The sequence below is a fragment of the Gadus chalcogrammus genome, chromosome 5 (genome assembly GCF_026213295.1).
Source record: "Gadus chalcogrammus isolate NIFS_2021 chromosome 5, NIFS_Gcha_1.0, whole genome shotgun sequence".
NCBI classification, from domain to species: domain Eukaryota; kingdom Metazoa; phylum Chordata; class Actinopteri; order Gadiformes; family Gadidae; genus Gadus; species Gadus chalcogrammus.
Genome location: NC_079416.1, coordinates 7,755,870 through 7,827,958, shown reverse-complemented (window position 1 = coordinate 7,827,958; position 72,089 = coordinate 7,755,870). Strand labels below are relative to the sequence as shown.

At 41.2% G+C, this 72,089-nt stretch overlaps 1 long non-coding RNA gene across 2 annotated transcripts; it reads left to right on the top strand.

Annotated features, from left to right (window-relative positions):
* The first annotated feature begins 23,613 nt into the window (after positions 1–23,613).
* Positions 23,614–51,063, top strand: LOC130383071 (uncharacterized). 2 transcript variants are annotated; one of them, XR_008895687.1, is made up of 3 exons: positions 23,614–24,160; positions 49,017–49,379; positions 50,140–51,063. It is a non-coding gene; the product is annotated as an uncharacterized LOC130383071 (long non-coding RNA). The 2 variants fall into 2 exon arrangements; XR_008895688.1 differs by lacking the exon at positions 23,614–24,160 and adding an exon at positions 48,840–48,908.
* Positions 51,064–72,089: the final 21,026 nt, after the last annotated feature.

Here is a 72,089-nt window from a genome sequence, read left to right as displayed (position 1 = left end):
CAACGTCAGTTAATAAAGTAATAAGGATACCTAAGAATTGACTTACATTAGGTTATTGACAATTAATGACATAAGACACCTGGGCACCCTGTCGGGGCTTATTTTCCCGATAATGACCGGCGTTCTATACATTATCCCTTACATAACTAATGGTCTAGTAATCATGTACTACTGGTGTTCATGTAAACTAAGGTAAGGATGATCATGTTAGCTTAGGTATTAATTATAACATTATTTATAAGAGTTGAGGCAACTCCACTCCAACCCTAACCTTAACTGTTACCCCTACTCTAATGCTATACAATAATGATTATTACTGCATTTACTGATGTTAGCCAATGGTAATGTAGCTTCATTGTAAAGTGTCAACTATTCATTTAAACTTTTATCTAGCAATAAATATGTTGCAATTGTAATTCAATTCTTGTTCAATTAAGTTAATATTTTGGTTTGATGAAAATCTTTCAAAATCGTGGCTTCCATATATTTGCAACTAAAATAATGGCTCAAACTGTTTTCACAATTACACAGATAGTGGCAAGAACTTAGACATTGCAACTGAAAACCACAGCCGTTGTTTAGCTTCTGAAGACTTTAAACCTTTAAACACCAAGCAAACATTATAAATTAATGTAGGTACTGAAACTCTGAAAACCAAGTTCCTACTTCTCTTCTCTGTTTTCCGTATAATGTAAGCGTAATCGGAGAGCAGTGTGTTTCTCTGCGAGCAACTTACAAAGTATACAACGCATTTAGGCCTACTATGTTTTCTCCTGTGATCCATTAGGTGCAATAATTATAGCAAACGATGTCCTGGCTCAAGTTTACCTCTATCCTATTTATTACACGAAGAATACAATTAATTCCTGCAGCGAAAGATCCTACTTCAGAATAAATGACTTATGACATTACTTTCCTGGGGAAACCATGACTAAAAGTCGAGGAAACATAATAAATGTGTTGCAAAGTGATGCAGACTGGTTATTTGTCTCTGGACCCGAGTGGTGAAGAACATCATTTGATTGTGCTTTTACTCTGTTATTGTTCCTATTAAGCATGATAATGTGGTGACCGTACCACACACACACACACACACACACAAAACAATGTGGCAAATCTTCAGCTAAGCAACACTCTTCAAATCACTGTCCCGAACATAGGGGAATATAATGAAAATGTGATTATATGAACATAACATATCAGTTATCCCACACACTGCGGTAAGAGATTACCCCAGTGTGGTTCATATTGATCTAAAACAAATCCATCGCACAGCTTCTCGCTCGCACACACACACACACACACACACACACACACACACACACACACACACACACACACACACACACACACACACACACACACACACACACACACACACACACACACACACACAATGGCCCTCTCCTAATGTCCATTTTGACAGACGTGATTTTGGGTGCATGCAAAGTTCAATAGACCTACAACCTAGATCCAAGAATCTTTTTCTCTTGTCGGATTGAACAACGGTGCTAATTGGTAAACGTTCAGACGGATCAATGCTTTCATCAACGTCGGGAAGAAACAAGTGGTTCTCATCGCACTCGAAGACAGTAGCATGTTTCAACTAAATAGCTTATGGTAATGACTGTAATGTATGAGCTCTCAATGAGGTTTAAATGAAACCACTTCAAGCACCCTGCGTAAGCACTTTAGCAGGTTGTGAAGTCAGCCTTGAGCTGTTTGTATATCTCCAGCATTTATTCATTTGTATTATTGCACAAGTCAAGGACGAGACTGTGCTATTTCCTTAGCTTAGACAGCGGGGAAACGTTTTCATAGGGCACTTGTGAAAACAGTATTTGAATTAAAACATTAAGACGTAGGCCTACATTTCACAGAGGCAAGGGAGAAACACTATTACCACCGGTATAATGATGATGGTATTCGGTGGATATCGAACATTTTCACACACAGTTTTCACACCTAGTTAGAATGGCATTGTGTCGAGTCATACTTTGTTTAATCTATAGTTTAAGCAGAGCGTGAATAAAAAGGAACAAACAACAACAAAGAACCGCCTCTGCGTATCGTGCTCCCGTCATGTCACCGCCAAAGTAATGATCAATTTGAAAGCACTGTTTTGTTTCCTGGAAAGCCTTCACAAACACTGAGCTAATGATTTTTTCCACTGCCCTGTTGGGCACAAGGTTAATAAAATAAAACAAAACACGATACAGTCAATCTGTTTATGGTTATAGAATGCATGGCCGTTTATTCCCATGTTGTGTTGAATGAGGGATGGTCGCCATTAACAAATCCAAGGATCTAGCGCGATAAACTGTACATTTAGAGTAAGTGGCTCTCGTAAAGAGCCAGCTGGCCAACTAATTCCATGTTAGCGCAGTCATTATCTCTGCTTTGGCAAATCTTTTCTTTTTTTTCTACTGGGGACAGGTGGAGAGTGGATCCTCCTAGGTTGAGTGTTTGAATAATAAGAAAATATCATTGTAGGAAATGTGATTCAAGTCTCTGAGTACAGCCGTTGCAAGGCTGGGCTACCCTATTTCAAAGTGTGGAGGTTTGACCAGTTTTCACAGAGGGCACCGATAATCAGACAGAGTCTTCATTGTTGGCCCCTGCATGTTGCAATGCGCCTAGTGTGGACCACCGCCCTGACAGCTAAACCAGACTGATAGTCAAGACCAGTCGCATAGTAGTGTATACTGCATATAGGCCTGCACCCACTTTTAATATCGTGACATTTCGGGTTTCTTTACGTTGCGGTATGTGTTTGTGGTTCAAATCTGCTGCTCCGCTACTTACCCATAGAGGTGGTAGTACATGTGTTATACGGTCTATCCAAGAGTGGTACGTACCGTGAGCCTACTGTCACGGCTACTAGTAGAGTCAGTGCAGCTGTGTGTTCAGTGATTCGGTGCCATTCTGGTGCTGTAGGTTTGGTCTCAGTCTTGGAGATACCCACACACTCATTTGAATATAACAGATGGAAATAAAAAAAGCTGGGAAATTAACTTCGAATTATAAAATAAAAGTCCCCAGAATTAAATGAGTTCTCTGTGGAAACACATATTTATTGAACAATTGACTCATTTAAATATTCATATTTTACATTTATTGATACATTTATTGCCTTTGCCATTTATTTATCTCAGAATTGATTCCATAGCCATGTTAATATATTTTGTAGCTATTTATTTATTTAATATCGATTTAAACGGCACCCCATGAGGTTAATTAGGGGCACTGGTATCCCCACAGACCCCTACAAGGACTATTGGATTTTATTGTACTGTGCATTCCTCAATAAACAGTTAGCTTTTGCATAAACTGGAGTCTGATCCAGTCATTGGTTGTACCGCCGTTAAACCTTATCTCATTTAATCTAGAGAGATGTTGTTCTTGGCCCACAAAGAGCTCTTCAATCAGACGTCAATCAATATTTATATATCCATTTATCACGCTCAGTCTTAAAGTGATTCACTGTGTTCTGTTGGTTGACAATGTTGTCAGCTTTGCCAAATGTGAGAAGAAAGATGTGGAGAATTCTATGAGGTTTGACTGCCTGTACAGACAGTCAAAGTGGTGTGTCACGAGCAATGGGTCTTTCTTTTTATGTGCTAGCGTTGCTGCTGGGATACAGGATGACAGCTTGAAGGAAAGCTACCCGAACCTTGAACTCCATCTTCCAATGCCAGGAATATTTGAGCTAAGGAGCTCCCAAACGTGATTCTGTTGTGATTTAAGTCTAATATATATCGAGTTTGAAGGACCCTTTTTTCCGTCATGCTGGCATATTATTCCATTGTAGCATATTCATATTTCTCTGATAACTTTTACATGCTCTTACGGACACAAATAACGTCCTGATTATGGTACCCACCCACACCTGCCCAATCTCAATGGTATGATAATTACACTCACATTGGTAAATGTGCTGTAATTAAATTAGGAAAGTTAATTAATTACAGTACATTAGTTTAGCCTAACAAAGTGTGTTCATTTAAGCAAAACGGCACATTACTTTTGCACGTGTAAATTAATATAGCCGTCTGATGATAAGTATATACGTAAGCCTTCACTATCTTGACAATTACATGTTGAATAACACGTCGCCAAACCAGCAGCGATAAGAAAAATAACAAGAGACTCTGTTCCTTTCTTTAAATGTCAGAGAGAGTGAAGTCAAAAACTCAGAGAGTGGTCTGCATTGTTGAAAGACTACTATAAAGGTTTTCAAAAAAATGAAAAGAAACAAGATGGGCAGCAAGGAATTCTGCAGGACAAACAGAGGAGCCGTTCAGCCGTTCAGCGTTCATCAAGGCCCCCTCATTACAGGCTTGATACGTAGAGCATCTTCTGGATGCCCAGATTTACGGAGCTCACTACGTGGCAAATAACTCTCGATAATAAAAGTGGGTTAGCGAGTGACATCCAGCGCTCACGGGATGAATGCATAAAGTAGACGACGTCCCATCCATGTAGTTGTCACATTTGGAAAAACTGAAACGAAAAAATATTAAGTTGGTTGATACCTAACTGAGTCTTTGTGGCCACTCTCCTGGTAATTCTACGCCATTTTATAGATATTGCCTCCCCTTTGAGGTTATTTGGCTGTCGCCTTGACAACGGCTGTACCCAAGGACTTGAATCACATCCCTTCAACGCTATTTTCTTTTTACTCACATCCTGGTTCATCTGAAATAGTGTTGGCTTTACTGAAGTTGTTTCATTTCTACGCATGACAAGACATAGGAAGGCCCCCACTCCAAATTAATTGGCCCCTGTTCTGATTGAAACGCTGGTTCTGATTCGAGTGCATTCATTGTCGGCGGCAGCACTGATTTCAGGGCTGGGGTTATGTTCAAGCTCTATCACTTAAGTATTTATTTGACACAGAGCGAGTAACGAGGACTCAAGAGAGGGGAAGAGGGGACGACAAATCAAAATGGAAGCTAGGAATCGTTCAAGGTCTTTGAAGTAAAAAGACAGAGTGCATATGTAACATTAAAGTAAGTAGCACAATAGCTAAAGCAGCAGCATTAGAGTGGAGGCAAACAAACTGCATTATTATGGGGTTAACACTAGGGTCTTGCTTGAATTCCCTAACCCATTGCAGTGCTCAAGCATGACAAAAAAGGGAAGGGAATATTTGTATGGGCCCTTCTATGGCGTCTGTATGGCAGTGTTTACAACCAATTTCCTCTTCTTTTAGATTGGGATTGAGTGTTCTGGGAAAAGTTATTTTTCCACAGCGACAAGCATGGATACATCTTCCGGCCAATAAAACATAAAAATTATGTGCAGTATTTCTTTTGTCAAAACCTCAGAAAAACCAAACGTTTCCCCTGCTTTAAAACGCAAAATACACTTTTAAGAAAACAGTCCTAAAGCTCTATTATACTTTAATATTTGAGGCATCTACAAACAAATCTCAAGGCTCATTTGGCCACTGATGTGGACGTTCAGCTTGTTGTTATAGCGCTTTCTGGATCTCAATGTGCTCCTTGTGGTCCTTATGGCCAATAGAGTACACCAGGCATAGTGTATTATACATAGTACACAATGTTTTAAATGTAGTAGTAGTAGTGTTTCACTTTTTTAACTATAACTACTTATAAGATTTCGTTATTTTCATATTTTTCAGTGAGTGGGAAAGGCAAGCGAGCGACCCATTGCTACATTGACTACTCAGTATACTCTTGTTTTTGTATCAGCATGCTGACAGCGGGTCCAGTCTGACACCACCTCCAACGGTCACTCACAGGGTGTACAGTGAACTCAAATCAAATCCTTAAAAGCAGCAGAGAAGCTCGATTTGGCAGCTGGCCAACTACAAGTACTACGACGTCTCTATCCCTCCTCCAGAACAACTCGATCAAGTCATCATTATCCTTCGCCTTAAATGGATTCGAAATTGCTCTTCTCAAGCGTGTACGGCCCATGTGATAATGGTGAAGTTAATATAAACAGCAGACCGGGGACGGGGCAGTAGTATTTCATATATGTGATTGTCATCGCTGCAAGAAACCAGTTGGGTCCTGTGGCCAGACGACAGTATCTGGCGTCTACTTAGCCGATCGCGGTGGCATCCACAGTGGCCCAAGACTTTTTAAATGTCAAGGCAAATTTGTTTACAGTCCTTTTCAGGTAATTGAACCCTAAAAAGAAAACACAAACCAATTGGTCTTTGTGAAATCTGAATAGCTTTTACATTTCTCTCCAGGAGCAGGATATATAAAGCATCCTTTGGCATGCCAATTATCATGGAAGGTTCAATTTGGAAGTTCAATAAGAGAGTGGGGTACTATAGGGTTGAAGGCTTTGCCCTACAGTAGCAAGATAAAGTAGCAGAAAGATGAATAAATAAATAAATATAAATGAAGCTTTCAAAGCCCTCTTCATACAAGGAAACTTGTATGAAGGATACAAAGATACTTCTTTATGCTCAACTGCATAATGAAGTACTGCGACTGAGTGATGGGATTCATGAAAGGCTTATATATTTTTAGAAATAAAGGATTCTATATAATTTCAATGTATTCACTGGAACCTTATCTAAAGGTGTGGTGTGGATTGAGGGTGGTTGTGTGATTTGATAGCTAGTTTGCTACTCTCTAATTTCAGTAAAAGCATTTTGCTTGTCAACATTTTGCATTTGCATGCATTGTCATAGAGCCATTGCATTTTTGCTTGAGATACCAATGCACACTTCAAATGTTATTTTCTTCAAGAGAGTTACTATGGGAGAGACAATGGAGTCCCATGCAACAGCACCTAAAAATCTATCTAGACAAGGATAAAAATATAAATCCTAAACAACTGCCAAAATAAACGACAAATGACCACATACTATGCGAATCTTAATGAAGAGTTTAGTTAGGTTGGTTTTGCATGCATAGTTGCTCTAGCATTTTCATGCTCACATCTTAAATCCTTTTCATTCTGCCAACTGCTTTGGGCCCTGGGGCCAGAAAAAAGTATTCAGGGATCAAAGCCAACATATATGTAGTTCCATACAAAGTGGAACTAATATCCTGCAAAAATTATAACTACTGAAATACAGAAAGGGAAAAACATTGCAGTACAACATTCAACATAGCTCTCTGTTCTATGCATTTCAACATTGACCTGTAAAGTCACTCAGTCCGTACCATTGTGCAAAGTACAAAGCATTTAAGTTTTCATTCAAGTGAGTTCAGCCTACGGTTATGGGGGGAAGGATGATAAGAGGTTCCGGCTAATCTCGGGAAGGATTTCCTTGGGAAATGCATCTTTGGTTGAGACAAAGTGCACAAGATAATGGACTACGAACATCTCGGTAATGATCAAAGAGGGGGCGGTCTAGGTGTGCAAGGTCAGCAGCAAATGTCCCACTGCCCTTTCCAAGGTGCTTGGAGGATGCTGAATGCATTTGGATTGATGGTTGGATGCCAGCAACCGGGATCTCATCAGCCATGGAGGATTAGTACAGGAGCATGTCAGAGACATGTCAGAGACATTCTAAGGCCAATCCTCCATGGCTCTTAGAATTAGCCTTGGTCTCCTGAAGACCAGGGTTGGCCATCTCTTCACGGCAGGTTGGTTTCAGCGATGGTAAAGTTCAGGTCAACCTTTGGTCTGCATGGGTCATCTGCAAACAGAGCAGTTTGATAGACAGACAGAGTTGATAGACGTTGTGATTCCTAACCTTCAATTGCTGCTGTTGTTTAGTTTGCTTCACACAATGAGCATTTATTTTCCAATCTCTAAGCCTGACGTCTACACAGGGGGTGGACGTCCGGATGTTTGATGGTGTTCCATTTAGTGCCATACGGTCAAAGGACCTGCTAACCGCTCTACTTTCAGGGCGGCGGGGCAGCAGCACAGTCAGTCTGAAGCCAGATAATTGGTGTTTTAAAGTGGCTTCTATGGCACAGCTATGGGCAGAGAGCGGAGGTTTTTCACGACCTGTCGTTAATAATGCCGCTGGCGGGACCCGTGTGTCCGGGATCTGCCTCCCGTCTAGTGCTCAGCCATCGGTACTCCCAACTGTGACAGGGAGGAGGGAAGCAGGAGGGTCGAGGGTGGATTTATTGCAGACTTGCATACATCCCGTTATACATTCCCTCCTTCTGGCGTCCATGCCCATGACTCAAAGCCTGGGGAAGCAGGTGCTTGAATTAAATGTCTGAATGAATGCACAGTGCCAGCAACCTGTTGTCAAGTATTTCCACTGTGTATTTATAATTCAAGAATCAGTGTCTATGGTGTTCTATTTTAAGGAAGTTGCCTGTTTGAACAGCCACAAACATACCCGCTCCGCATATCTGACGGAAAGGTATGTTTGATTAACCGAAGATCCAGTTTCTATGTGCTATTTTCCTTTTTTCTGTCTGTAATTGTATTTTGTCGCTGAGAAGCCCGACTTGGAAGTCTTTGTTGTTGACTACTAAGACAAAGCAACAACAACATAACAAAGTTTTTGGAGGCAGCTCAAGGCTCTTGTGTGCTTTGCTTTTCCTCCCTCGCCTGCTTCCTGGTCCTGTGTTTACGCTGTTGGTTTCAACCCCCCCCCCCCCCCCCCCTTCATCTCACTGGTTCCTATGTGCCCCTTCCAAGTTTAGCTCTGCCAGGCTCATTTGAAAGTCAGATTCCCTCCCCTCCCCTCCCCATCCCTGTTCCTCACCACACTTCAAGTGTCACACAGGGGCTGCAACACTTAATCAAGCCGCTGTCACCGTGCTGCAATCAGAGATTACAGGGCAGGAATATGGGTCATCCCGCCGTCATCTACCAGGATCCAACCGAGCGACAGCACTCCTAGGCAGTAATGGGAGAGGTCCGCTCTGCAGTCATGAGCGTTGTCAAGATCCCGTTTGCTGATCGGGTCTTCTGACGGTTCATCTTAACCTCCCATCAATGTTTGTTTGTATGTATATGTATCAATGTTAATTAATAAATTAATTAATCTTGATATGCTTTTGACAATATCTTTCTGTAACGGTACAACAAAGACAGTTGCAATGTGCTCCAGGTGGCAGAGGGGCTTGTGTTCAAATGATGGATTATTTGATGTAGCCAAATTAGGTTCAAAGCATAAAGTAAAGGTTGGAGGCTGCCTACTGTGAAAATAGATGAGATATATCACACTACACCAAATTAAATGCAAATCTTGCAGAATAAATGCTTGATAAAACATTTATTATCAAGGTGGGAATCTTCAAAACCCAAGCGACAGATTATAATGTGCTTTTGGTGGAGCCGCTAAATGTTGTTGTGATGAGAAAAGCCGTACAAGTACTGCAGCCTTGTCCTCTCTAACCCTGTGTTGCTGTAGGACAATGTGGATGCGAGGGAGAGGAAAACCTAATTAGAGTTTAAATGCTGCTAGATATGAGATATGCAAGGAGAAAGGAGAGTGCTATGGACATGTATGTTTGTGAAGCACAGTCAGTACGACTGTGCTTCCCATTAGACACATTCAGACCCAGTTTATGTGGCTCTCTGTCATGCTTTCTAAACGCCATAGGACATCCATTAGGCCGGATCCATGAGCCAGCCTGCAGAGATCCTTTAGAGCAGGGCCAAGGCCTACCTAGGCAGGCATGCTTGTCTGCTGTTAAAAGAAGCAAAGCTTCCCTCTTTTGTGGTTCGCTGCTGTTCTTCTTGCAGCTTTTTTTCTTTCAAGGGCCAATCACAGAGGGTTGTGAGACACATAGACATATACAGGTGCGCACGCTCATGCATGAAGATGTTCTCTCATACAAACGCACGCACGCACGCACGCACGCACGCACGCACGCACGCACGCACGCACGCACGCACGCACGCACGCGCGCGCGCGCACGCACACACACACACACACACACACACACACACACACACACACACACACACACACACACACACACACACACACACACACACACACACACACACATCATTTTAAACAAGATATGCTCTTTTGCCATGCCTTCAGTAAAAACATTATAAACTATTCTTGACTAGCCGGTCACGGTGCACTGACACGGAGAGAATGCACCCGGCAAGGGCCAGCTGTTGGCAATTCTAACATAGATGGCTCAGATCTTCAGGTTACTTTTATGTAGACTGAATTAATTAAATAAAAAAACATTCCAAAAGGAAGAAAATCAAACCTTTAATATAGCTAGCTCACGTTTAACTGAGGTACTTGACATAATTTTTCATGGGGGAAACCGTTGCGGAAAGAACGATGGTGGATGCAAAATCCGAGTGGTGAGGTGTTGAAATTAGCATTTTCGTTGTTGTTGGTCATGGCCAGACCTTCACACAAAAATCTATGAAGATAGTTGAAACAACTATTTTGATGTAGTTTGAATGGCTACTTAATTAATTAATTAATTCATCAATTATAATTGATAATTGAAAAAACTTCAAGGTCAACAATTTCAGATTTCCATTTTAAACAGCGTGGCCTTTCACTATTCCAACACTTATTTCTAAAAAAGTCAAAACCAACCAAGTCAATAAAATTGCAAATAATTACCCTGAGTTGAAAACGTTAGGCATATATTGATGTGATTTAACATCAGTACATACATCAACAAGTAATCCGAAAATTAACATTCCAAAAAATCCCCAATGAACAAACACAGAGACCTACTCAAAAAGGCAAATTATGTTGTTTACAACATAACACTAATAGACAATCTTTTGGTGAGACAATATTATGTTTTCTTCTTGTTGTCAGCAAAAGGTTAAGATTTGCATATAAATTGACTGTTTTATTTTCTTCAAATACAGGCTTTGCATCATACTTCACTTGTAGCAATGTTAATGTTATGTCGATAGTTGAGCAGTACTAAAAGCTCTTGGCCTCTACGTATATTTATATATGTGTATAGTATAATCTGCGTCTACTAATGCATAATGGAAGTGCATACGATATAACAGGCATGTCTTTTTCCCGAGATGCAAACGCTCAATATGTACATGTTTCGTATAATGGACGGTATCGCATACAGTTAAAGCCATGGTGTAGATAAATTGCCAATCTAAGATATTCATCTCTATTAAAAGTTGTATTATGTTGTTTTTGCTCAATGCCCTTTAACATGTTGGCAACCCTGGAGCTGAAAATGTATGCAGGGCTATCAACTTCAAACAGGCTCAAAGAAAATCGATCACTTATTATATCCTATAGTATATATCTATATATCTATGTATATACGTATACTATCCATGCCACCAACATGAATGTCCTTTCATAGTTTATCAGTGGTTTAGTTGAGTAAAATAAGAGGTCAAGAACTAGTCATTACTACAATTCCCAGGCACTGTAGCATTGATGAGAGGATAAAGGTGATTGTCTACGGTAAACATAGATGAAATAGATTTTCATCACTTTGCATTGCTCATTGACCTGTGGTTGAGAAACCACCACAACACACGGGTCAAAAAAGTTTGCTATCTCCATAGAACAACTCAAAGTCCCAGGACTATGACATTTCAGTATAAATCTGATAATTTGGTTGCTTTTTGTTTATGCCGGGTCTAATTCCCTTGGCCCTCACCTCACAATTCGATTTGAGTTGAGATATGTCATAATATTTTGCTATATTTTGGTTGCCAAATATATGAGCAGCTCATGTGACCGCAGCCTAGAAGTCAACTGTATCACTGTATCAGAAACAATAGTCATCTGCAATTGGAAGTTACATCAGGGTACACCATTCGAGGACTGCAGTGGCACCAGACTGCTAATAGAACCGCTCAATGTAGCAGGAAGTAGGCCAGTGATGGTGTCTGACTTACGTCAGCATTACACAGAGATAGTGGGCCACACATTTTGGAATATGGATCCTTACTATTAACCAAAGCTGTCAGGCATTGCAATCAATAGCTGTATCTGATAGTGACTAAAGGATAAATGTGTGGCTTCAGCTTTAAGAAGGGTGGCTGATTCTTATTCAATTTTCTATTATATTATCTATTATTTTCTATAACATTGCCATTGTATTTTTAAATGCTTGATTGTCATCCATCCTTTCTTGTGTCAGACACCTGTGTACTTCTTAAGTGTTACACTTGTGTGTAACTGCTGCATTGCACAGAGGTTATTAAAGTAGACGTCATCTCCACAGACAGTCACACCAGCCAAAGCAGGCTTGTAGAACAGTAATAGCACATATAGAACATCCATCACAGTTTCATAGTCAGCCCACATCAGTCTGTTACAGCAAACTGTTAAGCATGCAGCATTCTTCCTGGTGAACTACTTCTTGCAACTCCAATATTTTGTCACTTGCCAAAGTCTGACAGCATTGCGAACGCATGATCAGAAATTCAAGGCGAGATTTATTATTTATTTTATTTTGTAATTCTAATTCCCCGTCTCCATGGAGACCCCAGTGAATATTCTGTTAGTGGGATTCAGTGGACAATTGAATCTACTGAATGTGAGCAATGAGTTGATCTGCAAATAACATCTTTGGTCCTGGCCTGCAAAACAAACAACTTACTTTATATGCTGCCCGCTTAAGGAAATCGACACCAGTTTGTTAGGACATCCCCAAGCATTCTGTTCCACACATGTTGAAGGAATGTATTAGCACTGTCACGAAGAACAGCCTGCTCTGTCTGTTCCTGTAGACGGTCGCAGAGGGTTTTTTACTGAACCCGTGCTGTTTATTACTCCTGCTACACTGCCAGGAACCAAGATAAGTGGCCCTAAAACAATTTCTCCAAAATTACATTTTGCAGAGAGCAGGGCCAATACTTCTAGACATGACAACCAGAGGAAAAAATAAATAATGCGTCACAACCCAATATGGAGAGTCATGAAATACATTGCACACAGTTTATCTCAATACTGTTGTGTTGATGCATGCAATAAATTCTCATATTCAATTAGTCCAAGGAAGGCTGCACATTGATTAGTGAGGTCGTGTCGCAGTGTCGTTGTTTTCTTTCTGTAACGGCAGGTTTTTAAGGGGCGGTAATTGCCCAAGTGTACAATGTGGGTGTGTTTGTGTGGCTGGCTTGTCCATAAGTGTGTGCGCCCGTCCATACGTGTGTGTGTGTGTGTGTGTGTGTGTGTGTGTGTGTGTGTGTGTGTGTGTGTGTGTGTGTGTGTGTGTGTGTGTGTGTGTGTGTGTGTGTGTGTGTGAGTGTGTTTGTGCTTGTGCACCCTTTCATACATGTGTTGTTGTGCGTGTATAAGCGTCCATTCGAACCTGTGTGTGTGTACGCGCGCGCGTGTGTTTGTGTGTCTCTCTCTCGGTATGCTCATCCTTACGGGGGCCTTGTGCCTACAGGCAGCTCTGATTGGCTCCAGCTCCCTGAGACCATGAGCGGAGATACGTGGGTGAAGGATAGAAGGATGTAGAGATAGATAGATCGATGGATTTATGGAGTTAACCCTCCTCCTGCCTGGAAGAAACCAAGAGGTCCTTATTAGCCCTTACTGGCTCCAAGTATCGCTCGGATTCGACAGACCAAGCATTTAATACCCCTCGATGGGTTTTCCTTAAAATAGCTCACATATCCTTAAATAAATATGTCTGAAGGTATATGAATGTTTAAAGAAAATAAGTCATTATGATGTAAAGAGTCTTCAACGTTGATGTTATAGTCAATGCTTTCAATAGAGGTGAGAACATTGACAACATAATAACATATTTGACATTTTTATACAGTTTTTAAAAGTGACATAACACGTAACACTCATAAAACTCAATAAAAACGCTGTCACTAAAATGTGACACAGCAATTTTGTTGCCACATTTGAATTGTTGCCCAAAGACCCAATCCTATTGCAAAATAGCCACACTGTTCAGCCTATAAGCCAAATAACAACCAGATGCAAATTCTGTCAGGTTTACTATCACTCTCTTAGTGGCGTTGACTTATCTGCATGGGCATTAGCATTCTCAAAGACCTCTATTCCCCCTCTGTTCACCTTCTATTTGCCCGTCTCTGCAGAGCTTTGTGTGGTACGGCATAAGCTGTGCAGTCCTGATTATCAATAAGAACGGCACCGAGGTTCCAAGGGGCTGCAGACATCCACGTTCAGTCACATCCTACCTGACAGGTGACTGCCATTATCGAGAAAAGCCAGACAAGAGGGGGACCCATACAACAACATGAGTTATAATATCCCCCGCCCCTCCAGTGCACGTACGTGCCTCTGAATGTTGCTGTCTGTGTTGCCTCCTCTTATCAGTGTTCGATTTACTGCAAGAAGAAAAACAAATGTTTGAATGGGGCCAGTGTCTGGTTGCACTGAAACAAGAGCCGGCGGGCCTGGATGTATTCACAGCCACGGGCAACTTGTCCCTCCCAGCCTTTTGGCAGGGAGAGTCAGCGATTGAAGTATAGTATAGACAGATTAGACTTTTAACATTTACATAATGACATAGATCATGATAATGATGGAGTCAGTGTGCTTAACTTCACCATCGAGATGAGGTTGTTGACAGGAGAATACGCCCATCGCGACATTAATAATATCAACGGCAACCTGCTCTCGCCCTGTTCCTCATTGTCTAATGACCTTCAAGTGGCACCACAACGTTATCACCATCGCAATCGCAATGTATTTTATCTTTGTCTTGTTGAGGCACAAAATAAAACTTAACACTAACGGCACCATAACTTGACTATGACCTTTTGATCTGTGCCGTTTGGATGACAAGGATAATATAATATTGGTGCCCCAGCGCAACAAAGCCAGTGTTTTGTCGATGGGGTCTTTGTCATGTGATTATGGGATTGAAGCTGTGGAGCTATGGAACGTGGGCTGTCATTAATTACTTCCTTCAGCTCCCTGCTGCAGTCCACTGGCCTTTCCAATCCATCGGATCTCACATGGCTGCGATGCATTGATTCCAGAGATGACTGACGGACATGAACAAGGTTCTAGTCTCACAAGGGCCAGTCATATACAGTCTGGGGACAGCCCTGATGGAGATGGATTTTAATGTGAGAAGACTATACACTGGACCAATCCAAAGCTTTGTGGAAGGCTCGGAGTAGCTGCGTTGACCAAAACAGGAAGAATGTGATGCTCATATATATAACAAAGGCACAAATACAACAAAAAAATAAATAATAATAATTCTAATCCAATACAAAGAAATTATAGGCTATAACTGTGTATTATAGCGCATTGGCGGAAAATGCAAATAAACATGTAATAATATTAAGACAAGTTCATTAAAAAGGTGTGTAAGAGGTGTTTCTAGCTTTTTCAGAATCTGGCGTTTGCTATCAATGACTCCGAAAAATATACATTCTGCGGTTTATCTCCAGAATTTCGCTATACCGTACCATTAATTACTAATTCAAAGTAATAGGATAATCATCACATTGACTGCGTCGTTGTGGCCAAGGTTTTCACTCACGTTTAGATTATAGTGGGCTAAAGTTATTCACGGATTTTCCGACCTTCAGCTACAAACGTTGCACGCTTCATGACATCATTAAGTGGATACAAATGAAGTAATACATTTGTAGCGTCATTTTGTCCGGTGTTTATTCAGTCAATGAATATTGCTGTGTGAATAGCTACACATTCTACACATTCTTCAGCCTCACATAAAGTATGAACCTTTAATAGCCGCCAGTATGTTTTCTTAATGGATCATTCAATTGAATAACTTGTGATTTAGCCTTTAGCTTAGCTAACCTTAGCCATTCATATTATCTAATGATTGATATTGCAAAATACACTAAGAAATACAGAGCAATTCGATTTTATATTTTTAATTACAGATGCTTATCCAGTGAACACATGATATTATGCCGGTTATGCAGGATGCCTTGAGGGTCATCAATACATTTGGCATCGAACCCAGTACAGTGCTATGGGGTCAATCACAGCCACCCCTTGATCCATTCATATAATCCACCAAACACTCATCAGACTCAGAATATCAGCCTTCATTTTAGGAAGACAAACCTGAGATGGAAAGTATTTTGTTTGTTGTTTGTTTGCATTTCGTATGTTGTCCATTACATCCGCTTACAGCTTGTGGCGTCTTTCTCATGGCATTCTGAATAGGCCTGGACATAACACTGGGAGTATAATGAAGATGAATGCGATGTACATAACAACTACAATTTAAGAAGGCCAGTATGCAAACCGCAGTGAGTGTGATTTTCTTTTTCAAAGGCAGTGGGTGTTTGAAAGAGAGACACAAAGTTCAGCAGCTTTGTAAGAGCATAAAAAAAAAAGTGGATATGATATGATGTATGGTGGAATGCAAAGAGAAAATGCAGTGACTATATAATTGCATGACCTATGAGACGCCCTGGCAGCTCCCCAAAGAACAGAGGGATCATCACTCCGTCTTGATTGTATCGCGTGGCCCAAGACAAAGTCATTTCAACAGTCCCTCGTGGCTGGAAGGATGACAGCAAAGATAGAGAGGATAGGATAGAGCTCTTGAACCCTTAAATGTTGGTTCCTCAACGTTTGCTACGAAGCCCTTAAACCATACAATAGTGGCATAAAAAAAAATGGGTTCATTCATTTTTTTTGTAAATTTGTTTGATAGGTATGACTTATACCAACTCAAGAATTATCGCAAATATTGGTTTTGAATGTCACACCCTTTTCAATCTACACAAATATCTGTATAATCTTCCCCAGGTGCTTACAGCGATCTGTGATACATACTGACATGCATTTAGATTGGTTTTTCAGGAGGGCAGGACCATGAAGACCGATATAACAGGGATATTATTTTAAGACTTGTTAGGATCAAGCTGTGCTTCTGAATGGATTTAATATGGCCACATTAACAGAGTCTATGTATACAGTATAATGTAGAAGAAGAAAAACGTAACTCATATGCACATAAAGAGACCATGAGCACAATGAGGGGGGGGGGGGGGGGGGGGGTAGGATTTAGAAAGTGCGGGTCATGGGACTCCCACGTTGAACGGCAACGAGTAGCAGAAGCGATGGGAACGCCCCTCCAGCATGACTAATGCCATCATAATTGGCTTTGGAAATTCCTCTCCCACAGCCGCACATAAAGCATGCCTATTGATTTCACTTAAAATGGAGGCTTATCCGCACCATGAATGGGTAATTAAATGGCTGGTAATTATATATTGATCTGGTGTTAAGTATCGTCAAAGGTGGGTTGTTTAATCGCTCACTGTTGACGGCCTGTGCTTTTGTGTGTTTCCGTGTGCGTCGTGTGTAATATTATGATTGCAAAATGCACACGTGCGTTTTCTGTTTCCTCTTGTGAAAGGGTAAGTCGTTACTGGGTTTGAGGTGTGTGTGCGTACATGTGCCTGTGCGTTTGTGTCTACAAACAAGTCGGTGTAAGGGGTTATGACAGAGACAGAAGATACTTGTGTATCCATCCTCCATCTCCTCCTGTCATCCGCCTTCATGCGCTGGTAAGGATTCTGGTAGCCAGGGCCTCCTCTAAGGAGTGCTACCAGGGATAATTGGTGGAACTGCATTCTCCATAGTGAGTGACATGTGGTGGAATAGGTGTGTTTGTGTGTATGTGTGTGTGTGTGTGTGTGTGCACGCTATTGCGGATGGATGACAATGTGTTTAAATGTGTTTCTCGCTGTGTGTGCGTGTGTACATGCATGATAGAGAGATCCTAACAATGTTTTTCCGGTACATTGGGGGTTAGGGTTATCCATCTGTCAACTCCGCCTAGAGCCTGTCTATCCCACCTTAGATAGACAGATAGAGACCATATAAATTAACTTGACGCAAAGGATTACATGTTTTAAGGAAACAGGTTTGATACCGTTTTATAAATTGTACATTGTCTGGTAAGTAGAGACACATTTATCTTGCAAAATTAAGCTTCTTTTAAAAAACAGCCAAAGCAAGATCGATTTTGAAACTATTCAACCAAAAATCTGTCAGGAAAGTAAAATGTACCTAAAATAAACTGACTGCCCTAGCTTTAAAGGATTTCCATTACCTTTTTTGAATTATTTGTGCTGCCAATCTCAATGTTCAAATGCTATTGCGTCTGATTCAGAGAGACCATCATCGCCATCTATGTTATTATCACAGCCGTCTGTATGATTATTCTATTGAGATAGGTCCCACTCATGCCCTAATCCTTGCTGCATATGTGCAGGCAAAAAAGGATCCTTGCATGAATGGATCATATGCTGATTATTCTACACCTGCGTTTCAATAATGACATTTATGTATCCCCTCCGTAGCTGTACTACAGCCATTTCCTCCCCGCCAATCCTGAATAACATTGTATATGCAAGCGTGCAGAATATGCATCTTACTTTATACACCCATTGCACACACAATGCCCCGTCAGCACAGAGCCCTGAGGAGGTAATTGCCAACCGTGAGAAGCAAATGAAAAAAAAAGTATGAAAAGATGCTGAAAAACATTATGCATTAGTTCCCTGCAAATCAGAAGTCCTGCTCAAAAACAACCAAAAAGAAATGCTTATGTGGTCAAATGTGGAAAAAATGAATAGCAGAAGGAAAGGGGAGAGGTAGGTTTAAAGAGGAGGCAGAAAACAAGATAACAAACAACACAGAAACAACTTTTCTTTCCCCATTTTCCGTTCAACCTGTTTAACCTGAACAAAATACACGATGGAAAGTTTTTGGTTCTTTTGACTTCATTCAATTAGCAGGTGTATTATAAAATGTTTTATTCAGATTCAGATCTTTGATAATGCATTAAGTGCTGTATGAGTCAACTTTATTATTTTGCCGCACAATGTTCCTTGTCCATTCACATTATAAGATCTGGACAAGATCTGAGTCAGAAACAGCAAGAGCTCTTATGGCTGACTGTAAAAACACTGCTTTATTTGGTCACCATAGCAATGTGAATACCATGCTTAATAATTGTTTCCTTTGTTTTAAAATATTGTCCTTTTTATCTGAACCGACTCGCAATTTTTGGGTTAACAGTCTTCGAGACAATTAATGTAATTTAATATTGGTCACGGTCAATCATCACATATGCGGTTCATTTGACCACGTTTCACTCACACACTGTTTCTCTCTCCTCCTCACTATCTCTCCACCCCTCCTCTCTTTCTCTTCCCCTCTCACTCCCTCACAGTACCTCCCCCCCTCCATCTTCTTTTCTCCCTCACTCACTCTTTCTCTTTTCCTCACTTTCTCTTCATCTCTCCTTCTCTCTCCTTCACTCTCTCCTTCTCCCTCTCCCTCACTCACTCTTTCTTGGTCATTAAAAGTAAACGAGGCCTGGATCCTAAGGGATGAAGAGGTCACCGGTTGGTAAATAACGGGGGGGGACGGGGGACGTATTGATTGAGCGACTGAAACCTGGTAAGGAAATCTGCTCTGTCAATTCATCATCTCGTATCAACGACACCGTGTGAACGACTTCAGTAATTGCCCTGATGGATGAATGAGTTTATGTGAAATATATATTCAGTTTGAAGTGTCAATGAAAAAAAAAGCTATTGAAAAGAAATGTTGAATTAAGATAATGGATTGATGGATGCCTTCCGTTGACCACATCAAAGAAATAGAGAAATCAATTACAGGACATAATCAATGTTCATAGGATGTATTTTATATATTTGTTAAAGAGGCTACATATCCGTGGCGATTTATTATTAGCAAACCAACTATCCTTGTGCTGTATCATTTTACCTGCGGGTAACTTTTATCATTGCTGCTGAAGTGCATTTGTTAGCGCTTATCTGTAGTTTGCTTCAATTTGTAAACATGTCTTCTGCTCTTTATTATCTACCCGTATCTGACAGAACAAGTAAGCCACAGAAAGGTCATGCTAGTCAACACAGACCTTGAGAGGTGGTTTTCTCCTGCTTAACAAAAGAACAACCAAAGGATCACATGATAACCATGTGGTTTTGCTAGCAAAGTAATAACCCTTTCATGGTTAATATGCTAATAGTTCAAACCATTATGAATAAAAATAGAAATGATACAAAATAAATCCTGGATATTCACAAAGTAGTAAATGGAACATCGGACAATTGAGAATGATATTTATAGAGGTAATATATAAGGTTATTATAAAAAAAATGAGTAAATAAAACACACATTCGTCAGCACATTTTAGCACTATAGCTTTCATAGATACTTCTTGATCTGAACGTTAACATGTATATATCATTAGTATAACTTTATTTTTTTTGTGATCGAATTTGTCCCTTTCCAACACTCTTTCTCCTACGTTGTTGTGAAGGAGTATATCCATAGAGTTACCACGAGACAGACCCCGAGAACATTTGATCCCCGAGCCATTGGACACACATCCAGACATGTGATCAATAGATGATGTGTTACAAACTCCACCGGTCTCATGTGTGACGGATGGCATCAGACCGATGCAATGTGTCTTCACCTTAACCACGTTAGGTCCCTTAGCCCACAATAGAAAGAGGAAAATAAGAAGTGTCGTTAGGGATGCAACTGGGAAATCATTTTTGTCTGCACTTGTTGCTGAGTGTGTTATGGTCCTTGAGATATGATGCTGCCTATTCTGTACCTGGGCATGTTTCATGCACTATAAGCAGAGGGAGACTCAAGTGATAATGATGGTGAAATACCACGTAACTGTGGTGAAATAAATATTTATTCTATAAAATGATTGACTAAAGATTGTTTTAAACACAGTAAATGTGTCAGATACCCAACAAATTATGTTGTCTGATATATTGGCTGACATCCATTTTATTTGTTTTGGTTACTTTTCAAGACAAATAGTTTAAAATCTCCTTCAAAAATGATTCAGAAAAAAAATGGAAGGAAAACTGTAGCATTTCATGAACCACCTAATAGACCCTTTTTACAACGGTGTCATTGTTGGAAAAGTACAGGTGTTGCTGCTCACACTTACTATTGGTCTGCTACTTGAATGTACCAGGACTGGGTTACACTTGCAATGTGTTTACCAAGTCACTAAGTCCTTAGTAACCACTAGTTAGTTTAAAACTAATAGTGGTAACTAGTTATGACATAATAGTGTGAATGTTGAAAATAAGCTATTTGTTCCAATATGATGACTCCAACTACATTGTAACAAATCCTTTGAAACAAAAATGCTAAACAAGATCCAGTTTATTAAAGAGACACCAAACACATATGTCAGATCTATTAGGGGTAACAGTATCTCAATCGTGAATCGTAGGATTGCGTTTGGCAATAAGAATGAGCAATTGTCTTGGTAAAGAATTAATTGTATGCACAACTAAATGTTCATCTTTCGTGAAATTATGAATGGAAGACATTTTAGAATTTATTGTTTTCATCCAGTAACTATCGTACTCTTACCTATCCTTGTAGGTGGAATTCAATTATCTGCTATCTGTTGATCTCCTTTCCAATATCCGTCCCCTACCAATCATTTCCGTTTCTCTTTTTAAACTCCCCCTTTTTGGGTAGGATTCTTATGAGGTCTAGTGTGTTTGACGTCAAAACTCATTTGAATCTTCCCCTGTGAAGGCCCTGTAGACTGTAATTGTGATGAAGGTCTACCTAAATAAAGTTAGACAGAATTCAAGCCCCCCGTGTCTAAGGAAGAGGACCAGTGGACGTCTGGCAACTTTGTACGCTATAGTTTACAAATTTTGTCAGTTTTACTTTAGTCTGATTGTGTGTGTAATTAACTCTGCCATGTTGCATTATGTACCTCTCTGATGTTTGGTTTCTTGGATCTCAGAATCAAAACCCAGAGTTTGTATCCTTCTCGTTGGCACTGTTATTGTGCCTGCATTTTTATGACAGCCTTGTTGTCGGCAAATGCACTTTAAATAATTCAGACTTTCCTCAATAGACCTCAATGTTCGCGAAATTTGCACTGTCTGTGCAATCACTGCACACATTTGTTCGAAAGCGACCTCATGAGTAAATGCCAGCAGAGCTTTTTGCGGCAATTACACCATAGCCGAAAGCCTTGTTTGGAGTCATTACTGTAATGTTTTCTATACCTCGAGGGTTATGCAAAACACTCGCAACACCCATTAGCCATGTGTCATCATGGAGCCAGAAACAGGCTGTTAGATTAGCATTTCACACTGTGCGCTTTCTTAAAACATCATCCCAATGTCTCACACCACTTAACCTGCAAAGTCTAAAGTATAGCTTGATATCACACTTATGATGTTTCTGGGCGATTCAGAGGCCACCCAAGACTGTCTACCATTTGGAATATCTTCCGCGGTTGCGGTTTCTCTTCGAATATCATAATTCAAATCTGCATCGCTCCATAGAATCCGTGGCAAAATTGAGAGCTGTAATTTCATTTTCTCATATCTCTCTTAGCACCTTCAATACTCCTCCATACTATGAGTCAATACGTCGTAAACTCTTCTGTGCGTATAGTGGAATAGCTGTTCTAGGGGTCGTTTATATATTTCACATCTTCTAATATGTCTGTAAGTGGATTGGAAAATGGGCTTCGATCACAGATCAATGTGACACAATGTGTGGGGCAGGGTCTTGGCGGCGGGCCCTTCTGCACTCTGCAGCAGTTTCACTTGAGAGTGGGAGGATAAAGGCAGGGCACAAAGGAGGCCGGGACCACGCTGGAAACTCCGACCGGCAGCTAAAGGTCAGCTGGCACCACGGGATCCAGGAGAAAACTCAATGAAAACTCTCTGACTCTGGGATTGCTGTGTCCACCCTTTCTATTAGTCTTAAGTGCGGTTGTAATGGATGTTGTGTGGATGTATTGGGAGACCTTAGGATAATTTCAAGAGGGGTCAGGCTTTTGGAGGGAAAATTCTACCAATTCTACCAGATGTGCAATATTATTTGATGTATAGAAACTCTGGGTAAAAAGATCACTTCACTGCAAGTGAATGTTAACCATACCAATTTCTACTACAACTTCTTATGCACGTAATACCTTGGAAATAGTTTGTATTATATAACTTAAATACAACAGCAGCATACTTAGATGCTGTCCATTGCCGATTGACCTACTTACATATCAGTTTTTATGTATTTACTAAGCTAAACATCAAGAGTAACCTAATTTTGCATATCATCAGTCCACTAATATACCTATATCCATCCCATTGTTGGGTTTCTATATACATTTATCGGTAGCCTATTTAGTATTTTTTATTTATATATTCTATTTGTTATTTATATCCCATATGGAGTCCAGTATTCGAGTTCCAATGGCGCTCATCGACGTAGCCTACACATGGATCGTCCCCCGTCTGCCCACCCCCTGGTTGGTTACTTTGCCTTGAACGCTAAATAACCCTAAGAACGCCGTCATCCATTGTCACTAATCCTCCATAGGCAACGTCCTGCAGCCCACACCGTGCAAATGTGTACGTAGTTTTGCATTATCATGCAGATGTTGTAGCAGCAGATCGAGTTGCGTCCTATCGCTTGTACTTCTCAGCCCCCATCCTTCTGCCCGCGTGTGACCGGTTAAAACTCCGTCTAGGTTTATTCACTGATTCACTGCAGTCCTGGTCAAAACTCCGTTGAGGGTTGTTCACTAATTCACTGCAGTCCTGGCTAAAACTCCATCTAGGGTTATTCACTGATTCACTGCAGTCCTGGTTGAAACTCCGTCTAGGGTTGTTGTTCACTGATTCACTGCAGGCTTTCTCGCGCAGAGGTTTCGCGCCACCTGTCCAGCATTTCCACGGGCACAAGGAAAACCTCTCCCCTCGAGAGAATGTGAATGCGTAGTATTAGCACGTGCTAATACTTCCGTGCGACGAATCCTTTTCAGGACGTCTTCGGACACCTGGATGTATGACTTGGGAACTGCGGAAAAAGAAAGAATCCGCCACGAAGACACCAATACGCCAAGTAACAAGTAAATGACCACTCGGCGAAGAAAGGAACACAATCGCCATGTAGGACTTCGACGAGCTTTGGAGTGCGTTCCGGAGTGCATACGGAACTGTGGAAGCTCTAGTTGTCGTTGCGAGGACACTTCTTTGACGGGAAGTCGAAACATGGACTAAAGCTTTCGTCGCCGTCGACGCAGGTTAGAATTTATCGAGGAGAGGGGGAAATAAGCAATGCGGCGACGTAGGTGTTGTGTTACTACTATGTGTCTATGCACTATATTGCTACTAGTTTGATTTGGCGGTGGAACTAGTGCATACCTCGCAAGGGAAGCGGGCGTAGCCCCGAACAAGCGATGAGAACAAAGTGTGTTCGCCGCCACAGAATGGAGACCATTCTTCATATCTGAAGGTAAGGCATCATTGTATCTATAAAAGTGAAGAACCGGATATGTGCATATATGCGTGAGAGAAGAGTCCGGAGGATGTACTGACTTTGATTCAAATAGTTGCTCGTCAGTTAAGACGACTGGCAAGTTCACCACCTATGTGTTTCTTCCCGCAGACTAATGCTCAGTATTGCAGAAATAAGCGACCTCTACCTCGCGCGTGCATCTTTTGAAGTAGGCTACTGTTAACGGCGACTGATAATTCACGTGACGACAATGATACGTTATGATTTTTTTTTTTAAGTGTGGGCCATATACGTTATGAACCCTTCGCAATAAATGTAACCATTCAGGCCATTACATATTATGCTTTGTGTGTGTGTGTGTGTGTGTGTGTGTGTGTGTGTGTGTGTGTGTGTGTGTGTGTGTGTGTGTGTGTGTGTGTGTGTGTGTGTGTGCGTGTGTGTATGCGTGTGTGTGCGTGTACGTGTGTGTGTGTGTTTGTGTGTGTGGGGAGGGGGGGTTGTCTGTGTGGCTCTGCGCGCGCTTATATGTGACTGTGTGTGTGTGTGTGTGTGTGTGTGTGTGTGTGTGTGTGTGTGTGTGTGTGTGTGTGTGTGTGTGTGTGTGTGTGTGTGTGTGTGTGTGTGTGTGTGACTGCTGTGCATGCGCGTTTATGCGACTGTGCGTGATTTCGTGTGATGTGTGAGAGCTGTATAGCGAAGTAGGCTATCACCTCAAACTTGCCATTTCCAAAATATCCATCGGACAATAATCATCAGCCTGCCTTAACACCTTTACATCGGTCGTCCGGTCCCCCCCCCCCCCCCCTCCCCCAGTGTCATGCATTGCACCATCACGCACTTTAGTAATCACCTCTTGCGATGAATACCTGATACCATCCATTGTACTTGGCGATCGTCAGCCTCGCACTGGACCCCCTCCGAGCGGACCTGCTGGTGTTTTTAAAGCAGCCAGGTAGCAGCTGACCGGTCCACCTCTACACAGAGCGGATTGCGTTGATGTTTCAGCACCACGGAGAGCGCAACGCGCATTTTGCTGTTCTAAAAATCTTTTCCGCTATAGGGGGTCTCGTGGTCGACGCGGACATAGTCTAGTAACGTAACGTTTACTGGTCCAATGGAATAAAAAAAAAACAAGCATTGACATGATTTTTATTATAAGGAAATGTTACAGAATTTTTAACTAAAGTATATTTAGTTCATATAAAGCTAGAACAAAAATGCTGCATTCTCCACTTTCAAGCTGATCATACACCCTGAGCACATCAATACTTGACACATTATTTCTATATGAGCTTGTGGCTAGGCTATATGTGGCCTGGGACAAAGGACCTCTTTGTCCACTAATTAGATTAGCTCTCTTTCTCTGTTGAGCGTGAGCCGCAGTACAATGTTAGGATAGGATGTGGTCTGAGGTTTCCACTCTAAATATTTCCCAGCGTCTGGTGGAGAAGACCTGGTAGATAATGTTAATCTGATAACCTGGCAGCCATTGTCGTCATTCTTGGACGAGGGAGGATGGGGAGGGGGGCGTAAGAGTCACAATGTTTGCCGTAAGAGAGGTTAATACTACTACTAATACTACACATTGACCATACACCTCTAAAGACGACGTTGAGGCACCTGTGTTGATAGACACATGAACGACCATGACGCCATGACTTTATAACAACTGTGTAATGAGAGGTCCTTGGTTTTGATAGGCTGAGGGTGTGAATAGGCTGGTTTTGTCTGGATTATTTAGCAGGGCACCTTCCAAGGACTCTTTACATGAAGTGTTCCTCAGGATGCACTGGAAAGAGAGATAGCATTGAAGAGAGAAAGAGATGAAGTGAAAGAGACAGAGACACAGGGCACTCTGTATTTCTCTCTCCATCTTCGTCAATGGGTGAGTGAGAGAGTGGAAGATTCCCATAGAGTGAGTGAGACTAGAGAGACAAGGCTGATAGATAGAAAGAGCAAATGAGATAGAGGTTAAGGAAGGGAGAGATAAGAGAGAGAGGCCTGCTGGGAGGTAAGAAGGAGAGATACTGAATGAGACAGAGTGAGACTAAGCCATAGAGAGAGAGAGTGGCTGAGACATATTTATACATAGAGAGACAGTGAGTTAGGTTCACAAGTCAAAGAGAAGATGTTTGGGGATTTCTTGACTCTTGATTAGGTTTATTAGGCCAATGACTGGTCCTTTTAATGTGTTTTCAGCCGATCCGATACAAATAACAGGTTTATTTTAGTCAGCGAAATATTGGGTAGAATTGGCCCGTTTTTTTCTCTAATTCCTCTAAAATGGTCTGCCAGAATTATATATCCGGGGCTGCCTGCCCCACACACCCGATATAAACACAATAACTTTATGATAATTTCATTATGAAGATAATTTTGAGATAATATCATCAATCGTTCTTATTTATCATAATTATTCAGCGTTGTCATTATTTTGACTCATGATCTCAGCCAGAAGGTCCAGCTATAGCAGACAGCTCAGTTATAATGTCTAGGTTTTAAGAAAGCCTAATTTTAATTCCGATGGTTGAGTGACCATGGTGACATGTAAGTACTGTCGTAAGTACTGCTATGTTGACATTTGGATTGTGTTTTTTCAGAGAAATAACTATTTAGAAAATTGCTCTTGCTCATCTGTTATTAAAGCAGCGGAGTAGCCAGTTTGTTAAACATAAATCAAAAGGAATTAGCGTGGGGAGCAGCCTTGTTGTCTATAAAGGTATAGATAATTAAATAGTTCATCCAAAATAGGTGATATAGTGACATACCGGGTGGTTATTGCATCCTATAACCTGGAACAATGAAACAGGCTGCCTGTGGTTAATTTTAGCCTACCTTTATTGATAGTCAGGGTAATTTAATTTAATGAGGATGTGAATGATTTACGAGAATGAACATTCTGAACTGAACATAATGACAGAGCGTCTTTAAGCACAATTGTTTTTGAGTCACAAGTTCGGCATCTGCAATCTGAAAGTTTCAAGATGATCGGCCTATACCCGATCATTTGTTAAGGGCGTACATTGTCCAATTACTATCAGTGGTCGATCGATGGCTGCATCACTAGTCTTGAGGAACCAAAAAACATTGCCTAGAGCAGATTGGGGGAAGGGCCCAGTTGTGCATATAGTTTACTGTACTTTTCTTTGTTTACATTACATTTGCTTCCATTTTGTATTGATTTGATGCGTTCATTGTTCTCAGTATCCACTAGTAGTAGTCCAATGTGTTTTCATATCTTAGAAATCAATGCACTGATCCGTAAAGGCATTGGATAAAATAAGAGTTTCCGGTTGATGACAAACACACGACCTTGAATTCACATTGCTTTTTATTTCGTCTCCATTACAAAAATAAGAAACTTAACTTAGTTGAGCTCATTCTGCCATATGGATTATTCTATTGCTCTGTGGATTCTGAGCTGGCTGTCATGTCACTAATACACAACTCTAGAATGGGCCATTGTTATTGGAGTAAATCTGAGAGCAATTCCTTTATTCATCAGATGGCTTGTATAGAGAAAGCACTTATGTGAATTGCTTCATTGATTGCTTCATTGATATTGTCAAATATAATGTGCTAGTTACCATTCTGTTGAATATACAGTTATGCAATCTATCATATGACATGTGCCATGTATTTCTTAGAAATTTGCAATAAACAATACATAAAAAAACAGAACAACCTTTGAATGAAACATCCCCACAGTACAAAGCCATGTTATACTGCCTCTGCAAGACAAAATGAATGCAAATGTAGTGTGATATACTCCCACGATGAGGTTAACCAATCAGTAAGCCAAACTGGTGTTTTATTGTGCTATCACCTGCTGCTAACACTGGCAGTGCTACGCTAATGCAGCACACGTTTAATTTATTTAGCTGGTTAGGTGTAGCTTGCGGATGTTATTCTCCAGAGATGAAAAAAAACAACAAGACAAGCTCCTCTCTGATTGTTGTTTACCGGTGTGATGACAGAGACGCAGCTTACTGGTTATTTTGGTCGATATTTCTGTTAACATTTGAAGTGTGGTGTAGCCCCTGATGCAGCTGCATGCTCACTCATTGGTGACACATGCATGCTTACCACAGTGAGGGGAGGGCTGCTTCATCTGGGGGCTCCCGTGTGTTCTATTGGATTGCAAAGGGGGGGCTGGTTGGTCTGCTAGAGCCGATAATAGTTATAATGGGTCTGGAGAATGTCTTTCTCAAGCAATTCTACCGCCACAGCCTTCTCTAGGAGGGGGTCCTATACATAATAGCAAACATGTACAGGAAACAGTGTAATAATTCTAGATTGGCTTCTAGTTAACAAGAGTTGACATTGTTTCAAAGACGATGTCTTTGAAGTGACCTTCGATATTGTTTTTATCTGTTTATAGAGAGGAGTTGGGCTTCCAAGGACTACCCTAGGGATGCAGGCATGCATCTTACATTTACAATGGATGTACATATACTTTTACAATGGATGTACACTTAAATATGGGAGGCAGAGAAGCATAAATTGCATTGGTAATTGTGACGTAACTATTCGTTGGAAGTATTTATTCAAAATGTATGAAAAAGCTATGCATACTTCAAATTGGCCCTCATGCTGTGTTGACTCCCATAGGTTATGGAACACTGTTATCATTTCATAACATAAGACAACCTTGAATAATGTACCCTTTTCTCTACCTCCTCGTCTCCTGTTTTCTAATTAATTCATAATGAATCCTTAATGGGTCTGTAAGAAGACAGGCTTGAGAGTTGTTGGTTTTTCTCTATTTGGTCGAACTGAAAGCAAACATTCAAATGTGTCCTCGGCTGCGCCTCTTTTCCGACTCTCCCGGGTGAGTGCTGCATCGTCTGGGGTATGTGTGATGTGCTGTTGCTTCAGTTTCCCGGAGTAGGGCCATTCATGGCCATCCACAGCAGCCCCATTGCTTACCATGCTGATCCACCAAACTTTAACATTTTTAAAGAGCCTCGGAGTTGAGGGCTTTTTTCGCTCCGAGAGCGTTCCTGGGAGTTTAGCGGAGACTTGAGCGGATTAGCTGCTGCTGTTTGTTATTTGGTCACACCATTCACTCTGTGTTGCCATAGGGACACAGAGGAACCCTCAGATACATAATCCAAACACGCGGCTATGCGCATGCAGACATGCTCATTTATGCATGCACACGTGCTCATTTATGCATGCACACACGTACACATGCACGGACACACCATACACATAGACGGACACACACACACACACACACACACACACACACACACACACACACACACACACACACACACACACACACACACACACACACACACACACACACACACAACCACACAACAACACACCCACATACAACCATATAAACACACACACACACACACACACACACACACACACACACACACACACACACACACACACACACACACACACACACACAAACAACCACACACCCACACACACAGACACACACATACATACAACCAGACACACACACACACAAACACACGCATAGACACACACACACAAACATCCAACCCCCCCCCCCACACACACACACAAACATACACACATACAACCAAAAAAACACACACACACACACACACATACATACAACCATACAACCAGACACACACACACACACACACACACACACACACACACACACACACACACACACACACACACACACACACACACACACACACACACACACACACAGACACACGCACACACAATGCACAGGCATCTACACATATAAAGACCCTAATTTAGGCTAGACAGAAGCATACATCAAAAGATACTCTAATAATGAATATTGTGTCACTTCACTTCAATGTAGAGCGTCATTCAGTTAGGATGGTAGTAGAACATAAGGTATGTGAGACTTTTTGAATGGAGAGTCTCTTCATGCCATGATATCACTATGAAAGGGCTGTGATTTAGAAAGGGGGCGGGGACTTCATCAGCAGAAAGAATAAAAAATCTAAGAAAAAGAGAGTAAAAAAAGGGAGTAAGTCAGTGCAGGACAACAGCGGATGATAGGGGGTTCTGCTGTCAGTAAAGTGAGAAGTCGTATTTATAATTCATGTTTATTTTTTCATGTCAAGACTGCAAGAGTCACCCAAACTGTGACTGAGGGGTCAATTGGCACTGCAAACCAATGGCAGCATTTATTTTTCGGCCAATTTGAGGACTGCCGGAGGGTTCTCACGATGGGAATTGAGAAAAGGTAGGCAAGAAATTAGATATTTTTTGCTTCTCTGGCCCTGTCAAAGCTGTTGTTTGATTTCACATGCTCTATGTTTAACTGTGTTTTCCTTTGTTTGAAGGGAAAAAGTATCAAAGTTAAAAGCCTAGGTCCTCACAGGTTTATTCACATTTCCATCGTTTTTACAGCTCAAACCATGTTATAGTTATAGCAAGAATGAAGTTGTCAAAAGATTTAATAAGGAAGGTTATACATTTTTTCTTCATTAAATCTGTTTTGAGACACAGACAAAATGTGTTAGATGTGAGAATATATTTGCAGCATTGCAGCAACCACACATAATCAGTTTACTTTCTGATTGGATTATGAATATCAATCCGAAAGCATGTTCTACTATTGATACATTTCTATTATTGTATTAAATTAAGAGTGAATACACACCTATAAAAGGTGTGTAAGCATTTTTTAATTCTTCACGTAAGAGAATAAAAAATAATCGGAAAACCTAATATGTATATTAAGTAATTGTATGGATTTTATTTGAAACAATTTATTTTAGGATTTCCGAAATGCTAAAAAGCTAATTTGAGTCATGTCTGATTATTTGCTTCATACTTCTGAACCAACGTTATCCAGATATAATTATACACAATTCATAATTATATCTGGATAACAACAAACAATTAATCTGTAAGCAACAAGACTCAATAACCCCACATTCATTGTCAGCCGAGAGGCTACAGGTGATATCGTAGATTGAGTTAGCATTAATTAACTCATTTTGAAGAAATTAGCTTTGGGAGAGCATTGTTCATTTTAAATTAAAATTCATTAGCTAGACCATACACAATATCAGTGTGAAGGTTTTGAAGGCAGACATTTTAATTTGCCTGTGCTTCTCACCATTTCCCCAGACAATCCCACTCCATTGCTTTCTATTCTCCATGAATTAGCTTCTCTACCCTTTCTACCTTCTACTACTTACTATCATGAATATTAATTAAGTTTCTCATGAAAATCCTCCACAATCTGTAAATGAATCGATACATAACCACTCTGAAAGCCTTACTTGTGCTCTGCTGGTAAAACCTTTGCTCCTTAAATGCTTACCAGTGCTTTTATAGTTTATCCAACCACTAAATCTTCATTGGCTCTGTTCAAGAGGACCTTTCCAATGTCAACAAGCTAATGCAAACATTTGCTTTCCCTGAATCCAAATTATTTTGTTTTGGGGTTCTAACGAACATGGCTCTAAAAAGGAATAAACTGTATTTCTGGCAGCTAAGCAGTTCGTGATCCTGAGATCTCAGTTAACGGCAGTTTAATTTTTGAAAAGCGGTTTATTCAATGTGACTGCTGCAGAGGCACAAACTTGAAAGAGTGGGTTAGGCTAAACCCCTTAAGTAAATGTTTGTAAAGGTTCAATCTGTCATTCGAAAAGAAATGTCAGGTTTACAGTAAATATTTAGAAGGAAAGCAAAGTGTGCATGCAAGTGGATGGCTCTGCTTATTTTAGTGTGTCTGGGGTTTATTTATTTAATAATACTTTTAATAAATACAAAATACTTAAGAAAAAGTGCAATCATGGAATGTAAAATAAACATGAAGTGGAATGGAGTACAAAAATGCACAATGTATGTCCTCCAGAAAGACTCGCCTGCTTACCGGACTGAACATTGCCTGACCAGCATTCAGCTATAATCTCTCCACTACATGTTTCAGACACTGATCAGGTGATCACCATCTCCATAGAAAAGATTGGACCATTATCTTCAAACATCCGTTTTACCTTTTGCTCTTAACCGTAGTCATCCTGTACCCAGACCTTGCTGCTCGAACGAAACACATTTCAAATATGTTTAAAATAGGCCAATACGCCATCTTAAACGCAGCTCATTCCTTCGTGGGCCCCGACCCAACCAACCCAGCACCCTGTGGCCAAAGCGCTGCATGCGTCAGGGCCCCCGCAGAGTCAAATTGTATCTGCAAACAAGGCCCCCCGTTGGTCCAACTGGCCTGCCAAGGCCTGGGCTCGTCTATGGCCCCTCTATTGGTGCTTTGCGTTCTCATATGCAAAGTTGTTTCACCGCAGGCTCACCACTCTGTGGGTAAAAACAACGCAAGAACAAAAACAAGAACGGAATCCATTTGGAGCCCGATTTTAGATGATTCAATAATTGTAGCTTTTCTTTCTCTATTCTTCTCTCCATCTCTGTCTCTGTCTCTGTCTATGTCTCTGTCTCTCTCCCTGTCTCTCTCTCTCTCCCTGTCTCTCTCTCTCTCTCTCTCTCTCTCTCTCTCTCTCTCTCTCTCTCTCTCTCTCTTTCTCTCTCTACCTCTCTCTCTCTCTTTCTCTCTCTACCTCTCTCTCTCTCTTTCTCTCTCTCTCCTCTCTCTCTTCTCTCTCTCTCTCTCTCTCTCTCTCTCTCTCTCTCTCTCTCTCTCTCTCTCTCTCTCTCTCTCTCTCTCTCATGAAACTGCCTTTTCGAGCATGTAAAGAGACCTACTGAAGCAACGTGGGTTTAAAAATGGCTTCCCTGCCAACCGAAATTGGCACAGGTGTGACTTCAGTTCCCCCCCCCCCACACACACACACAGACACCTAGAGTATTGGCATAGTTACAGGCGCATATTGTGAAACTAAACAGGGACCCTCCACTTATTACCAGGATAAGTTTGCATAGAGAGAGCCTTTCAATCATTTAAATCAATGTCGGACCTAACAAGATTACAACAAGAGCTGTTAACATGCCTTGGTGAGCCAGCTATAACATAGTGCATATAGGGTTGGGACCTGCATTGGTTATTGTTGTACTTTGTGGACACCAACCACCCCACAAAGTATTTTGATTTCGAAAACCTGATGTTCAGCTCTCTTAGCATCTTCTTTGAAGCACAATCCCTTCCTCAACGTCTTTTACACTGCAGTGCTATGGGTTCCCCAATTGCAGTCTCAGAAACTCTTTGTGGAGATAAAGAAACAGAAAGTCACGATAAAGGTTAAAGCTATCTTCAGAAGGGCCACGAGTCACAGTCTACCGCAAGCAGCCCAGTGTATGTTTTCTCTTTCGTCTTTCCAGCCTAAAACGCTGCTATTTTTGAGTATGTTCATGACTGTCGATGGGAATTCATGAAATTGCAAACAGGGACGGAAATTATCAAATATTACTTGGACAGCAGGCACCAGCCAAATTTGGAGAAATTGGCATCCTTGGCAGGTAGAAAAAACTTTATGTTACCAGCCCCAGTGGCAGAAATATTGGTAAGGTTATTAAATAATATGTTTCCTACATGTTAACTGAGCTGGCAGCTAGTCATTATCATCTGCCAACCATGGCGGTTGCATTTTGGGTGCAAAAACAAGTTCATTTCATGCAATCATAATGAACTGTGGAACTGATGGATATCCTTTATGTATGCCATAAACAATCATTCCAACCTTCATCATCACAAAAGCATTTGAGGCCTATTTATGAGGGATGGGTCTTGTGTCCCAGCTCTTGTTTGTCTTTCATTTCTGATAGAGCTGTAGCAGTAATAGCAGTATATAAGTGAATTAATCTCCTTCGATGTCAGATGAGAAGTCTTTTATTCTTGAAATAACATGCATTAGTGGCTATTGGTGAGAACGTTTACTTTGATAAAACTTTCAAGCACAATATGAATAATAGATATAATTATAGATAAAAGATCATTTATTTGTTTTCCTATGTATATGTGTGTGTGTGGCGGGGGGGGGGGGCTGGGGAATGCATGCATTTGGGTATGTGCTGTTTTTGAGTTAAACGGAAGCCTCGAAAAGTGCTAGCTTAAAAGAAAAAGTGCACTAGTGTACTTTACTGTTTGAGGGTTGATTTCATAAATGTTCTCCAGTGTGGCATTTCACAAATTTTGTCAAGTGACGGCGCTCACTGAATGATGAGGAAAGGTTATACTCACAATAGTCACTTACAACTGGACGGCAAAAGAGAGATTGAATTTACCTGCTTGTCCCTGATAGGGAGTCTAAATGGGATGTCAGAGTTTAGGTTAAGGAACGCCTGCAAAGGATTAAGTGCTACTCTTGAGTGAAGCCTCAACAGACAAACAGAATTTATAATCCCTGCACCATAATACTTATGGTGCAGGGAAATGACTACACTTAATAATCAGGGGAAATGTCTCACATACTGTGTATGATGGTGGTGTAATTATTTATAGTATATGTGCACATTTGCCTGTTTATAAAGCCGTGATGAATGTGGGATAAGGAGTATCCAAGAGGAAGCAACCTCAAGGCCACTGTTTTATACTATTTTGCCGAAGGTAATGAATATGCTGATGTTTAGCTCCAGAAGATTGCAAGCTATTTATAAATTAGCTGGAGTAAGTTCCACTCAAAGCTCTGTTCATTCCCCTTTTGATGGACTCCTCGAGTGCTAGGGCCATGTCCATCCTATTGGTGATGTTCTGACTTTGATTCATTGGCTCATGAGACATGGGTAATCATTTAAATGGTAAAAATGTTAACTGCAGGTTAGGGACTGTCCTTTGGTAGCTCAGTTTCTAAAATTTAAATTGTGACATGAATGCCCCCTAACTGAGCCCCATAACTTTACCTCGACAGGCTAGGCACTGTTGCTTGACAAACATCAGCAGTAACCCCTTGGTATTACTTCTCCTGATCAAATTGTCGTGTCTGTGCAGGCTTTTAATCAGCACCGCTGAATAATAATAATAACGCCTACTTGGATGAGAATACAGTACATAAACGAATATGTCCTGTAAACAATGGCAGAGCTGTTCTGTGGTATAGACACTAGCAGAGCTATATTCGGGTGGTTGATTGATAATGAGGTCCAAGACTATTGTTATCTTTTATATTAATGTGCAGAGATTTATAAAAATGGTTTGTACTTAAATTAAATACAAAGAAGCGATAATTGTTAACTAGAAGGTGAAGGGCAATATTTTGTAACTCAACATGACATTTAAGAACTGTACAATTAACTGGAAGGTTAATTTAATCTGATGAGAGTCGATAGGAACAAGAGAGTGATTAAAGAACACATCCATCATGATATTCAGATACCGTTGAATTCTATATTTTCAACCAACGAATTGATTGGTAAATCATTCTTAAACAATGTCTGTATTATTTAGAACCAAACCCTCAATGTTTATGTTTTTATTGGTAACATATTTGATCAATGAAATTTGTAACATTTCAATAAATATAAGTTCTGTACGCATTGAAGAACTTTTATTGTAGCATTGCTACAACTTCCATTCTATTCAAACATTCTATATGCGATGATATTAATTAATGGTTTCACCACACTCAATCATTCAGGTGAACATATATATTTCTATTCAGCAGCATCTGCCTAAATCTGGAAACACAGTATATTTTCTCTAAACTCAACATTTTAAACATGATTCACCCTGGGCAAATCCATCATGGTGTCATAATGTGGGCAAGTGTCACACTGCGTTTGGTAACTGCAGTGTTAGCAGGTTTCTAAACAGAAACCTGTCAAACTTTTTACACAACTTCAGTACTTATTCTCCGGAATGGGTTGTCACCTGTGATTGGTCATCAACCCTAGGTAAAAGGCATTGGAACATATACCATCCAAAAATAACAGGTACACAGGAAAAGGGTTCCAATATAAATGCATCATAAGCACCCTCACCTGCAGGGAATGTCACTAAAAAACCAGACGTTAAAGAGCTTAGTGTATACTTTCGAATTACCAGGAGGACCGAAACCAGCAGAACAATTATCTTTCATTTTTGTGCTTTTATGTCGGTTTGGGTTTAGCTTAACTGTACTGGAGCCTTATCCCCACTATTAGACACTTAAGGGCCTGAGTTTTAACGTTTCGATTATGCTGCCCCAGCATTGACAACAATGAGCAGTTGGGACTGGACCCAGAGCCCCTGACAGAGATTTGGCTGTAAAGCCAGCCCTGCATTTTGCTTTTGGGCATATACTATATTTAATTTGAGGCAAACCATTTCAAAAGTGCACAACAAATTCACAGCATCATTCAGATGAAAATATATTCGTATAGTTGTACACATACATTGTGTTTGAGTTTGTTTTAGTTTTAGTTTGATACTATTTTAGCATATTTTTGCTTTGTCTTATTGACTTTCATTGAGCCAAGAGATCATCGAGAGTTGCGCTATTCAACCTAGCTCTTAAACTAGGTACATTCATACAAATATGTTACTTATGTGTTACTAAAGCGTACTTTCCAGTTTAAGTCCTTTTTATTTTGCTACAATAAGGGCACAACTAGATTAAATATTCCCAAAAACTGAAATGGAAAGCAAGAAAGCAACTTACAACAACAACACAGGAAGTGAGGAAATGGCTATTACAGGTTGGCCTTCTATTTAACAATATCTTAGTACACTTAGAGACGGACACATTGCCTTCACTATCTTCGATGAACAACCTTGTTGACAGTAATGTGCTTCTATATCCTCGGCCCATAAAACAGTGTGGTCTCCCTTATAACGTTAATGGAAGAAACAATGAATGAATCGAGAAACCCTTGAGAATCGAACCGAAGACTGAGATGGAGAGTGTGTGTGAGTGTATGTGTGTGTGTGTGTGTGTGCTTGTGCATGTGTGTGCTTGTGCGTATGTGTACACTGTGTACACTACTTGTGCGATGGAGCCTCCCTGGGATCTGGCTGGGATCTTAGTGATGATGTGTATGTAATATAAGAGAGTTTGAATATCCTTTGTTTTGCGTCCACGGTGAAGGTCAAGTTTGAAGTCTCACAGTCTCATACATATTTCCTGGGTTTTAATTATATTTTTTAAATCATGGGCAGTGTATTTTAATCATTCTGAACCATCAGAAGGGTTTCTCTTACATGAGTATAGAGTCAATTTCTGTCTGTCAATACAGACTATTGAAGGAGATGGCTGTACTTGTGTGTCGGTAAACAGGAGATCTGATGAGATTGATCCTAGAAGATTACTGGGTGCAATCAAAGTGTCAAACAAACACAAGGTGGTAGGAGAATAAGCCAACATCTCCATCACTAGTGCTGTATTTACCCATTCCTGACTACTTTTTAATGCGTGCCAAAAGGAATAAACCATGTGCCATGTGGTGCTGGGTTGCGAAAATAGACAGAGCTACGAGGAACCCACAGTACAACAGAAACCGCCCAGTTGCTAGTGGCTCGGTTGTGGGATTTTCATCGCACAACCTTTTTGAAAGTGATGACTCACTTGCAAAGATTTGTTAAATGGAAAAACTTTGATTAATCGTGGACTTGTTGACTTGTTGAAGGCTTGATAATTAAAAAATGATCAACACTTCAGCCAGATAAGTAAAGACCCAGTTTGAGAAACATTACACTATAAGTTACATTAGTCTCTCAAAATGCTGGAAACACAGCATTGTCACTCTAACAGCTTGTATTGCATCTGAAGAAGACTAACCAGCTGTCTTGTGGTCTCTGCTAATCTTATGTGGTTAAAACCTAAGAAGGAGGCAGTGGTCTATTGTCTGTGTCAAAATCTGACGAAATTCAAGGCTGCTAGTCAATGTCGGTACTAATTCAGTGACTCCTTTGTTGAGCTATTGTCGCTGTCCAAGGTGCTGAATAGTGAGGTAGCGTATAGATACACATTCAATACAATATGTGCATATGGTATGGTTTCCTGTCCCCCTGCATGTGTACAAATATTTGCATAGCACTCTCCCAGGTGTTCTTGAGGGAATTGTTTCAGTCAAAACTCCATTAAAATGGTGCACCTGGCCGATAGATACATTAATCTGCAAGTGCAAAAGATAGTTCCAGATGTTTTCAACAGGTTCATGAATTGCCATAAATTAAGAGGCCTCAGGAATCGTAACAATATTTCAGTATGGATCTGTCAAGGTTATTTATTTGATCTATCTATCCATCTTTCCGTCTGTCTCTCTGTCTGTCTCTATTCACAGCAGCACAGTTATCCTTTTAAGCGTTTCTTTAAACCATAGACAACTAGGTTGTCTATGGTTTAAAGTTCCTTTAAATATGATGCAAAATGCAGTAGGCAGCGTGGCAGATGTGGGTCATTTTCCGAGGCTACAAAAGGCTCCACATTGTCCCTCATGCTTCATAGTGGAACGACTGTTGCAGTGCTGAAGCATGAATAAGCAACCCCGTCTTCCCTCAGAAAAGGTCAGATACTAAAAACCCAACAGTCCGCTGTTTGGTTGATGGAGTGTACATATTGCAACCAGTCAAAGATGATGTGGTGACTGCTAGGCCTATATTTATGTCCTAACAGACCAACAAGTCTATGAAGAGGTCAAAACATAGTTTTGTTTCTCAGTACTTTACACTAACATTCCTCTTGTATCGTATTGCATCTATAGTGTACATTTAAAAGACAGGATATGTCTAGTTTAACTGTCCATCAGCACCATTTGTCAATACATATCATCTATTTATAGGCCATGTATTAATAGGCCATTGATCTAGATGTCCTTCCATTCAAATGATCTAGACCCCCCCCACCCCCACCCACACAGAACGATCAACACATATACATGACATAAACACAATATGTGTGTGCCATGTATATGTGTTGTTCGCAGTCTTGCTTTTGTCTCCGTCATGCATCCAAGTGACACACAAAGTGTGTCATCTGCCACCTTTCATGTAATGAGTCAGAGAATCTTTTTAGGGGAACTGAAGTCGTTTGAATTTTAATTCCAATAACGCACTGAGGCAGTGATGGTGAATATATGAAGCTTTGTTTCAAAGCACTGGGCCTTAGAAAGTGCCAGTATATGTTCTGTGTGTGCTTCTCCTGTGTGCCAAGCTGCAGCTCTCAAATCTGAACTAATGCTTTTGATGCTCAACTCTTGTCCTCGCTCATGCTGTGTGCATGTGTGTGTGTGTGTGTGTTTGTTTATGTGTGTAGCTGTGTTTTTATTTGTGCATGGGTTTGAATGCGTGTGTTTTCGTGTGTGTGTGTGTGTGTGTGTGTGTGTGTGTGTGTGTGTGTGTGTGTGTGTGTGTGATCATCTCTGTGTGCACGTTTGTGTGTGTGGCATTCTGTGTGTGTGTGTGTGTGTGTGTGTGTGTGTGTGTGTGTGTGTGTGTGTATGTGTGGGCACGAATGCACGTGTGTATATGTAAAACAAGTGTGTGTTGTTGAATTTGTTAATTGGTTGTGTGCAAGTCGTTTCATCATTATTGCCCTATTTACATGGTTTATTATTGAAATACTGGCAGCAACATTCTGAAAATACACCCAAGGTCACACTCCCTCTTCATCTTTATTTGTTATGTGGGTCAGGGTATAATTTAGATTTATCACTATTTTCTCCCCTCTCTCAAAATGAGTGGAAAAGAAAAGATAAATCTGACCTAAACTCTCAAATAGAGTGACCCCTCCCCTCCCCCCCACCCCTCCTCTCTCTCTGCATGAGGAAACAGACTTCTCATGTCGAGGGCCGTGCTGAGTAATAGCACAGGAGGTGATGCAATGGTAGCCTGCTGCTAATGGTATTGCGTTGGGTGTACACATGTTACCCCTGCATGATTTCTCTTTTAGGAGGTGAAATGCAAACAGCCGTACACCTGTACGAAGTGTGTATGGTAATGGTATCTTACGTCATGCTGGAGGGCCTGAGGAGGTTTTGTGGGGAGGACAACAGGCCACACTCGTAAAAAAGCCGCACCCACTCACCCTACTTGCTCTAAACCGTTTAAAGCGGTAGTGAAAGCTACCTGAGGTGCTTAGCTAGATACCTTGTGTGAGAGAGAGAGAGAGGGAGAGAGGGAGAGGGTGGAGGAGGGGCGGGGGTAATACTTTGGCTGATTACCAAGGTATTCCTAGAGGATGGCTACCAGCTCTTCTCCTTGGTTGTATGACCCACCTGTTTATGCTTTGTTTGCTGCATAGCATGCGAACCGAAGGCCAGCCACCGTGCTCCCTTGTTGTTTTCACAGGGAGAATTGGGCTCTGATCCACTTAATGTCAAAATAAAGGATTTCTTGGTCTGTGTGGGGCATTAAAGCAGCACGGGTCAAACAGACGAATTAACCACAATCGTCTGTTTATGTGCAGGGAAATGGCCTAGGGTTAACTTAAGTCCCTCAAGGATCCCCGATTTTTTTCTTTATGATAAACAAACTTTTGTAAATACCAGTATTTGCCTAGGGAAAGCGCTGGGGCTTGTTTAATGGCTGCCCTGTGAAGCCCTTCAAAGAAACACACAGCTCTGCCTTAGGGGAACGGACAAGCAGCAGGCATAACAATGCGGCAGGCTTTTCATTATCGTTAGTCCCCACACAATTTTGTTGCCATCTTGCCTTTTCAAAGAGTCGCCTGGGTGAAAAAGGTTTGCGTACAGTTGGAAGGATAAGCGTTCTACCAGAGTGCGACTAAAACAGCTCAAAGCAAATGTACCGTGAATATGTCATGGCTACCATGACAGTCCAGGGGCCACTTGTGAAGATTGGTGTTAGAAGAAAACGTTAGCCTTAATAACATTTTTTGAATGTGAGGCAGAAGCACTTTCTGCAAACTGTCACTGTGAGAGCGTACTTGGCCTCAGTGATTTAAAGGGGACACATGTAGCAATACAGGCTTCAGGGATAAGTTAGATAGATCTAAACACTGAGTGTAGACTAGATAAATACACTGAAATCCAGGGTTATTAGATCAAATATTAAAATATTGCATTACATATGCATTGTATAGAAATATTGTCTTGTATGTAAATTCATAAAACAGCATTATTCATGTATTCAGCACTCGTCAGCTGTTTCGTTAAACCAGATTCTAATTTGACTACGGTGGAGGAATCCAGACCGTTGCCTTTCAATCGGTCCCATACAGACACACAATTTGTTGTGCCTTGGCCGATTGGTTGAGGCAGGTATTGTATCAAATTAAAAAGGGCAGTACACCAGTCTGGTTTCATGTACATGGAGACATCATTAACAAGTCAAAAGAAATGTCTGATGTTAGCTAATGTGTCAAATAACATTTAAGGTCACAACAGCTCAAAAAATGGACAACACTTGTGTTTCTAATGCCAGTAAATATAGCCTAGTTTGGCTTTTGCTTCTAATCATAAGCACCTTTGATGTAACACTTATCATCCACTTGGTGCGAAAACAGGAAATGATGTTTGCTACTGTACACTAACTGCAACAAGAAATGTTTTACGCCAAATTTCCGATCATAGTAGGAGTGGCTGTGATTTGATCACAGCCCTCCCCCCGAACCCAATCCAACCCCCACTTTTGCAAACAATATCAGGTTGCCATTGACCACTACCAGGCTGCTGAAATGCCCCCCCCCCCTCCACAGTACTGCAGTAAGAGGCTTTCGGGGCCAGACTAGCGGTGGCTTGGATGAGGATAATTCAATGAAGCATTAGTCGAGAAACTCCATCGTCCGTTAACAAATTGCTCCCATGGCTCCCGGCTCTCCGGCAAAATTCAGGGTTGCGGGAAAGCGAAGTTGAGCAACACCATTGGAGGGGAGAGAAGGAAGAAAACAACAAAGATAAATAAGAATAAATAAAGAGGGAAAGGAGCTGTCAGTCACTTAGGGGCTTCGGCAGAAGTCGAGACGTCCCGGGAATTACACATTATTATGAACTTTCCTCTAGGCATGGCCCACGGTAGACAGTGACCTACAACCTACGACCAAGACCCCTGCTCCCACCAAATGGATTAAAAGAGGGGCAACCTGATTGAAGTCTTCTGAAAGAATCACCCAAACCCTATATATGCAGGTGGCAGAGCCTGATGGGTCGGTACATTGTGACTTCTTTGGGATCTTGGCAGGTTCCAGGAAGACATTTTTGATCCATCATAAAGTAGATTCACCTCTAATCACCTCTCTGAACTGTGTGCCTGAGACGGGGATTTAAAGGCAGCCGCAGAGTAAAGCTTTGAATTAGCTTAATGAGTGAGGTCTGTCACATGACTTAAGCCTTACGTGGAGAAAAGGGCTGCTGACTGCTGGACACTTGCGCGTGTGTGTGTGTGTGTGTGTGTGTGTGTGTGTGTGTGTGTGTGTGTGTGTGTGTGTGTGTGTGTGTGTGTGTGTGTGTGTGTGTGTGTGTGTGTGTTTGTTGATGGTTGCTTTTGTGTGTGCTTGTGTTTTTGTGTATTTAGAATGGTATTACAGTTTTTTCCTATCGTTTTCGGTCATGTACCCATACTATGGTCACTTTTCCCTATCACTTAACACAGTGGGCTTTAGAGACACACACCTCTGCATATCTGTTAACCTTTGGTGCAAAATGCACTACAACAACCACACCACAAACAATGCTGCCATAACTTAACACATGTTTCCTCTAGAACACTATGACCTAAAAAACACTAACATCTTGAAGCATTGCCAATTGCATATATAAATGTTGCTGTGTCCTCCAGTTTGGCATAGATGTCCTGTAGTGTTGCATTGAAAAAAAGAGAAAAAACACAGACAAACACTTCTTTGGACTACAGTAATAAAGAAAGAGCAGAGTTTGAACAGAGTATCTAAACATTGGTAAAATATGCTGTAGTTCCACAGCGTTTTGCCGGTAGTGAACATTGACTGGGGCAGGTATCCATGAAAATTGGAAGAAGGCGTCATTGCCAGCATTTGTATCTTAGCATAGGGGCAAGTAACCATCGGATGTAGCACTAAGATGCATATGTATGCATATTCTAACATTTCAGTTTATCCATTTGCATTTTCTGCAGGGAAAAATTCTTTGTATGCAAATGCTTGTATGTATTTAGAGGGTCGAGTTTAGTTAAATTAGATCTAATTGGATACTTAGAGCCGGAATGGGTTATGGCAATGGGGATTGAAATTACCCATAGAATAAATATATCCCGGTCACACTGTAGAGACCAGTAAGGTTAATACTTAGATACATTGCATACATTATATAGATAGGAGAAGATGGATTAACATGCTATTAAAACTTCCAATATAATAAAGGAACCTCGACACACCCACGTATGACAGACGACAATCATCGTCTTTAAGTTCTTTGAATATATTTACAATGACAATAATACAATGCTATTTAAATAAATATATTTACAATGACAATGATACAATACTATAAATACATTACACATTTTATATTGACAATTTCCACTGACTAAAGCCAGCAATGCATTTTAATTGTAAAAAGTTTCCAAAGACACTATTACACTGAAGCTGTGTACGAGTACGAACAGTTTGTTCATCGTTTGTTTTGTAATGAAATTGCACGGCAGGACTACAGCTTAGCATAAGAACAAAATAGTAACAAAAATGTTCCAGACAGATGTACTTTAGATTTTTTTTTTTTATGTCCACGCATATTTTAATTAGTTGTATCGTACTTTCAATAATCCATTGTTTTATACACTGTAATTAAAACAATATAAATATGCGCTATTTCGAGGAAAAACCACACAAAATAATTAGGTTCTTGCTGTAACGCGATTTGGGGAATAACAGAGTCAGTCATTTAGGGTTCCCAAGGGCCGTGTTATAGTGAAGGTTAGGTGTAGTTTGCCCTTGTTTAAACTTTGAAATATTGAAATAGCTGCTAAATACTTTTTCTTTATTAGAACCACGATGGCTGGTCTTCCTGTTACCCTAAGTCACAAATTGTGTATGAGAAAGAATATATTTTATTTCATGTTGGACCTGCCATTTCAAACCTGATGTTTGGCATGTTAATATGCCTTTGTTTACATTGAATTGGATTATATAAAATGATCCAGTATTAAATAGTATGTTTTGCAGCCATTAGAAAGACGACCTTCAACACATAATTATCGTTTTGAACCGTTGACTTGCTGTTGCATTGTTTCTTGGTGCTGGGGGGCTCTGTGCTTCAAATTATATGGGGGGGGGGGGGGGGGGGGGGGGGGGGGGGGGGTGGGTTGTTATTCTACATTACAAACTTTGACGTGGAATTCGATTTAGTTGAAGAAAATTACCAAAATAAAACTGAATTGTTGATCTTATTTTTGAGGTTATGGATGTGTGTATTTTGTCGTCCCCTGCGTTGGCCTTAGTTAAACAGCAGTTTTGCGATATTGCGGTTATGGGGACAGACCATCTAGAAAAAGATAAATGTTGATGTGATTTTACATTGCAGTATTGATTGGCATGTGGATTTGAAGGATCCTTAACTGATAAAAAAATACGTTCTCCTTCAATGGTTTAATTGATCACACCCATTAAGTAGGGCACTGTGTGTTTGCATGGTAGTTGATGGATCTGCCTCTTAATGTGAATGTGAAAACAAATGGCTCATTGTGGAATGTATTACCAGGATCAAATTTTGTGTGTGACACTAAGGGATGTTGAAGTTGCGGGTGTGTGTTTATGTACATGCACACGTGCACATCAATATCTCCAGTATTTCTCAAGGACATGCTTTTTAACAATCTGTCATTCATTTAAATATATTCTTCCTCCTCTCACCACTTGTTATTTAGGCTAGTCCTCCATGTTTACTAATCAATATTCATGAGATGCTTGCATGCCAAGAGACTGTGTGTGAGTGAATACAGCTATAGGTCATTAAGAAGCGGACCTACCATGCTCATTAAAGCCACCAGGTAGCCCAGACAAAGGGGGCCTTCTGGCTTAAGGGGGAGAATAATTCCGTGCCTCATCCTCCCTGTGGTTGCTTCTTAATGGTCATTATACCTGCTCCACTGATCACGGCGGGGAAACGGCCTCTAACCAACCAGCTAATGGTGGCCACCCTGGGCGGGGCGGTCGGGCCTGGCGCCGGTGTCTGTGCCGGTCGAGAGCCGCATGCGGTGGCCATCGTGCGTCAGCCTTCACCTCATTGGCGCCGCCAATAGACACAGGTTGACCCGGAGTGCAAAAAACCCAATTGCATTTCGGAGGACTGCTTTGGATTGGAACTACAGAGAGGAGATATTAAATGGGGGTATGATTGTAATAGGACACAACGGACACACAAGGAGGAGAGGGAGATATCAGCATTAGAGAGGGATTTGGGGCCCTGTCGCGCCAACATGCAGTTGGGAACAGAGGGGGTTTTGGGATCCAAACGATGCAGATGATTCATGCAGGAAATTTGGAATCTTTGAGAAAGTAAATTGGGCTCAAATGTATTGAAAGGCAGAAAGAAACGGGTTGTCGGCCTACAATGGGCTGGTTGCCGTTCATTATGTTAAACATTAAACAATCCATCTATCCATGTTTTTCTGAGCTTGTACTGAGTGAACTGTGGCGGAATGCAGTATGGATGTGACGGGAGTCAATCTGTATCGTTAACCCGTCATACACACACATGCACGCACACAAACATATTCACCAATCACATCTGAGAATCTATGAATCTATGTATGCTGTAGATTAGTAGAAGGAGGAAGATATTGGTTTGGGATTCCATGTGAACATGCATTCAATTTGCAAACTCCATTCAGTCAATAATAAACCAGTCCATTGCAATATACAAAAGTAAATGCAAGCAAATTTGATTTTATGGATTCCTTAAGGTGTTGCGTTGGAATGTGTGAAACTATTTATTTAATATTTCAATTTCATTTTTTTTAATGGCCTTGAAATATAAGCCTCTACTGTAAATCCACAGTGATTGGTGCTCAGCGATAAACCCCTTCTGTGTGATGTGTCTTTAGCACCTTGGCCTTCTCCGCACATGATCTGAATCATCCGTGTTCAGCTGACTGCAAGGCTGACAAGCAGAACATGGAAATCACATTAGCCTCTGCATGTGTCATCATCACTGTGTGTGTGTGTGTGTGTGTGTGTGTGTGTGTGTGTGTGTGTTTGTGTGTGTGTGTGTGTGTGTGTGTGTGTCTGTGTCTGTGTGTGTGTGTGTGTGTGTGTGTGTGTGTGTGTGTGTGTTTGAACTTGAATCGTGAAAGTAATGCAGGGTAAGGCTGGATCTTTAGCACCTAATTGTGCTTCAGAAGAGGACTGGGCATATGGTATCATACAGTTCACAAGCTGCTGCATAACATCCAATCATAAGCATCAAATTAAAACATGTAGTTGGATATGAGTTGGGTTGTAACAGTGATTATCTTTCACTTTCAAATCTGAACTGCACTAGCAGGAAGGAAATGAAAAGGGAGGCGATTACAAGAGAGGCAAGGCGAGACGAGAAAGGGATAGGAGGGGAGAGAAGTGAGAAGAGCTGGGCCCAAAAACAATGAACAACAATGTCTTTATGGGCAGGGCAGCCAAGCAGAACCCTGAACCGTCTCATCTCAAAGGGAACTGCAGAATCCCTTCCCTAGAGAGATGGAACCGAAATGAGGTGGCCAACAACTCAAGCAATATCAGATAGAGGAGAGAGAAAGACATGTGATTATTTACTGCTTTACCCAATGAATACTAACTGGGTGAATGGATCTTTAAGTCTGCAGAACGTAATAAGGAACCAAAAACACAGAGCGCTAAAGACCAAAGAAAGCACTCAGATAGGAATGTGACTTCTTTGTTGGTGGAAAATTAACTTGGCTATCAAGCTACTTGTCTTGTATTATAACCAATGAATACCTTTGTTCTGAATTGACATTTTGCAGCCATTGGAATTATTTTACTTGTTGAAAGTGCAAGAAACATGATCGGATCTGCATGAACATCCCAGTGATCACATGATATTAGATATTTAATGTGTTCTCAACATAGAAAACTTTGTTGAGAACTAAATATGCAAGTATGTGTTTATCTCTTTTAGATAAAAACGAGAAAAAAACCTTCCACATTACATCAGTAAATGTACGAATATATTGCAGATCTTGCAGTTCCTTCAATCTGATGTGAAAAGCCAACGCATAGCTATATGATATTCGTATTGTTCCCCATCCTCCAATTCCTAACCACTTGAATAATTATAATTGAGATAACTGATGAGTAGCATGCTTATCGTTTGCACTGAAATAGGCTTAACCTTCCTGGTCATAGTCTGCTAGCAAAAAACTATTGAACAACAAGCCTGAGGTCATCAATATAACAGATGGCAGGCATCCCGCAGATGTCAGATAATAAGGAAATCGGCGGAAAAATAATTTAAATCCAAGTCATATCGTCGTTCTTCTGTGTGCTCATAAAATGCCTTTTAAATCCCAGTAGATTTTGTTTGATACCTTTCCTGCTCGTCATCAGTAAAATAAAGTTTTGGCAATCCTTAATTTGAGATGCAGTCCCTCTTTTCCCCTTAGAGAAGTGGCATTGGATGCCTGAAACTCCGCTAGTAGCATACTAATAATCCAAGGGTGCTAAACAGCGCAGACAGTGGTCTACAACCTTGCATAAATTAAAGGATCGGTGGGACGTGCCAGTGGTATAAACAGCGGGCGGCTCCTTTACAAGGGATCTTTTGTGGAATGGAGGGGGCATGGTGGGGGTGGATGATGCAGACAGAGGAAGACAAACTCTATTTGTGCCAGCGGAGCACAGCACCATCCTTGCATTACAATTTGTTCCCCGATTCCAGGGGAAAGAAAAAAAACACGACAGTGGTCCTTCCTATCAGATCTTCCTTTAGCGCCATAATGGAACTGGGGTCCCCGGGGGGGTGACCGGGCAGATATGTGTAATAAATTATGAATATCCACGAGAACAGCTATGGATGGTAGTGTCAGGCAATAATTGGTGCGGCACTTACCCTGTGAGTGAGGCTGACTAGCGTGATGTACGCCGCGGGCACCTGCCCTGATCTCGTGACGGGACGGTTTGCAATGTCAGCCTGACAAGGCTCTGGCCCCAATTACCATGTGGACCAAGAGGGTTTGGGATTCCCTTCCCCCTTGCATGACCAACTGCTGGGTCATCCTGCGTTGGCGGCTAGAAAAACACGGATTTCAGATGGTTGGGGGCAAGTTTGACTGTGACCTTTTTTTCAACGCAATTTGATCGTTGTATATGCTTTCATTAGAAGCTGCTATGCTATGATTAGAATTTATTCGAATAGAATAGGATTTAATATAATATAATTCTCTTTATTGTCATTGTACATAGTACAGCGAAATTTAACTGTCATCCAGATGATGCAATTCAAAACAACCACATTTTAAATACTATATAATAAAGGTAAAAAATATATAGTAAAGATAAAATATACAAATAACAAATAAAAATGAAATATACCGATAAATAAATATATGAATATGAGAAATATGAGAAGGAGGATCCGCAAGTCTGTGGACAGGATAGGAGCTTGCCTCTCTGCCCTCCAGCTGTCTGAATCGATGAATGCTGCGTTACAGACTTCTATTTTTGTCCTACTTTTTGGGGAATGTTAATTGTTGTATTTTAAAGAGATGCCTTTCTGATTGGCGACATCTGAGGATTTTATAACACATTCGTAAGAGCGTGTGAGGATGATCTGACCCGATTCAGACTGATTGGACTCAGGGGCTGGGTGAGGCTGCACACCTGTTGCACATTGAGCAATCAGTGAGCACAGGTTAAACCAGCCTTTACCACTGACACTGGAGAGAGTTATCCTGCACGGCAACATGGAGCACCAGGCCATGAATCTGCATACCTTTCAATTAACCAGCGTAGGAATGTGGCACGTAGGAACGTGGCAGCCAACTAGGTGGCTTGTAGCATTGCTACAAAATTCCTATTGATATTTTTTAACTCTCTTCCCCTTCTCTCTCTTGCAGGTGAAGGAGAGAGCGAATGAGTTGGAGCACATCTTCGTCGATGCACGTACAGAAGGCCCCTTGCAGTGCAGACTCGTGGGAGGAAAAATGTATTAGGATTACTGGTTGCCCGCAGGAAGAACACAAGGTCACCAATTGTGCACACGCAACAAGGGGTGTAAAATACTTGGAAGATTAGATTAGGGGGATATACTGACCAATGGATTTTAGATAGTATAGAGCAGTCATCTCATATAAAAAGACAATAAAAGAAGTACTTCCTGAAGTGAACTCTACGTGAACCTTAAATCGATTTACATACCCCATAACAAAGTATTAACAAGCAACGAAAGACTCAAGAAATCATTGGGCAGACGTGATTGGGTAAGCTACCTTTAATCTCTTCCCTTTTCTGGTGGTCTCCTACTTTTCCCTCCCTCCGTTTGTCCGTCCGCTCATTTTAGGCTTCGTCATCAACACCGCGGCAATCCGGGCCCGTGTTTCCGTTAAATCCCCACACACTGGGGCTGTTGGGATTTTAATTGCTTCCCCATAGATTGCCAGACGACTGTGGAACTGGGTTAATTGCATACGTCAGAAAGCCACTTGTGACCTTCACTCAGTTCCGCCAATTACAGCTACTGCAACATGCATGCATGTGCTTGCAGGGCATTCTACCTCAACCCGAGCAGCCTACCTCAACCAGAGCATTGCACGGCAATGATATGTTCTTGGGTGAACATAATATAGGTCACAGGTACTGATTAAGCCTGAATGATGTTTTTTTTTTTTTTTCATGAATACGTTGAAATCCACTTACTGAGGGTTTCAAAATATTATCCCACTCTGCACAATTATGCATGGAGCACAACAAATGTCAGCATTTGCGAGTAAAAAGTCTGTTTCTTAATGATAAACATAGCGACATGTACAGGGGCTAATGACTTCACTGGAAGTTGTATGTGTGTGTGTGTGTGTGTGTGTGTGTGTGTGTGTGTGCGTGTGCGTGTGTGTGTGTGTGTGTGTGTTTGTGTGGGTGCATATGGGTGAATAGAATGCAAAAAAAAAAGGACGATGGAAAAGGTTATTTTCTTTCCTTGCTTTCCTCCCTCCATCCCTAATTTGCCCGTCCCGTCTCCTGCAGAGTGTGAGGGCCTGTTGGTTCCACCCAGAACCCACGATGATAGTTACAGATGAGGTCACAGTCATCCCAACCCCCCACACGTCGGACACTAATAGTTTGGCTGTGGCTCCCGTACAGAATCGTCCATCCAATGACAAGCCTGGTGGGGAGAATAATGACACCTGCGTTAGGTGTGGAGATGCCCCGCCCGACGCCATGAAGGACAAACAGGGTCAGCTCCGGAACGCAGATGGACTGATAGATGTGTTTGTCATCGCGGGGCCGTGCACAAAGATTAGATGGATGTGTTCCTCGTCTAAATATTTATTCATGTTTCTGTTTTTTTGTTGAGCGGGGTTGTATCACAAAGTATTTCATTTAGCGGTCTCATCTTGCTTGTCGAGCTTCACCCTTGTCGGTTCCTGGATTAACCGCTGCAGTGGTGCACCTTTTGCTAATGGCCTGACAGCTTCGGCATGAACGACTTGAACCAACTTGCTGATGGACCACAACAGTACACAGGAGAGTCTGGTATATGCTTCCTATTAAACACATCTCAGAAGCAATTCATTTAGCTGTGCTTCCTGTTGATTGAAGCCATATGTATCTAACTAGAGAGTAGGAAGGGCTGGGCAATAATGCAATATTATGGTTTATCCTGATTGTATGGTATTGTATTATCATGAAATGAAGATATAGACTTATCAGATGCAGAGTTTTATAGTCTAAATTAATTATGAAAATACATACAAAAAAATATCAAAATAGTCAACATGAGAGAGAAAGGTGAACTATTTTTAGTCCCATACCCTACTATCTTAGATGTGCACATGTAAGATTTGTATTGGTGAGAATTTAAAATACACAAAATAAACTCAAAGTTGTGAACATTTTTACATTGGCATTAATACCTCTAGATCATTTTTGTGTGCTCGATTGAGAAGAGCAACACAACCACACAAAACGTTCTTATTTGTTGTAATAATGGAGACACAGACAGTGGGTTTGGTACCTTGCCTGGCTGTGCGTGTGAAGTGTTTGCTTAGATTTGCTTACCAAATTCTTTGTCTTTGTGCTATTGTTTTTTTCCTCCACTCCGTGATCTAGTTTCCTCCCCCGCTTCGAAAAGAAACATGGCTCAGGTTAATTGGTGAGCCAGCAGAGGCAGGAGCAGGTGATGAATAAATGGATACTATGTGGGCTGCCCGGTGTCCTTTTATAGCTGAAGCAATATAAAAAAAACTGCAACTCATTGTGAATGTTTTTAATGGGATTTAGTATTGGCAAGACACAAGTTGAGAGATTCTGTTCCTTCTCTCGCCAACATCTTGGTTTTTGAATGCAGATGCACGAAGATATCTTAATAGCAGGCGTCCTACGAGTTGTCCTGGAAAATGCTAGGGATGAATGTGACAAATCAAGCTCAGTTTGTATAAAACGAGGGATAGAGAGTGTTAAGAATGAGAGATTGATTATGAAAGACAGTAAGAGGTAAAGACAGCGAAATGTAGTGTTACCAACATTTCTGCATCCTCTCTGTTGATGCATTGACATCTTACCTTGTCGTAAGGCATTAGGCGAAGATTTCAGGTGGGAGCCCGGTGAACATTGAGGAAAGTAGATGAGGAGAGAGAGTAAAAGAGAAGAGGGGAGGAAAAAGAGCCTGAAACAATCACGCTTGATTACACTGTCGATGTACACGCAGCAATTACCATCAAACTTTAATTTTCTGAAGTAACAGCTCATCAACCTTTGCCATAACTAGATGGAGGGCTGCCAAAATATTTTGCAGAGACAAATTGCCAAGTTTCACGAGCATCCAAGTCATTCGACAGCACTGTATGACAGAGAGAATGGCTTGGTTCATGGGATACAGCACATATCTCATGCAAGATTATCAAAATTTATGACCCAGGAGGGAATAACAGTGTTTCATGTCCCTATCCTTAAACACACAATGAAATGAGACATGGGATCTGATCTTTTTCCCCCATAATGCATTATTCACCTCTTCATCATAGAAGATATGTCAACAGTTATATTTTGTATTAATAACTATATTGAGAAGTGTTTTATTTTCTACACCTCTGATTGACGGGCAGGATGGATTCACCAAATCAATCAGGGAAAAGATGCCCAGATAACCCAAAATGAACCAGGACCTGTATTAAATCCAAATTGCCCACACAGAAGCTGGTGCAGTCACCCTGAACAGATATTCTCAGCCAACCAACGGCTATGATATGTATAACAAATTATACTCAAATTGTAGCTCTTAAATCATAGCTACACCACCATTCATATAATAAACGTAACTCTAAACCTCTACAGATACATTTTCAGTGCATGTAGAGACCGACTTTTCCAGGCTGAGATGTTGAGTATTCCAACCAATTACATCATCACATTTCTCCTGCTTCGCTAATAAAGCATTGCATGAAGAAATCCGGTGTCACTTTTGCGAAAACGATGGATTCCATCCATGTGATCAAATTACATTCCAACTGTTTCACCACACACTGATTCAATGTTTAATTTGAAGATTTGTTGAGTACAGAAGTGACAATGGCGTTCCTCGCCATCTCCAAAGGTTACGGTTTAATTTTGTCTTTCTGGCGTCCCTGAGGTTTGCTGAGTGCATGGCGTTTCTTTATGTATGTGTTCAGTGGGAGATAAAGCTGTTATATCTGCCACGGGTAAACATCAGTAACTTGATCTGAATCAACATCTGGAAAGGGATCTATGATGGTGTGTCATTGTTTGCTGAGTACACAGATTTCATGTTAGTCACTAGCAGCTAAAGCCTTTGTGAAGGTCACACTTCTGAAATCTGAATTATCAACAAGCGTGTATAATAATACACTGCAATGGCATTAGGAAATTGATTGAAAATTCAAATTTGCGCAAATTATTAAATTTTTTGGGGTTAAGTCCCTCTGAGAGCGTTTTCACTGTGAAAACGACATCTACAATGTAAAGCCCAAACCATCAGCTAGCGCTTAAATTACTGTCATGTGATGTGTCACATCAGCCAAAATATGGCATACCCAGCAGGTAATCTGTGAAGTACTGCTGAACACGTAAGATCAATGTTTCTTTCCTATCCGGGGTATAAACAAGAAAATATGATTTGAAAAATGGCAACGCTTACAAAATGGGTTTGCATGAATGGTGCAGCTGCTGATGACACTTCTCATGTTTTATTGATCAAAAGCAGCCATCTAGGGGAGGCTGAACAGCCTCTCTCCCCTCTCGCTCACTCTTTCTCTCCCTCTCTTTCTCCTCCCTCTCTCTGCTGGCCCTATCTCTCTCTCCCTCTCTTTCTCTAATGAACTGCGCACTTCACACTGGCAGACAAACAATTCACAAAGTCAGTCCCAGATGCTGCAGATGTGGAGCAGCTTCGTGGCCAGCCTCATGCCAGGAGCCCATCCCCAAGTAGAGAACACAAGCCCTTGATTATCAGTAACTTCTTACCTAGTGCTTCTCTCTGTGCTTTATTTAGCATTGCGTCGTCTTAGTTTCAAAGTACATGCCGCGTATTATCAAAAGACTAGCAAGTGTCACATCAAGTAGAAGTGAGATGAAGAAGCTCTCACATTCCAACGGCATTTCTGTCCTCGTTTAATGGGTGTGGGTGTGTGTGTAGGGGGACGACGACGCATGCTTGTTGTGAGTGTGAATGTGCAAGGGAAGTAGAAGGAGTGTTTGATTCAGGCAACTAATCAGGCTTGACATGAAAAATAGAGATGAAACTGGAATGTGTCCTCCTCCAATTCAACTTGTTCATGAATCCTCTTGGAAATATTTAGCTCAAGTACCATCATACTATACTGTATAGGTCCCAATCGTTATAGGTAGGTAGGTACTAGATAACGTGGGTATGCAAAGAATGGTCTGAAATCTTTTGTTTAAGTGAGCAGTGCACTTTCCCTCAGAATAGACAGGATTAAGTAATAATAATGAACTCTGACCCGGACATGAATCCCGGCTGTTGAGAATGATACATTTACATAAGGATGCAAACTCAAAATGTTAAACTTTGCAGTAGCTTCCAGCAGTTCAGCAAGAACCACTTGATCTGATAATTGCCTCCATGACATAACGTCTCCCTCTCTCCCTCCCCCTGGCTCTCCACTCCTACAAGTTGATATCTTTGTTGAAAAGAATCGCGAACAAGAAACAACTGTGGAGGTGGCTTAGAGAAGCGGTTTGTGGTTCGTGCCTATACTCTTATAATCGTTTTCATAATAATTACTGATAATTTATTGAACTGTGTATTGTAGGTGTGGAACACACAGCATTCCTGAAAAGGAGATAAACACTACAGTTTGTCTTCATTTGCATATGCAGACTCTTCACATTGACAAAAAAAGGATAGTTTATGTTTTTAAATGTGGATTTGACAGCCAATTTGCAATACCACAAGATTACTGTCCTCACCAAATATCCATCCACATCAATAATAATAATATTTCGCTGAATGACAATGCATAATTTGTTTTTCTGTGACAATATCTGTTCTTCTGGGAAACTGTGCAAAGTCACAGGAGGAAGAAAAAACAGGACAATGATTAATAAATGATGATATGGGATATATGCGTTGCATGCACCAAATGTGTAGAGCTTATGCCTGGATCTTCCTCATACTGATGGCACCTCACTGTCATGGGTCAGTCTGTGCTCTGATATTCAGTAGCATTCAACCTGGGAAATATTTGAAACTCAGCATTGTTTGTTTTGCGTTGAACGATTGTAGGAGTGCAAAGGCCTTACGTTTTTTTAAACCAAACTGTCGCTTTCCTTGTCTGGTTCTAGAGAGTTAGCTCATTTGACAACCATTCGTTAGCAACTAGGCTTATTCATGAACAAGCTAAATACAGAGTGACATTAAAGACACCGAAGCAGTGCAATAGCCGCCGTAGTCACTGCAAGTGTAAGGCTGAGCTAACCATCTGAAACTGTTCATTTCATCTGGACATATGCTGCCGATGTGCTCCAGGTGCCTGTGAATGTGCTGTCAGAGTTCTGCTGAGGTTCGTCCATACATTCAGGCACTGGGATCACGCTGTCCATGTCCTGAATCCTATGCGAAACGAGTGTGGTTTGATTTTTAGACCTACCCTCAGTGGGCTTCAAAGCAGTTCATGTTTAGATTTTCTTTATTGCCAAATTAATTAAAAAAACGAAAGACTTTGGTTTTGTTAAATGTTATGTTTTGCTTTCATCTGTATGCTTGCCAAATTCACAATTTGCATACATTGTGCATGAGTTATGTGTTATGTTGTCACATTCAATTTAGTTGTGCTGTCAGATATTTGATTTAAATCCATATCTAATTTAAATGAGAAGTATGTATTATAAAATTAATTTATTATAGTATTAATATAAGCTCTTATTAATGATAATTACCGGGCGCTACGAGGGTTATTTAAACCCACTGCACTGAACGCTGTTCATATATTCATGTCATGAACATCTTAGTTTAAAGCAATCTTTTTGCAATTAAATGGGTCAATGCACGTTCAACATCATTTGCACCTGAGATATTATATTCTCTGCTATAATTAATCATACTAAAAACATTAATCAACGCATTAAATCTGTTTAGTCGATTGATCGATCAGCAGATACAATGGAAAAGACAAATCCATTGAATGATAGATTGATTGATAGATCGATATAGATTCAGTAGATTGATTGATCATATAGATACCGTAAAGATAAGATGGATCGATAGCTCAAAAGATACTGTATATATGTAGATAGATACAATAGATGGATAGATCGATTGATAATTGATACTGATACAGTAATATTATAGATTAATAAATAGGCAGATCAATACAGTAGATAGTTACAGTAGATATATATGATAGATACAGTGAATAGAAACAGTAGAGATACAGTAGATGGATGGATAGGCACAGTCGAGGTACAGTAGATATATATATAGATAGAAACACTAGAGATAGAGCAGATAGATAGATAGGCACAGTCGCGTTACAGTGGTTAGATAGAAGGATACAGTAGATAGATACGCTAGAGATACAGTAGATAGATAGATAAGAGAAGGGAACAGAGACTGAGCCAGGTGTCGACCTTCAAAGATATGAAGTTCTCCATGTATTCATATCGGGTGGCCTTTTAAAATGTCATCCTTTGTCTCTGAGCCCGTGTGACCTTACTGCGCAGGGAGACAGAGACAGATGCAGACGCCACTGATGCGCCGCCACCTACATGCAATGTTCTTGCCTTGGTCCGTGTGTTAACCTATGTGGTTAAAACCTACTCACATAATGTTGGGCAACGTCTGCGACAAGGACTGGGGGGGCAGGCCGAACGCAGCTGATGTGATACATATAGGATCCTCATGTCTGACAGGAGACAAAGCGACACCAAAGTCTATTGGGAAAGCTCTCTAATCCACCGTAAACGCATCTTTTACATGAAAAAGTAGTTTTTCGCCCTGCGGAAATAGGAAAAAAGAGTGATACAGAAAGAGCAGTTATGACTGTTGATAATAACGCTGATAATAACGTCGACATAAGCTTATTTTCCCAGTTGGGCATTGCTATAATCCATCTAGTTTGTTTATATTGTGCTTGCGTAGGCAAGGGCATTAGCACCTGACAGCAGACAAACATGAGATTAAATCTCACATTTCATTAGCTGCCACCAACTCTTTTCCAGACAGTCTGATCAAAAACGTCACCAAATCTTTCGGAAATTCATCCATTTTGTTTATTCCTCCTTTTGTCCATTAAGCATCTTTGCTTTTAGTGAATGCCATGCATACTGACACAGTGCATGGAGGGTTGTGTGGCATGTGGGACTGTGAAGCTCAGGCTTCAACACTCAGTCATGTGGCTCCCGCTCCTCCATATTACTTTCATGCAAATGAGGCTATAAATATGCCACCAAATCTCTCAGATGCATCCCCCCTGACAAAGTGCACAAAGAGCGTTGTACCCCTACACAGGGTACATTCCAACTGTCTTCCACCCCCCCCTGCCAAATCTTTTAGACGTTTACATCCTATTGCAATCTGTTGCGATGCTCTGACACGCACACACACAAACACATCGTGTATTCTGGGCTGGCTCCCACACATAGTACGCCCACCGCAACTAAAGCGTCATTCTCTCTTAATCTTTCATTAGTGGGAGTTGCATTCCCTTGGCAAATGATTTAGGGTATGTATTCAGGTGATGGAATGGGATTTCCCAGGGCTGGATATTCAAAAAGCATGATAATTGGTGCAAATGGCAAAAGAAGAAGACACAGTTTTATTTGAATCTAAGAGGACATTGAATTTCTTTAAGTGTGTGCTTCTGCATGTGTTGGTCCATTAAGTGAAAACTAGTGTTTTCCAGAATAGTCGTGGAACTACTTGAGGGCCAAAGGGCTTTTGGAGCATTGTGCAAAAAAGCAATAACATTATCCTACTTTACTGCCCGAACCCTCTCCTCAGCACCTAAACCTTCCCCTGAGTCCGAAAACAACCTAAGCTGACAATTATTTAAGATGTTAACACCAATTAAATGGCACTTGGTGACGGGTGTGTGTAAGAAGTTCACTACCAATGTGTTTATTCCCGTGACTAATGCTCAGTATTGCAGAAATAAGCAACCTCTACCTCGCGCGTGCATCATTTAAAGTAGGCTACTGTTAAGGGCCACTGATCATTCACGTCAAGACAATGAGAGGGGAAGGCATCGCACGATATGATTCATTTTTTAGCATGGACCATACACGATATGAACCCTTTGCATAACTCCATTCGGGGAATTGCATATAATGCTTCATGTGTGTGTGCGTGTGTGCGTGCATGCATGCATGCATGCATGCATGCATGTGTGTGTGCGTTGCGGAGGGAGTGGGGATATTGTAGGGAGGCTTTTCGGTCTCACACAGATCAATTATGCAGCAAAGCCCAGTGGAGCCATCCAGGAGCTGCGTGAACAGGTAAACATTACCGCAGAGCTAAACATAGACCCCCGCATCGCTTTGACCTCCTCCATCTCAGCTGCGAGCAAAAAAAATACCATCCCAGAGCCACAAGCATACGATGTGTTGCTGAGCTGTGAGGCGCGCTGGCAGAGCCTATTCTGTATAATGCGCCGGAACACATTGTATGTGTGCGTGCGTCACGCCAGATCGGAGGACGCGATTACCACTGGACGGTCTGCATTATTGACTTCTGGTTTGCGATATCTGCCCAACCGTTGGCATTGTAAACCTTTAAGTGTTTCAGTACGTCACGATTTCGTTTCAACTGATGCCGGTTCTGTGAAGTGGAAAGAAACATATCAACTGAGATCCTCTCAGTACTTCTACACGTTACATATAATCTCCCATATGTTTACAAATCAGCCATATGTGGAGCTGCAACCATCCGGGCCCACTGATTTAAATCTCTGCCTCCCAATCAGGGGCGCCTAATCAACGTTGATGCGCCATGCTGTCAATATGCAGTTTCAATACATTTCACTCCTTCTCTTTGATATTTTGATATCTTGACACACACCTTACCATCTCTGTGAAGTACTCCCCTCCCCCGGCCTTCTTCGTCTAATCTGCCTTCAGTGCCATAAGCTGACCTCAGGGAGGAGCAGAGGTCCCCCTTTGAAGCCCCCCCCCAAAGGCGACCGGCCTGTTTGAGGTGCCCGGTGTTTAAGATCCAAACAGTTGGAAGCCAGCGGGCACAGTGAGCTGGGCACAGCAGGCTCCGCTACCTGCAGTCATCCGGACGGCTCAGTTTGAGGCAAGGGTGTCCTGCTCTAGCGTCTCTCAGCGTGGCCGTGGCGCACACCTGGCGAACTGTCACAGCTGTGATGAGGGCAGGTGTGTGCACACGCAGCCTGGCGTGTGGAAGAGTGTACCACAGTTGTTACAGATATTGTACCGTGTGTCCTCACATCGCTGTGCCGGTTCACCTGCCGTTTATTTGAATAAATAGTAACCATAGCAATCACAGTGACAATATTCAATTCATGTTGATTATCGAGAGTTTGTCTGCTAAAAATAAAGCATGAATTGCATTTTACATGGTTGTTTTTGTTTAGGTTGCTGCTAATCAAGCAATTACGGTCTTGCTTGTGAGTTGAGACGGTAATTGGTATCATGTGGCTCCACACTGTTGAATGATAAACGGTTATTTGAGGTTGCTTTTACTAATGATAAACAACACATACTGTATATTTAGCGAGGAAATTAATATTCTTTGTTTTAGCTGGTTAGCAACCCAAAAAAAACCTGCTACACATATTCCAGTAACTGCGATCCATCTTCAGTATTCAGGATTCAGCCTAAGCGTCGCCTTTGAAGCGCTACTGGTGTTCACACACACACACACACACACACACACACACACACACACACACACACACACACACACACACACACACACACACACACACACACGCGCGTGGTCCCTTCCATCAACTGAAGTGGGACGTGATTTAGTTATTCTTTAACTCTGACGCACGATGACAGGCGCTGGTGGCCTGCGTGACATGCATGCAGAAAGAGACACTGCCGACTCCATTGTAGAGCATGGAATAACGGTCGCCTGGATTCTAGTGGAATTGGCTGAAGCTTCATGCTTGTTTTGGCTCCGGAAAAAATGACAAGCCCTCAACATGGGCTTGTCATGAGTTCTTCTTGATGTAGCAAGCACTCTGGCAGGAACAGACAGAGGTAGAAAGAGATAGAGAGGGGGAAAGAGAGGGAGAGAGAGAGAGAGAGAGAGAGAGAGAGAGAGAGAGAGAGAGAGAGAGAGAGAGAGAGAGAGAGAGAGAGAGAGAGAGAGGGAGAGGGAGAGAGAGAGAAAGGTGGAGTAAATGAGAGAGAGAGTGTGCGATGGAGAGAGCACAGAGACAGCCAGCGAGAGAGGCAGAGAGAGAGAGCCAGCAAGAGAGACTACACGGCTGGGAATCTCATTAAGTATATATTGTGTTGTGAGAATCAAAGCAGAGGTGTACTTGGCTCAAGCCACTGCTTGAACCTAGGAAGTACAGAAATCCTGGGATTGCTGACACCCCACGCACAGCTGTAGCTCCCCGAGGGGGTTCCAGTAGGGGAGGGTACGGGTCTCACCACTGAAATGCATTATGGGAATGACAAGCAGTGGTCACTGAAATGTTTCTTTAGTTTCTTTTACAGGAAAAGAAAAACAAATCAATTTTTTTCATTGATTTCTTTTGAGCGATTTACATGTATTCAATGATCATAAAATGGAAACATAGGCAAACATAGCAGCTGTGTTGATATTTCCTGTCCGATCAATGCATTTGCAAATGCATGTGCTGGTGTGTGGGTGGTTTCGGGGTGTGTCGGAAAGTGCTAGTATCTGTGTGTGTTTGTGTTTGGGTGTGTGTAAGTGTGCGTTTGTCTGTTTGTTCATTTGATTGTGTGCGTGCAAATTTGTTTGAGTGCATGTGTTTGAGTGCATGTGTTTGAGTGTATGTGTTTGAGTGTTTTCGCTTTTGAACATCACCACAAGACTTGAACTCCTGCTCCCACTCTATGCTCGATTATTTCACATGTTCTGCTCTCCTCAGGCGCATAGCTCACTGACCTACCGTCACATCTGAGGGGCCAGCCTTGAAAATGCTATTACTTTGTATGGTTGAACGCTAATCCAAAACGAGCAACAAAGCACTCCATAAAGACAACAATCTCATTACGTTCACAAATGATGGTGTCTCACAGACAGACCATGGTAGCCTCCAGCGGAATAATACACTGATCGTACACACACTCTTTGTGTCTCCACTCTGCTTTATGTCTTAATATGGCAAAGGATTTCTGCCTGGGGGGGAACTCAAATGACTAGGTTTTCATTGGGATAATTGAGATGATTGGAGCGATAGACCTTGGGAGTAGTGTCGGTCCAGCTCATAAATACACTCGATTGCAAACAGAACGCTAATTGCATTGAGAATTGAGGAGTGATCAACGGGGGATAGAGTCTGAGAGTGAGACAATAGGCATTCAGGGACGAAAATAGTCATTAGGAGAATGGTGTAGTGTCTACTCGAATATAAATCCTTCTTCCCTTCTATCTTTCCTTCAAACTCTTCGTATCTGGCAGTCTTCAGGGAGGAGATGAGATGCCCCAGAATGCTTACAGCTGGCTCATTTTCAGTGCTATCGGGTAGTTATAAGTGTATTAAATCTGCATTCTATTTACCAGTTAAAAAATACCATTAAAAGATCCGCCGATGCTTACGTGACACGGCTTGGCGAATGAGGAGGAAATTGACAAATGTCCTACTTTACGATTTATGCAACACTTTTATTTGAACTTTTGTCTGTAATACACTGAAAAATAGGGACTTGAAACTATAAAAGAAGTAACAAAAATACGCTATTCAACTGTCATATTGAATATTCCTTTGTCTTTAATTACATCTTTTCATGTGATTTTATTTCAAGGTATTTCATGTGGCTTCTTCAAGGTTCCACCAAATATTTCAGACGTCAAACAACACAGAAAGATAACCTGCGGGCAGATTATCTTCTCTAAGTGGCACAGTATAATATTCATTGCCCTTCTTTGTGCTTTATATAGGTAACCCGAGGGAGACAGCAGTGACGGATGTGAGGCTTAACCAATAGGAGTGTGTCATGGCAGCATGTCATACACTCACCTTTTGGACATGAAACCCTGACCTGAACAAACGACGATTGTGAGTATATTATGAGTCTATTGTGAGTAGATAGTTCATAGACACAAGCACACACACACACACACACATACACACACACAAAAGGACACGCAAATACATACACAAAAGCACACAAACACACATGCTGCACATCCATTTTCTATATACTGTAGCCTAAAATTGCTGATACCCACACCTGAGCAAACTATCCAAGCAATATAGTGGTTTGTTTAGTTTGCATATTCCAGTACCTTAAAGCCCCATGGCACTCAAAACCATATTTTGTTTATTTCCTCAGAGTCACCATTCTCATTGAGTGAAAAGGTGAAGGAAAGATATTCTGATTCTGCTATGACATTTGAGTTTAATGCCCACTTTTCGATGGAAAATTGAACAGATTATATTCAATCCTAGTTATTGGTTTAAATGTGTGCACTGAAGATATTGAAGGAGCCCTTTAATGTAAGAAGAAACCCTCAATATTAAAGTTAATGTCATAGCATACTTGCAGTCTGCATAAGGAAGCCATTTTCTAGTGCAATTACTAGAAGTAATGCAGGACTTTGTAAATGTCCACAGTTGCAGAAGATAGAAAACCAAGGCCAGGATTGTCCAGTGGTTCTTCAGCCAATCTCCATGTCCACAGTCTACATATATATGTATCCTGGAGCAAGATTCCTGCAATTTTAATGATCTATTTGGGTTAAAGCATCAGCCTAATGACTAGAATAGAAATAGAACAGCAAATAATAAATGCATTTAAACGTAAACCTTTCTCACGTTTGCATACGGCATGTCATTAGCCGGCCTCCTCTACAGGGGGCACAGCTATAGGATTGGACGATGCAAATAGCTTTCAGTGCGAGGGAACACTGAGCAAATAGGAGTGCGCTTGTTTACAAATTCGGATTAGGGCCTTAGCCATATCTCTAAACTATGTCTGTCACTCTTCTACTTGTTCTAATTCTCTGGCGCCCTGGGAAGAACTGGCATCTCCGTTCGACTGAAGCCCCCCCCCCCCTCCCTCTCCCATTATCCCTAGGGACAAAGCAACCGTGACATCGAGTTAATCCACGTTTGTTTCAATTTGGCTTTTGGGGGCAGGGAGAGAAAGGGAAGAAAATAATGGGAGAGGGAGAGAGATGGGGTGGGTGGGTTCAGATAAGCGATATACCACAGGCATGATTGGGGATGCTATGGAAGAGGATGCATGCATGTAGGAGGGGAGGGGAGGGAGGGGGGGAGGTTCTGCCAACTTGATATAGAAGTATTACCTCCTAACTGTCAGCAAGGTATGTGTGTTCCTTATCTGGGACATGAAGCACGCTAAGTACGCTCTCCCCTAGGCCCTTCACGTGGAGCACTCATAGACATGATGATGGCCGACACACATGAGACGGAACTTAAAATAAGTATGATGGCAGGGGCGAAAATGACAAATAAAGGAAATAATTAAAATCATCTGTCAAGAAATGAAGAGAGAGAGAGAGAGAGAGAGAGAGAGAGAGAGAGAGAGAGAGAGAGAGAGAGAGAGAGAGAGAGAGAGAGAGAGAGAGAGAGAGTAAGATAAATTAACGCAACAAAAGGTAAGCATTAGCTTTGGCAAATAACATGCACTGTTACAATACGTAGAAAAATGCCACGTTCTGAACTTATCTTAACCTTTCTTAATGAATTCGGTAAAAACGCCCCTGCAAGCATATTTCACGCTAAATCGAGTCTCCCTCACTTTGTTTTAATTTCTCTCCTCATTTTACTCAGCGCATCTTCCCAAAAATAGAATAGTGTATTAGGCTTTAGTCTGGAGTTCCTAAGCCTGCCTCTTGCTGGTTGCAGGAGACGAACGGTTGATTTACTCTCTGTGACATAAAAAAATGAAAGTGGAAACCTTCCAGGAGACGCTGTTTGACGAGCTACACTGGGCTAACGCAACTGACGCTTGTTTTTCTCTGTTTTATCTTTAAGTGTTATTCCCATCATCGTCAGAAAATGGCCAGTTGTCTACATTTGCAAATAAACAATCTATTGCATTTTTTTTGCGTTATTTTATGCAGCAAAATGAGTTATGTCATTAATTCTGGAAAACAAAAAAACAAAACAAAGAACTTATTTAAAGAAAGACAACCCAACCATTTCTTATAACTATATGATATCCTGGAAGATTCTGAAGTGAATTATGAACATTAAAGAGTATGAAAATAGGCAAAAATAAATCCCATGAGAATGTTCAGAATATGGCTCTGGACTCCCCTCCTCCGGTCCTGTCCAGATCCCAGAGAGAGGGCGATGGGACGATAGCAGTCATTACTTGACCTATTGATTACACCTCTCATCCACAGCTATCTGGCCCTCAATCTATGTGGTCCGGCCCTCCCCTCCCCTCCCCTGACGCTTTTCTGGGAAATGAAATGAGGCTATCTAGGCTTTACCTGGAAGAGTGGAAACACACACGCACGCATCCACACACGCACACACGTATGCATCTACACACGCACGCACGCACACACACATAGACACATCCACACATGGGCAAACACATAAACACAGATGGACTCCTATCCAGCTCCTGAGCAGTTATATCATGGTTCAGTTATCCAGATCATCAAAGGGGCAGTAAACCCAAAACGTTTTGTTTAGTCTTAAGCATAGAAAAACGCCTTATTATCATCGTCAACATTGTATTTTTGCCATTTTATCCTAAGCATATGCTAAACTAGATCATCATTCAGAGAAAACAGTGGAAGCGTTAGTTTTTTCCGGTCTCTGCAAACCCGTTTGTGGATGTTTGCCTCAATGCCAGCGAGGGACACCAGAGGTGTGTGGATGTGTAGAGCTCCGTCTCTGCAGTGGTTGATGTTGACGGCCGCGCCCTGGAGAGGTTAAAGCTTCTCGGACACTTATCCTATAACGCCACGGTGTGTGGGGATATGTGGAGCTCTGTCTGGCGAGTGGTAGATTTTGATGGCCGCATCCGAGAGCGGATTCCCGAAACACTTACAGTAAAGCGCCACGGTGTGTGCCGCGGCGTGTGCCGCGGCATTGCTCATTATAAAGTTCATACACAATGGCGACACTTCAAAAGTATTAAAAACTTGCCGTCGGTCGAGGCCATGGGTATAGCACCCCCTCCCTCCTTCCAAGAACGCTCAGCTCAAGACACTTTTTTTTAAATCTCATCATGTTCGAAGTAGAGCTGAAGCAGGGGGTTAACTTACACTTCAACACACGGCCCCTGAGTTTCCATTACTCTACTCCTAACCTCACCCACCCTGCACCCTGAGAGCCGGGTTCCACCCTGTTGCATTTCGTCTCGCGGCGTGTGAAGATGCGTCATGCATTGGCCACACATACGGTTGGTTGCGGTGGGGGGAAGCTGCAGCAGCCTTTTATCCACCCAGTGCGCTCCAGGATCAGGACGTCTCTGTCCAGTGTGCACTCATGGTGGATACAGCATGGAGCCATGGCATCTGTTTGTTGTCCCTCCGAATGGATCTTAAAGGACAGGGAACAGCGCCAGTTGGAGTACATTCACTCGCCCACAAGCCTATTTTTGACTTCCACAGGCGGCCGACTGCGGATGCTGTGACATGTACTGAGTACCTGCCTGTTCTGTTGGCACCACGGTATATATATATATATATATATATATATATATATACTGTATGTACCATGTTTATATTATATATATATTAGGGGTGTAACGATTCCTGTCAAAACCAAACCGTACTGTATAATAAGAACGGTTTGGTGCCCCCACACTCGGTACGGCAGAGAAGCTACTCAGGAAAGACAAAGGATTTGAACACATCTTGCCGTCCCAGCCATGTAATCACTATAAACAGCGATACTTTATACAAGCAGAAGTTGGTTATTCTTTATTATGTGCACAGCCAGGAATTAATTAATGCAATATGTAATAAAATAATAAATAAATAAATATATCTTTCATCCGAGGGTTAGCAGGAGGAAGCAGGTATTATACCTCCACGAATAGGCGTGACAGGAAGCTTGGAAGGTCATTGCAAAGCAGCAAGTGCCTCAATGGTTCCCACCAACACGTGTTCCTTTCCTTCCGCACGCCACAAAGACAAGCATGGAGCTAATGGGTTCAAAACAAACTTCAATATGAAACATCAATACCAGTGGAAATCCTTGAGCAAACACGTGGAATGAGACTAAATAGATTACATTACAAAAATACACGGGTCAGGGAGCTCATCTAGCTAGATGGAATTGAAAGTGTAAAAACTCGATTCAATTGTTTAGAATGCCGTTGGGAGACAAACATTTCATCAGAGTAAACAGCAGATACTCCGTGTACGTCTGGGGATGGAGCTAAACTAAGTAATGCATTTAAGAAGGAATTTGATTTAACAAAGGCAGCCAAAGAATGTTCCTAAGACTACAGTTAATGTTTTATTTTTGTCAAAATTTGGCCATGAGTGCGTGTATGTATTTATATATATATATATATATAGTGTGATATGTTGTCTACCATTGCTACATGTGTGATTGCTGCAATAGCATACACAACGTGTTAAACATGCATATTGATCCGAGGTAGAGGATTAGCTGTTGTTATGACCTATCAAACTGCACCCCCTTATATATCCAGTCTAGCTAAACCGATGTATACTTACTTTTCCAAAACTGCCATTGTACGAATTTTAATCACCTCTTTTCCTTTTTTGTGTGTGTGAGCTTAATTATTTCTTTGCCCAAGTAAATGTGGATTTTGTGTGAGGTTGTGTGTGTATGTGTTTGTGTGCCGAGTGTGTTTGTGTGTATGCAGTGTTTTTTTTATTGCAGACCAGTCCATAATCAAATGTGTTTTACATTTTTATCTTGCTAGTGAATTCAAGAAAATAGATGTATTTGGTGTTAACTCTAAAAGGGTAAACAAGTGTCCTTGTGTGAGATTCAAAGTCCTCCTCCCGTTAATAAAAACATAGTATAGTCAAACGGTTTTGCACCAGAAGTCAATATGCATGCATGCCTGTGCATTGCAAATGTCCTTCGCTTTAAACATTTGAGTACTTTCCTTTCCTTTATGTTTGTACCAAACAAAACCATACCATACAAGACAATAGGCTCCCTCAATCATCTCTGCATAGTAATCTATACACAAGTACATTTAATTCCCTATTTTCCAATTTCCCTTTTAAATCACAAGCACAATTCTCAGGACCCTTGTGTGTGATGTACGATCTTTCAAATTGGTTGGCTTAAAAAGCCATATTATATCACGGAACGGCGTGATTATATCAACCATCATTTGTGATCTGCTAGGCACACATTTGTGCAAAGGCTTAAGATATCTACATGAAATAAAGCCATATCTCTATATGGAATATAATATTCATGAGTCTGTTTTGATTAGTGTATAATCCCATGAAAATTAGAATAGTGTATTTGTTACCTTAGAAGGCGTCCTTTGTCTCTATACAGGGAACGGTCCTCTTTAATGGAGCCCGCCATGTAACACCGCAATGTTTCTACATTCCAGAACAGACAGTTCATCTAAATCTAGCGTTATATTACTATATTATATTACTTTCATAAATCTATCAAGGAACCTAATAACTTCCCACTTGGCTTCTTAATCGGCTGTGATAGACGATGGGAAGATTTTGGCCAATACAAGCAACCGTAGCTTCTCATATATCGTTGGAAAGTGAGAGTAGAGTGGGGTATTCAGTGGGTTGCAACTTTAACCTCACGGCTAGATGCTGCTAAATCATACACACTTCTCCTTTAGATTATCAAGCAACGGTAGGCCCCAAGTGGTCACCTTACAGACCAAGAAGGGTGTGACTCACTGAAGGCAGAAAGGCACATCGCATCCAGATATGTCTTTAAGCCCACAATGGACGGATGAGTGGCTATGTATTGGGAGACACTGCCACACAAAAACTAACCAGATTTGTGATGACAATGACAATATGACAATGACAATATATAAGGATTTGATAAAGTGCTCAGCTCTCTCACTCTCTCTCTCGCTCTCTCTCTCTCTCTCTCTCTCTCGCTCTCACTCTCTCTCTCTCTCTCTCTCTCGCTCTCGCTCTCTCTGTCTCAGACACTCTCTTCTCTCTCTCTCTCTCTCTCTCTCTCTCTCTCTCTCTCTCTCTCTCTCTCTCTCTCTCTCTCTCTCTCTCTCTCTCTCTCTCTCTCTCTCTCTCTCTTTCTCACGGAACTGGAAGCAACCTGGTGGTAAAAGTGATTACATGTCTCTCTGCAGGAGGTGGAGTGTCTGTGATGTGGGGCTGGGCGAGGCAGGGCTCACTCGTTGGTGCTCCGCGTCCTCTCTTCCGCTCAGAACCCTAGAACTTCACAAGCTTTAATGTGCAACAAGTCATTTGCACCGTGACAGCCCCTGCAAAAGGTGTGTGTGTGTGTGTGTGTGTGTGTGTGTGTGTGTGTGTGTGTGTGTGTGTGTGTGTGTGTGTGTGTGTGTGTGTGTGGGGGGGGGGATAAGCAAACCTACCTGAATGCCTTAGTGGCATTTAATTTGTTTGCTGTGTCAATGTGTCAGCAGGGCTTAAATATGTTGTACTTTCCAGGCTAAACCGTGGGCTTTAAAAAAAGGCATGTGCTATTTTGTAACACATACATTTTCCGGCATGAGCCTTGAAAGCACAGCGGCTGGTGGGAGTCAGAGATCGCCATGAGCACATGCTGTGCTTGATACTCTTAACATCCAGGCGAAAGGAAGGACATGCACCACTCATATGTCAAGTTGTTTTTTATCAAGTTATTTGTGTACAACTTTTTCACATTCATATTTGAGTCCTTTGTGGCGTTTATGATGTATTTTACATCCACATTGAGTCCTGTAGCAGATACTATTCACCAAAGTGACTTACCTGAGGCTGAGAACACTCAAAGGATACATTAAAAACTGGACTGGCCCTGTTCTTAGATTAGATTTCTTTGCACGGAATCCCTTCCGTCCTCACTAGGGGAGTAGGCTGTGTAATACCGCTAGATTATAATATATGTGGATGGTGACGTATATAGAAGGGCTTCTTTAACACGCCCTTTTGGCAATAAGACCGGAGAAGCACAGTGTGGAGCATAGCATTAAAAAAGACTCCAATCAAAGCACTTCTCATAAACCATGGGCTTAATATGAGCGATGAGTCTGTCTCCAACCACAATTACTTTTTCCAATTTAGAACTTAGCCCGTGTTTTCTGCTGGCGCCATTGCATTAATGGGTACCGTTTGAATTTCTGCAGTTTAATGGCTTCGTAATTTGATGAGGAGCTGAAGAATGTTTAATATATCAAGCTAAGAGCAAATTCTAGTTGTATGAATACGAAGCCTCGATGTCTCTCGTTCTTGTGTTGTTATGTGTATGTGTGATTATAGTGAAGTATATAAATACGTGTAAAGGAAGATAATAACAATAAGGATTATTGATGATTAATAATGATTATTGACTGTTACAATTACCAGCATGATGACAACAGCAAAAATAATATGGAAAGTGCTTTAATAAACGTAAATCATATATAAGCATACATAATACAAATCATATTTTCACACACAGCATAAATTGTCTTTTCTGTGCTGAAATCTGCAAAGAAAAAGCTTCAGTTAATGTATTGGATTAATAATGAAGGTGGAACCTTCTCTGATATTATGGGCTATTACCTAGTTGTTCTGTCTTTGGAGTAATGAAAACCCATAATCCAGAGTTTCAGATGAACATGTATCTATTGAAACACTAAATAGATTTGCATTTCACACTCTTGTTTCCAGACATACCAGTAGAAAGATTATGTTGTCTTTTTTTTTTGCCCATTCATGCAAAGACTACATTGTCAACACATTATTGAAAGCAGCTTTGCTACATCATTTAATTAAAAAACATAGTTCACATTGCAACATAAAAGTCTTTCCCAGTGATATTGCCTCATCCCATTAGTGTCATTCGGGATAGGGTTTAAAAAAAAAAAAAAGAAGCAAGAATTGTTGTTAATTGCATATGAGGCACAGCCAATAAAGCAACTCCCAACAGACTCTTTATGTGACTGAAAATTGGGGCTTACCAAATTGGTTACACTTCACCAAACACTCAAATTTGAGAACAAAATGAATGGCGTAGTAGAGTTCTATGAAGTTGACACTTTCTGGTGTGTAGTCCACGTATACAACACAGGCTTAGAGATGATCTCTTCGTCTAGCGTGGAGAGCATTTCACCAAACCATTGGCAGCGTTATTTATTCAGCACTTATAGTGAGGAATGTGTATATTGTATTAGTCCTGAAGGGGCCAGAAACAGGATTATGGAGAATTCATCATCTTCAACTCCGTCCAGAAAACATATTTGTTGAGAATCGAATCAAGACATCAGGCACCCAAAATATTTGCATATTGTTGCATATAGTTTCAATCTATAAGTGTTGTAACAAATGGTGCTTTTTTTTTACAGGAATAGGCTCATTGTTGTTTTGTCTTGTGTAGGGTGTTAAACGTAGGCTATCTAAGCCGCCATATCTAACTCCATCTCTCTAGGTCACAACTGGTTGCTCACATTGCATACATGACAAACCGAAACTCAACCATAACACATTGTTACCCGTAAGGGGTTTAAACAAACTGATCCCAGATTTTTGGACATTCTCGTAGCAATACATTTTTTTAACTTACTTTACCTAGCCCCTTACAAAACTAGTGCAGCCATAATGTGACCCCACCATAGTTCCACTTACTTGAAGCAGGCATACACCCCAGTCAGATATACCCCAGTTATATTCTGTGGTTGTGGGCTGGGAGGACAGAGGGAACACATCCCAAGAGAGTGGGATGGGGACAGGGAGAGAGAGAGGCAGAGAGAGAGAGGGAGCTATAGATAGCGATTGAATTGGAAGATGGGTCAATAGGATCGGAGAGAGAGAGAGGGAGAGAGAGAGAGAGAGAGAGAGATAATAGGAGGATGGGTCGTGGAGAGAGACGAGAGAAGAAAATACATTTCTGAAAGTGGCAAGCAGCAGAGAGTAGCTCAAAAAACAACGCAAATAGCAAAATGCTAAAGGGGTAAATTAATTTGTTCCCTGGGTTGAAAAACAACAACATAAACTGCTTTGGCGCACCTATGCATGATGCATGTAGCTACCAACTCATCTCAACTACCAGCCTCCTAGAAACCCAGTTCACCACACATAAACACACACGCGTACACGCCCACACATAAACACACATGCAAAAGCACACACTCACACACAATAACATGTGTATATACAATATGCATGTGCTTGTAGGATAATGCTAGCGGCAAGAGAATCATAGAATTTAGTCATTTATTTAAAAAAATCGCCAATATCTGAGAGCCACTGGCAACTGACACTGGTTGTGTAAACAAGCATGAGTGCCATACCAAACTCAATGCCATTTCCTCCCACGCTGTGTGAGAGGTTTTTTTTTTCTCACTGAGTCTGAATTTGTGGTGGCGCTGAGATCGTTCCAAAGGAGCCATATGGCACAATACCATAGACAATAGGTCAGATTTACTCTTAGCAGCTGTGTCTTCACCTTCCTCTGTATTTTACGATTAAGCAAAAAAAAAAGAGGCTGTGGTTCACATTGATTTTAGAACAGCTAGGGGGCTTTGTTTGGCAAAACGCGAAGCAAAGTTACTAAAATAGCTACTAGATACTGCTTAGCTAGATTTGACTAAGAATAAACAGTACACATCCAAGAATTTATTGAAAACAAATCATCATTCTAAGTAATATAGTTCCTCAGCAAGAAATTGGTTGCCAAGCAACTAAGGTTAACATACAGGCTGAGAGTGGTGGTGCATTAACACTGAAAATTCATCTTTATCACCGGTGTATGTTTATATTACTTTGCACCAACTTTGAGTCAGTCAGAATCACAATCCGTATTAAAAATGCAAACAATACACACACGCAATTCGGTGGGATCTTCAAGCGAGACATTGTCTCGTGAGCGCAGTGTGCATCGTACAAGGCTTGTAAGCCGTACAATGATGAAAACTCTCTCATGTCTAAACTAGTGCACAGGTAATTGCCCCCATGGTTGCAACACAAAAGAGAAGGCAGCATGTTTGGTGATAATGGACTTTTAAAAGTCACAACTATTGTTTCCAGCTCAGCAGTTCCTTGAATTACCTCCTTCCCCGACTGCAAACAAAGGAAACAAATCATTAAACTATTGTTCTACCTGCATGCTACACCAGAATGATGAATCATTCCCTCTTCCATTCAGGGAATATTTACAAAGGCTTTGTCAACTCTGGTTGATAAAATCCCAATATAAATGGCT